Source organism: Gigantopelta aegis, chromosome 4, assembly GCF_016097555.1.
Source record: "Gigantopelta aegis isolate Gae_Host chromosome 4, Gae_host_genome, whole genome shotgun sequence".
NCBI lineage: Eukaryota > Metazoa > Mollusca > Gastropoda > Neomphalida > Peltospiridae > Gigantopelta > Gigantopelta aegis.
Window position 1 is genome coordinate 60,370,587 of NC_054702.1, and position 70,111 is coordinate 60,440,697.

Sequence of the window (70,111 nt, forward strand, 5' to 3'; positions counted from 1 at the left end):
ATAAACCGCTGGATGAATTCATCTGTTGTTCATTACACCATTGCCTATTTGTCTCTTGTAAAAAAAACATAAATGTTTTTGAAATGTGCGATTTTAATGCTATACTTTCAGATATCCATTATGCATTTTACCGTGAGTTATTAATCACAAGCGACGCCAAATATCCTCCAAATAAGTTATCTAACAATACTCGGTTAAAGAGAATTAAAACAAGGAAACTAGGAATCAGGTCAGATACAAGATATAGTAATAATATTGATGATGAGAAAATTACCAAAAGAATAAGCGATATTGAGGACCGTTCTAGAAATAATGATGCAGTTAACGATGCAGTTAACGATGAAACAACACATTAGTAAACGACATTACAAATGTTATGAAGAAAAGTGCTGACAAAACAGTCGGTAATATTGACAACAATAATAAAGATATGAGAAAACATACAGTATCAAATAGTAAAGCATGATTTGGAAAGGAATGTAGAACATCAAGATATAATTTTCATAAGGCAAGGCTTAAATTTAACCATACAAAATGCACTACTGGTCGACAAACGATGCTAAATTATGATAAGATGTATAGAAAAACGGTCAAATTCCACAAACACAAGCATGATAAGTCTACAGAAGAAACAAAAAGGAAATTGCAATCAAACAAACCCAAAGAGTTTTGGAAGTTACTTAATTCATTTAAAGAAAAAGAAAACCCCCCAAAATGAAATAGAAATTGATAAATTATTTGAATTTTAAAAAGATAATTAACGAAACATGAAATTCATTCTGCTATTAAAAACACCGAAAACAACAAAGCCATGGGCGTAGATGCCATTCCAAATGAGTATTTTAAGTATGCCGAAACTAAAGTAGTCCTCTGCTTATAAAACAAAACCCACTTTAATATCATTTGTAACACCGGTATGCTACCTGGTGGTTGGTTAGCTGGCATTATTAAACCTACTTACAAGAAAAAAAGCTATCCAAAAGACCCTGAATCTTATAGACCTATAACAATAGTAAGCTCTTTTGGCAAACAAAAGAATAACTCACTTTCTCGAAAAAACAGAAACACTTAAATGAAAATCAAGCTGGTTTTAAAAAAGATTATAGAACAAATTACCATAGTTTCTCCTTATATGCATTACATCAAATAGTCAAACAACAAAAGGAAAACTTTATTGCGCCTTTATAGATTTTTCAAAAGCAGGATTGTTCGTACTTATAATTTTGTATTACTGTAAATTCGATGGGGAAAAACTGTCAAAAGAATTGTTGGCGTCACAGGCTATACACGTTCTCCTCATGCTAGTATTCGCCATGTTGTATACCGTGAAGAAGAGGTCTTGCCCGTCATACAAGACGTATATGTAAAAGACAGAAGTTTACTAACATTGTTGGAGTAAGCTACATATTATGCTTATTAGGCATGGGAAATCGACGAAGTAAGAACAAACGTAAAGTTATCAGTCCATCCATTTCTAAAACTGAAGAATCGTCTGAAGGATTAATAACCAAGTTTGCCACTCAAACGATAGCTAAAGAGATAACCAAATATAATATCTCTGATTTTTGCGCTTATAGTGGAAGAAATAAGTAAATGTCTAAAACTGGAAATAACCTCTCTCCTAGCTCCTATTTTAATGATTCCGATTCTTGAAAAAAAACCCACCCCAAAAAACCCCCAACAAAAACCCAACAAAAACACCCGACATTGCAATGATCGAATTTGAAACATCATGAACTCATTTATCTTAAAGGGACATTCCTGAGTTTGCTGCATTGTAAGATGTTTCTGATTAATACAATTAATAAACTTTCATATTAAATACATTTTCTTGTTTAGAATATCATTGTCTATATATTCAATGTGTTTCTGGTCATCTTAATATTTGTAGAAAACCCAAACTGGTTTTTGTCTCCAAATAATATCGTAGGTACGAAGAAACAATATTTTGGGAAATAAAAATGAAATTTAACCCATTACAAATATTAGAACGATCAGAAACACGTTTGATACACAGCCAGTAATATTTTATTCAGAAAAATATATTTGAAATGTAATTACAATCGATAAAGTGCATCTGTTAGTCGATAACATCTTAAAAATTGCAGCAAACTCAGGAATGTCCCGTTTAATTGGGAACATTAAATGTTTGTGGTCTTGACAAAACCGCAGAGTTCTTTGATTACATTAATAATTATGAAATTGTTTGTTAATGAGAGACAACATTGCATCATTTAGATGTTATAAATATCACAGGATACGTCATGCATTGCAACTACTGTCGTACAAAACAAGGTGCAGATTTGGAGGTATTGCTATTCTCATAAAACAAGAAATAGCCAAATATATCATGTTTCTTGATGTCGTATCTGAATATTTACTTTGGAGTAATATTGATAGAAAGTTTATAAACTTGGAGCACGATCTGCACTTTGGCGCCTTTTATATCCCACCTGAAAACTCCGTGTACCATAATGTTGATACATTTTAAGCTGTGAAACAAAAACTCTTTGGCCATATTAAAAAGACAGATTACGTATCTTTGCTTGATTATATGAATGCTAGGATCAGTAACCTTCTTGATTTTACTTCTGATTATAACATTGCCGATATCTTTTTATTTAGATGAAGATGTGCATGGATATCTGAATGGCTCTGCATGTCTAACAAATATGAACATTCCCATAACCAGATTCAGCCAAGACATGACAAGACCAAATAACAACGATTCGCAATTGTTAGACATGTGCAAGCGACGCCAAGAGTCCTCCAAATAAGTTATCTAACAATACTCCGTTAAAGAGAAATAAAACAAGGAAACTAGGAATCAGCTCAGCTACAAGATATAGTAATAATATTGATTATGAGGAAATTACCAAAAGAATACGCGATATTGATGATCTTTCTAGAAATGTTGATGCAGTTAACGATGAAACAACACATTAGTAAACGACTTTTCAAATGTTATGAAGAAAAGTACTGAGAAAAGAGTTGGTAATATTTACAACAATAATAAATATATTAGAAAACACACAGTATCAAATAATAAAACATAGCTTGGAAAGGAATATATAACAGAAAGATATAATTTTCATAAAGCAAGGCTTACAGGCGCTCAATCATGGATTTAGTGGGACTTATTTCTCTCAATATGGATTATAAATGGAAATTACATTCATTTGGAATAACAAACATAGCTATTGTATGATCCAAAACATTTTAACTGAACTACGATCGAGGAAATTCCATGACACGGTTCATTTTTAAAATTTGGAAGTCTTCTTGTGAAAAATCATAAAAATACGGCAAAACAGACTCGTAGTGATGAGGCTGTATACAACCGTATAATATATTTTAGAATTTTATATAAACGACCGCCGAAACTTGGCAAATGAGGTGCGGCTATATAATACTAGAATTTTTTTGAAATATATTATTTCATGACGAAAATAACTGCGAACACGCTGAAATAAAATAATAAACAGTCGGGACATGAACTGACCATTGTTATTATTATTATTATCAGGCGCGTGTGCATGGAATTTAGCAGGGGGAGAGTCTAGACGGTTACAACGCTATAGTGCTTGGTTCAAAAACGGATAACATGTTTCCAGCGTCACAAATGTGGCATACGATTAGCCAGTCCTTTTTTGTTAAACGTTTGCAAATTACTTTGACTGATTTGCAATGTACAGCGTACAAAAAAATTCCAAACAAAACAAACAAACAACAAAACAAAACAGTATAGGGGCCTACTGTCGCATGTTTTGCCATTCAAAGGTTGGCTTAATTATTACTTAACCCAGCTGAATCCAGTTCGTCGTGCAGGGACAATTTTAGCCTGCAGTTTGTGCGTGTGTGCATGCTCGTTAATCGTGCATTTTTATAGACCCCCCCCCCCCCCGCCCCTCCGATAAAACATCGCCCCATCCATCCCAAAAAGGTAGTAATAATAATTAATAATAATAATACACTATTGTTGTTGTTGTAATAATGATAATAATAATAATAATTATTATTATTATTATTATATGTATTATAATGTTTCGTAAAATCACGTCGCGGTGCGGTGGGTGGGGGCGGTTGTTACAGAAACATTACATAAATTTAGAGGGGGACCCGGGAGTGGTCTCAGCGTTACTGGTATAAAATATGTATTTTGAGTTTTATTGCCCCTTGCAGTTTTGCGCTTTTGAAATATAACTAAATACAGCAAAATAGCCTTTTAGTTATATTTATTTGCGGTAAAATTAACTTTAATTTTTTTTTTACGAAAGGAGCCTCAAAATTGCAACCAGACAAAAATTATTAAGTTGTTAAGCCCTGTTGTTAGTTTGTGTACTGCCCGAAGTTAGTTTCTCTTTCAGATAATCTACCTCAGCAGCTGATAATTTTTTTTAAATTTATTTATTTATTATTAATTTTTTGCTAGTACTGTAGGTGCAATATTATGCAATTCATAGATTCATATAACCCCTCCCCCCTTCTCCCCATTTCAGAAAAACGCACTGTTCGTACAGTACTTGGTATGTATTCCTCCTGTGCCAGATGGTTCGATAATATGGATCAATCAAATAATTATTTATCGCCTATATACATTTTTGCTGTGAATATAGCCAGCCCTCGTTAGCAGAGGCTATATACACGGCCGTCGTATATATACTCACATCGTATATAAACACCGTCTAGTTCAGAGTATTCTTTTAAAATGTAACAATTCCTATCCCAAGTCAGCTATTATGGCATATTTTGCATAAAATATATTTGACAAGGTGGAAAATGAAGATGTTTGTGATTATGATGTTTAGAGGGTTTTTTTGTGTGTACGACTAACGATAAATTTACCTATAGATGCAAGGCCTAACCAGTCGGGATTGTCGACGTTTAACATGCTTCTGTTACTAAAATGAATTAATGTATAAGCGTATTATCATTCAGTACATGTTTATATTAATTTTTAATAACTTATTTTCATTGTTATTCTTTTTTCTATTTACCCTACGTCGCAGAGGACGGTAAAGTGTTCTCGTTACACGAGCTTGGTAAATCGTTTCGACATTCCGGTTATTCGGGGGATGCCCGTCACGTGACTCAAAATAATAAGTCACACCTATGCTCTCCAAATAGCCGTTATTTGTCTCCGAATTATGGACCGTTGACATAATTCAATTAGTTTTACAAAATATCAGTAATAAGTGAGTTATGGTAATTAAGTAGATGGTTGAATAAAGTACTTTTAGCGACATATCAAATTTATGTATTTTCAGATAATATTCTGTTGGGTCATTAATTAGGTCAATCATCCGTGACAGAGCGCCTTTAAATGTAACTGTACAAAATGTACTACTGATCGACAAACGATGGTAAATTGTGGTAAGATATATAGAAAAACGGTCAAATATCACACACGCAAGAAGAAAAAAAAATTGGAAATTGCAATCAAATAAACCAAAAGAATTTTGGAACTTACTTAATTCATTAAATGAACAAAATAAAAAAATAAAAAAATAAATAAATGAAATAGATAAATTATTTGAATTAATTTTTTTTTTTTTTAAATGAAACCAGTAATGATGAATATGAATATATAAATATCGATATCAGTTGTGAAAGTAATATCCTCAATGATGATATTTGTAAGCATGGAATTAATTCTGCTATTAGAACAACAAAGCCATGGGCGTAGATGGAATTCCAAAGGAGTATTTTAAATATGCTGAAACTAAACTAGTCCCCATTTTAGAACACAAAACCCTGTTTAATCTCATTTGTAACACTGGCATGCTGCCTGATGATTGGTTAGCTGGCATTATTAAACCTATTTACAAGACGAAGGGCAATCCAAAATACCCTGAATCGTATAGACCTATAACAAAAGTAAGCTGTTTTGGAAAACGTTTTACATCTATTCTAAACAAAAGAATAATTCACTTTCTCGAATCAACAGAAACACTTAAAAGAAAATCAAGCTGGTTTTTGACAATGTTATAGAACAAATAACCATATTTTCTCCTTATATGCATTGCATCAAATAGTAAAACAACCCAAAAGAAAATCTTTATTGCGCCTTGATAGATTTTTCAAAAGCATTTGACACAGTATGGCGTACATGCCTGTGGAAAATTATTTTAAATTTAAATATAAATGGACATTTTTTGATAATTGTTACTGACATGTACAACAATATCATATCATGTTTTAATCACAATAACAAATTTTCTTCTTATTTTCTATGTCAAAACTGTGTGCGCCAGGGTGAGAAACTTTCTCCGATACTGTTTGCTATATATCTGAATGACCTACAAGATCTATTAAGCGAGAAACAATGTAAAGGTATAAAACAGTAGTATGAAAACAACCCTGATCTACTTATGATAATTACAATCTTATTTTATGCTAACGGCACTGTTGTTTTAGCAGACTCTCCAGATGATCTTCAGAAATCTTTATATGTTTTATCAGAATACTGTGATAAATGGAAATTAAACATTAACATCGATAAAACCAAACTTGTTTTCTTCGGAAGAAGGGCACCGCGAAATAAAACATTTTATTTAAACACTATAAAATTAGATATAGTAGACAGCTATAAATGACGGTCTTCTGAGCTGTCCACACAATCGCCTACCTGTCTCAACTTCCTGCACGAGTGCAGTCTCTGTGTACTTCCCTGGCATTCTTGTCCTTTGCCGCTAATACAGCTGAAATGACCCACGGCACTGACTAATGAACGCCGGTAGTAGGGGTGTATCGTCTCTGTGTACATCCCTGCACCCACCTGGCATCCTTGTCCTTTGCCGCTTGTAACCGGTTCGGGGTGGTGTGGGTTAGGTGGTAGTGTTGCCTTGACCGGATATATTTCTAAGTGCAACTACTAGTTGGTCAAAGGCTCCACACACCGATCGGCCAGATATTTATACAATAGATAAGCTTTGCATGTCAACAAACAATTATCTTTGTTGACATCAATAACACAAAACTAAAAAGAGCAAGATCAACAAATGATATAAATAACACTAGATTTATTCACATAAATACATTTGTATTCTTCTCTATGCGACGTAAAGGTTCCCGAGACGAATTTATAATTAAACTAGAGGTGAGATAATTCCTGGGGCGAACTCAAAAAGGGACGAATAGACGGACATGGTAAATCAGTAACATAAGTCTGTCTCGCGATTAACACGGTGTCCAAATATATAGTTTGATCACTGTAATAATTACGTCTATTTCTGTTATAGCCAGAAATAGGTTAAACAAAATATTTTTTATTGAAATTAATGCTAACTGAAGTTAATTTCCACGCCACAGGAGTTCCAAGCACAAAACGGGATTTTGTAGTTTACTATGGCGCGAGCCGGTCAGGGCGGTTCCAAATAGTTTTCAGTCAAATTAAAGTCAAATTGTTTAAGATATTAATTTATATAATCATTTTCAATTAGATAATATTCTTATATGTCTTGTACAACTAATTTTCAACTTAGTAAGACAGAACTCGTTCACGACTGCTTTAACGGTTTCTTCAAAAGGTACAACATTATTTATTAATTTCCAACAGGATTACTTTTATTTTATAAAAGAAATCATTGTAAATAAAGGAAAGGTATTATTTTATTATTAATTTAATTTAACTTATAAAGGACAATACACACAACTGGTCACTTCCGGTTCGTTTACACACATAACCGGAGTTTGCCAATTGAGTGTTTACTCATTAACTTTTACAATAGACGTGATGAACGTTTTAGCCAGCATATCTCACGATCCCCCTTTTAGCTAAACTCGTCTCGAGTTTTCTTTACCATGTATTTGTAAATTTTAATTAAGTTAAAGTCTCTTTCTTAAGTATTTATAATAAAAGTCTGTGACACCAATTTCAAACCCTTCGAATGGCACAATGGGAAGTTGGCAGTGAAGAAAACTGGCACTGAAGACTGTTATTCGTAGAATGGCTTGTCCTGATGGTTTCTAGTACATAGGATTTTCTTGGCAGCATTTTCTTCAAAGTAGTACATGAAATAAAAATAGCAAATGTTACTAATGAATTTGAATAAATTAACGTTTTATATTCATTTTATTGCTCAGCCACCTTTATGTAATGACTCTGTAGCCGAGTCATGGCTTGTTGAAGCACAAGTCCAGCCTGCAGATCCTGTTTACAGAAGGTTTCTAACAGCTCTGGGTCAGACGGAATGTCTGCCCCAGTTGACCAGTTACACCTTTGTGTCAAGGTACCAGGGGTTTTCTGCGACAACACCAAGTCCATGAGGGCAGGGATTGAGTGGAGTGGCCGAGATAATGGAGCTGGTGTAGATACTGGGGCTGGTATTGGGGCTGGGGTAGTGGACAAACATATACCGACGAAGGTCAAACCTTTGGGGTTGATATAATTTCTATTCAGGGTTAATTCCCTTGGTGTACGTGCGACAACTTGAATGTATTCCATTTTTAACATATAATTCTTATTTTTAAAACTTTCTAAAGATCATTAAATAATGTCTCTCCTTTACCCCTTTCTGTATTTCATTTCACAGCTATTAGTACACACTAATTATAGGACACGTCCCGCTAGTCCCTCAAAAGGTAACTTTTGCCACCAGGACGGTTACCAACAAGCAAATATTTGTTCCCGAGAGATGAAGTAACCTTCACAACTGAAGTTAAGTGGTAAAAACCTATGAGCTCACATGTTAACTATATGTCTTAACATATTTTCCATACAGTGCATATATTCTATTTTAATTTTAATCCTAACAGATCAAATTTAAAACAATACCATGCCTTCACACAGGCATCATCCTATTATGAGTTAAAAATGTAATGGAAAATTCTAAATGTCTATATTTTAGGTGGGAGTTTTTCTATTTATTTATTTTTTTGATATATCCCCTCAAAATATTTCAGGCTAAATTTTAATTAAAAGGTTTTTCCCACCAAGTGGGTGGATTATCACCTTCATATGGCAACAACCTATCTACATGAACTATTTTTGATGGTTTCTCATGGCTTTCTTGAATGCGGTAAGTCACATCATCCAAGCAATCCATAACAATCCATCCTTTTTGCCATCGGCTAGTAAGTTTTTTTTACACGTACCAGGCTTTCTCTGCATTTTTGGTAGATGCAGCCATACTGGCTGACCTTGTTTTAACTTTAGTGTTTTTGTACCAACATCATATCTTTTCTTCCTCACTTCAGCAGATCTGTGCGTGCTGTTTCGTGAGCTAATTCGAAATTATTTTTTATTTACTCTACATATTCATCAACAGGGCTTGATTTGTCATTTAGATTACCTGTCAGAATATGTATGGGCATTCGAACTTGTTGACCAAAAACAAGCTGATTGGGTGTAAATCCGGTGGATTCATGTCTAGCAGACCGATATGCCGACATAATAAAAGGAAGATGTTTAACCCATTGTTTGGGTTTTTCTTCTGAATATATACAGAGCATGGCTCCGAGTGTTCTGTTAAATCGTTCCACTTGGCCATGTCGAATGTCATATATAAAAACATCGCTTTCCCAACATCTTGGCCAAAGACCTTTGTCAAATGAATAACATCATTATATATTAGTGTAGTTATGGTTTAATATACATGTATATTTAAATTTCTGTATCATATGTAAAAACACAATGTAAACCAACAGAATTTGTGAATTGATAAAGATACGTTGTGAAAGAACGTTTTGCTGTATGAGATGCGTGTTATCCGTTTAGATTGTAGTTAAAGTGATAACTCGATGTGTTCTATTTCAGAGAGATTTAACCAAACACTGGAGAACATGCTTTTGAAGCTCGACGGTGATGCAGAATGGGACACATTATTGCATCAAGTTGCATTTGCCTACAACACATCCAAACATGCAAGCACAAAGTTTTCTCCCTTTTACCTTATGTACGGGAGGTGAGTGCTTTGAAAGGCGTGCATAAAAGGTCTGCTGCCATATAGTTTCCACAATGTTTTTGATTAATGAATACTATCACACCAAACTGATAAAATAATAGAACATAATATAACTGAGTAAAGTGTAATGCTAAACGCTACTTTAAAATAATATAAATATAATTTAGCACTGTTAGAAATATCACATATCATAAATATTAAGTACACAATTATTATAGGGAACCAATGATGCCCGATGATGTTGGAAATTCAGACGATGAGATGGAGGCCAAAGTTTCCGATGAAACACTTCAAGCAGAAATTGGGAAGAGAGTGGAGACAATGATGAAAGTCACAGGCAAAAGAGCTGTAAACAACATCAAGGAAGCCCAAACAAGACAAAAAAGGAACTATGACCAACGACATAAGAATCAGGAGGTGAAACAAGTATATAAAAACTAAAATATTTAAAATTGGTAGCTATTCATTATGCGTACATGTTACATTATTTATGCAATTTTGCAAGTATGTCTTAAAAAGTATATGCTAACTATATTAATGTTTTTAGAAAACAATGTGAAATAATTGTTTTAAAAACACCTGTTTCAATGAAACCATATTTTTACAATTATTATTATTATATATATATTTAGTATGAATAAAGGTATCATGAAATGACTTTAAATGTAACTTCCTATTATTAATGTATAAAACTTAAATTGTATTTTTCAGAATTTACCAGTAGGAACAAAGGTTTAAAAAAAACCCTTAAGACGCCAGGACCGCAAAGGTGCTAAGGGGGAGAAACCTTGGATTGGGCCATACGTCATCAGAGGGGTAACAAAAAGCGGATCATACTTCCTGTCGACAACAGATGGAATTATTTTAAAAAGTGCCATAAACGGTGCCAATTTGAAAGTGTGGACGGATGTGCCTGCAGCCAAGACACGTAAAACTGAATAAAACAATTAATAAATTCAACTGTTTTAAATTGTGTAACTGCATTTTTATTTGCATACATGTAAGCTATAGGACTTGTATTTCGGTTTTCTAGGAATGCAGGTCCAGCTAGGTCTTGAATTCCTAGTAGGCGGACCTGCATTCCCAAGGAACGTAAGTCTTAGGACTTCCATACCTAGTCATGCTAGACCTAGGACTTGCATTCCTAGGAGATAGAGTCCAGGCGGACCTCGATTCCGGCGGACCTGTATTCCGTTTACACCGGTTACATACTTTTTCATTGGGGCTCGGAGATTTTTAGTTGAAACTTTTCACCCTACACAATAATCACAATGGTTGCAACATTTTCTAACATCGGCCGACATAACACACCAATAATAACTTTGTCTTATGCGTTCTAATGTTCTTTCGGCTCCGAAGTGGCCTGCTAAGGGAGAATCATGGCAGAGGGTCATAATAATTCTGCGCTTTGTGTTAGGCACAACTATCTGCCAGTGGTAAGTTTTACCATCATCGGATTCCCACCTTCGCTGTAGCATACCATTTCTAATCTCTAATCGCTGAAATTGTGTCCATAATGCCTTGCATTCACGTGACTGGGAAGCTATTTCATTCCATTCAGGGCGACAGTTAACTTCTTTTGCTTTCATTATTAATGATATATCTGGGTCTTGTAACTGTTGTGCTCTTAATATTTCAGGACTCAGAAAATCTTGTGATTTTGTGAAACTTTTAGATTTACTCTGTTTTTGATACTCAATACTTTCATGAGATATTGAGGAATCCACTTCACAAAGGTTTTCACTGTCCACTAGGGAAGGATTGTCACTTTGTGAAGGCTGATTATCAGTCTCTCATGTTTGGGAAAGTGAGTTGTGTACATTATCTTTCAATTATATATTGTCAGTGCACACTATTTTTCCAGATTGAGCTCTGGTAAGTACTGCACATGGGTTGTTATTTACAGATGCCATGTTTTGTGGATACTCACAAGGTCCATTTTCACGATGGCATTGTTTACAATAATCTCCTACATATTTACATGTTTGAAATCCTGACTTGTTAACCGATGAGTTAGAATACTTAACATTTTTTAATATTTCATTTTCCACTGGACAACTTTTTGGTTTGTTAAACTCGCCAGGTTTTTCTACTTGTCTCTTAGGGATTTGTTTTTGTTTGTTTGCGCAAGTACCCACATCACGACCTAAGTTCGGGATGGGGCTTTGGAGTTTTCCTGAATTATTTTATATTCAGGACATTCAGATTTCCAATGTCCCTCTTCACCACAACAATGACTTATTATTTGTACGCAGTGGAGACTGAACGGCTAAACTGTCAATCTCGCCGTGGAGAGGGACTTTGCAATCGTATTCGCCGATTCGTTTGGTTTGTAGACATTTTCTCCACTACAGCGGTTAGCGAAGCCAATTTTGAGGTAAGGTCGGCTACCTGACTAGAAAGACTTGACGTATTATGTTCACTTTCGAAAGTAACTTTTCTCGGATTATGTGAAGACACTGTGCGACTAAATTTGTCGGATTCGCTTGTATATTTACATATACTGGGCTGTCTCCCCATAACCGATTCGTACATTTCAACAATATCAACTGCGTCTTGTAACGTATTTATTTGTCTATTCCGGGTTTACTGCTCATTTCATTGCATCCAGGGCAAACCGTTCATGGAGAATAGGGTCGCAGTCAGGATACGATTCCTGTACCAAACGCCAGAGGTCATCTCGCAAATCAGCAATTGGTTCTTTGGGTTGTCTCACTCTATTGAGGAGTTTTTCCCGTTGAACGTCCAGTAAAGTCGATGCGTAACGTATCCGTAATGTTTCGGCAAGCCACGAATAATCATATCGATTACGTTCCGATAACCGAGAATAAAATCTTTGGGCGGTTCCTTCTAATGCACAGCCCAACATTTCCGCGCATTGAAGCTCATCCCACTGAGATTTTCCTGCTACTGTTCGAAATTGTGCTTCAAAGGCAGCATAATCACCTCTTCCACTAAATTTGGGTAATTGTAGTGAAATACGTGCCCCCCTGGTTGTTCACCATATTTGTATTATTTCTTGCTGTGTGCATTGTGTCAACTTTTTGTGCAAGACTCATAACAGTATTTGACAATGATGCCATCATTGTCATCATATTTACTTTATATGAGCGAGTCATGGTTTCCTGCAAAATGTTGCCTAGGAGTAGAGTATCTATCAAATTGGGTATTTGAGCGAGTCCCAGTGTTCATATCATCAACATATCTGGGATGAGTCCTAGGACTGGTCACATCATTTTCAATGTATGATCTTGTTGCCATATCACTAAAATGTGATTGATTAGTGACACTATTACTTAGAAATGACTCCATATGAGAGTTTTCCATGTCAGTTTGAGACTGACTTCTCGACAAACTAGGATTTGGAGATTGTGGTGTACAATTAAGGTTTTCATAAATAGCTGTCCTAGATCTAGACCTCAAACTCGCCCTGTTCCACTTGGTATGTCAGAAGCATTACCAAGGTTATCAACGAAGAGTGATGTGTCCGATTTAGAATGCATAACTATTTTAACAATAATTCAAAACTGTAACTATCACAAAACAAATTATAACTACTGCAACAGCAAAATAATTATTTTCTATTATGAAAAAAATACCTATATATACTTAACTCCAAAAGAAACGCGAAAATTTTAAAATATTAAAAAACCCACATTTGAATAAACTATGTACAAATCGATTAAGTTGACCAATAGCCATCTTGTCAGCGTATCCAATTCCACATAACACATGAAAAAAACGAGTACAGTGTGACGTCACGCACGTGCTGAAATTGACGACCAAAATCGATCTGGAATGCAAAACGGGTGGATCATGAAAGATGCGAATTGCACGTGAAACACTACCAGGCCTGGGTATAAAAGAAACGCCAGACAGCAATGTTCAACTTCACTCATTTTACGAGTAGAGCGATACAACGATGCCACGACTTAACGCTGATTCCAGACATAGAGCTTTGGGGAATTTGGAGGCCGGAATGGATGCCAGGCAGGTTGCACGTGCTTTCGGTGTCCATGTCTCGACAATCTACCGTCTCATAGACCGATTTCTACAGAAAACAACAACGTCGTCGACTGTCCCACGTAGCGGCCGTCCCAGAGTGACGTCACAGCGCCAGGACCGTTACATCGTCCGAACTCACATGCGTGATCGGTTCGTACCAGCACCACAACAGCCCGGGCAGACAGTGGGAACCCACAACCGCCCCGTTTCCTACACCACGTACGACGTCGTCTGATCGCCATCCATCTGAACTGTCGTCGACCGTACATTGGACAACGTCTCACACAGCGACCCCGCCTGCACGACACAACTGGGCTGTTATCGACAGTGGCGGAAACCGACAGTGGCAGAACATCGTCTTCTCCGACGAAAGCGCTACTGCTTAGATAGGGCCGGACGGTCGTATGAGGGTGTGGAGGCGTCGAGGTGAGCGCTTCACAGATGCGTGTGTTAAGAGGGACCGTTGGGGAGGGCCTTCCGTCATGCTGTGGGGTGCCATATCCTGGGGACGTCGTGTACAACCTGTCATCTTCGACAACAACGGCCGAGGACGCGGCAGGGGCGTCACAGCACAGCGCTACATCGACGAAGTGCTCACGCCTGTGGTGGTGCCTTTTTTCGCGGGTCACCGTCAGATGGTTTACCAGCACGACAACGCCAGGCCACACACGGCACGGGCCACCCAGGCATTCCTGGCACAGCACAACATCATCACAATGGACTGGCCAGCTTTAAGCCCGGATCTGAACCCCATCGAGCACTTGTGGGACGAGGTTCAGCGCATGATGAACCAACGCCCTGCTCCCGTGGTGACACAGCAGCAGCTCCGCCAGGCCGTCGTGGACACCTACAACAACGTGCCCAGGGCCTTCATCAGGAACCTCTTCCTCTCCATGGGTAGGAGGTGTGTGGCGGTGCGGACACACCCGCTATTAGTTGACATGTTTGAGTGGCATGTGACGCCATTGAAGAAGCGCCATGGCCTTGACATTTCAAATGACAATGCGACCTCGATTTTTAACATGTCAATAACATGAAATCTCATCTTTACGAATTGTTTAAGTTTTTCATAGAAACGATTATTTTAAGAACTTTGGGACGTATTTTCAATGAGTGCACTCGAAAAGGTGCTACGAGACGAGGGTTTATAGTTCGCTAAACGTTTCAAGATTTGGGATTAAGTATAAATAACTTCACAGCAAGTGTGACTGGTTTCATTTACATATTATACATTTTTAAAATGATTTAATTTGTAGTCACCGCTGCCACTAAATCTGTAACCGATTCGGGGTGGTGTGGGTTACGTGGTAGCGTTGCCTTGACCGGATATATTTCTAAGTGCAACTACTAGTTGGTCAAAGGCTCCACACACCGATCGGCCAGATATTTATACAATAGATAAGCTTTGCATGTCAACAAACAATTATCTTTGTTGACATAAATAACACAATACTAAAAAGAGCAAGATCAACAAATGATATAAATAACATTTTTATTCTTCTCTGTGCGACGTAAAGGTGCCCGAGACGAATTTATAATTAAACTAGAGGGGAGATAATTCCTGGGCCGATATAAAAAAAGGGACGAATAGACGGACGTGGTAAATCAGTAACACAACTTTGTCTCGCGGTTAACACGGTGTCCAAATATATAGTTTGATCACTGTAATAATTACGTCTATTTCTGTTATAGCCAGAAATAGGTTAAACAAAATATATTTTATTGAAATTAATGCTAACTGAAGTTAATTTCCACGCCACGGGAATTCTAAGCACAAAACGGGATTTTGTAGTTTACTATGGCGCGAGCCGGTCAGGGCGGTTCCAAATAGTTTTCAGTCAAATTAAAATCAAATTGTTTAAGATATTAATTTATATAATAATTTTCAGTTAGATAATATTCTTATATGTCTTGTACAACTAATTTTCAACTTAGTAAGACATATTTGTTTAGTTGTTTAGTTAAATCAAGATTTGAAAACACTTAAGTACCCGTCAATGCCAAAAACAGAACTCGTTCACGACTGCTTCAAAGGTTTCTTCAAAAGGTACAATATTATTTATTAATTTGCAACAGGATTACTTTTATTTTATAAAAGAAACCATTGTAAATAAAGGAAAGGTATTATTTTATTATTAATTTAATGTAACTTATAAAGGACAATACACACAACTGGTCACTTCCGGTTCGTTTACACACATAACCGGAGTTTGCCAATTGAGTATTTACTCATTAAATTTTACAATCAACATGATGAACGTTTTAGCCAGCATGTCTCACCGCTAGTAAAGCTGATCTGACCCATAGCACTAAGTAACGGCCGCCGGTAGTAGGGGTGTATAGTAGGTGTTGCATGTGCCTCTTAACAATGCCAGAAGTAACTACTGAGCACTCCCCGAAGTGGTCAGACTAAGCTCACAGCTAAAAACAGGTGATCGACAAACCCACAAAAGACAAGCACCTGTCGCGGTTGGAGAGACAAGGACTGGAATGTGGAGGTGGACAGAGAAAGAAGTTGAAAGATAGGAGGATTTGCCAAATCGTGAAGAAATGATATGGAATTCAAAGGAGACAAAGGAAAGGCGACAGTTGAATAAATAATAATAATAATAATAATAATAATAATAATAATAATAATAAAAATAATAATAAAAACTAGTAGCTTAAGCTGAAAAAGGTTTAACTCTTCTAAAAATTAGAATTAGAAACTTGAATATACCTATAGACTGTTAGCTTAAACTATTTCAAAGCACAATTGTCCCCATACACCCATATGGATCACAAATCTGGGGATTCGGCAACAACCAAATTATTTAGCAAACATAGCTAAATTTTCTAAGATATATTGAGGGTTAGAATAAATACTCCATTACCAATGCTGTATGTCGAATACGGTATGTTTGTAAATCACCTCCACATATCACCGTATGCTCTCTGAAATGAGCAGCTTCACCAACAATTTTGTTCTGATTCACTTTAAAGGTGAGGGGTATTTATACCCGTGGTGTACATGCCGATTGATACGCTGCATGTACGAGTTTTAGCTACACATGTTACTATTGTCATCTATGGGATTTGATTTTGTGGTATACACCCTGTAGTAGCTCAACTTTCATTTTATTTTGGAACATTTTGTTTTCGTACATACAAATCTATTTGAAGACCAAATGCGATTTGGGCTATAAGAAACATTAGGATACAAGAAGCACACTGTATATACATAGTCGAAAACATGTTACAATGGCAGGCAACTCAGGAATATATCTTAAAATAACAGCAATAAAAGAAAAAACGAAACAAACAACCTCGCAAAAAACAACAACAAAACAGCAAACAAAAACAAGAATCAAATTACACACACTCTCTCTCTCTCTCTCTCTCTCTCTCTCTCTCTCTCTCTCTCTCTCTCTCTCTCTCTCTCTCTCTCTCTCTCTCTCTCGTGCCACTTTCAAAGTCTCCTGCACATATAAAACTGCCTACTTAAATAGAATTTAATTCTGAGATATCGACGTAATGATGATCGATTAAATTTACTGAGGTAATATCTGATAACATTATGACGAGCTCGAGGCGAAACTGAACATGGACGAGGACGTTAAGGTTGCGGTGCATTACCAGATTCGTTCAGTATATAAGGCACTGAAACTCCAACTGTGAGCACTTACAACCATCCAGTAACTTGAAACCTTCCTTCACAACCAACGTAAGTGGATACAATATTATATTTTACGTACATATATATTTAGTAATATGGCTTATGTCTTTCTCAAATGCCAGCGTATTAAAGGGAACTAAATTTGTTCAGGCCACATCCTTCTATGCGTATTTTGTTTGGGTTTTACTATATATGTTTTGAGATGGGATTAAAAACATGCCACGCATATCATTAATTTATATTGCTTTATTTAAACCACATATATTATTTCTTTGAAAGGCAGGGAACATTAAACATTTTGGGCAAATCCATTCGACCTCTCCCGCCGTAAGGTTCCATCCAATAGCTTTTGATCATGTTCACAATTTTACTGTCCCAACAAATATTCAATTTATTATTATTCTGTAATTTTAATTATGATCTTTAGTTGTGAAAAATGTCACAACACTAAACATTTAGAATCTGCGGATCACATTGTTTCATCGTTACACTAACTCATTAATGGCGTGGGTCGACCCGCTCCCCGTCTCGCTGGAAGCAAAATTATTTTGTGGGTTTTTTTTACAATGTATTTTTGTTTGTGGTAACATAACTCCACCCCCACCCCCCCCCCCCCCACCCACCCACCCCCCAAACCGGATTTTACCCCCACCCCCACCCACCCCCCCCACCCCCGATAGTTGGATGTGGGAACTCACTTTAACCACAAAGTAAGGGTGTGGGATACTCACTTAACAAAACGATAGTAAGGGTGGGGGAAAACGAAAGCTACGATAGTATGGGTGTGAAACGTCACTTTAGCCACGATAGTAATGGTGTGGGAATTCACTTTAGCCAGGATAGTAGGGGTGTGGGAACTCACAGTAACTCACTTTAGCCACGATAGTAAGGGTGTGGTAACTCACTTTAACCACGATAATAAGGATGTGGGAACGACACAACGCCACGACAGTAAGGGTGTAGGAACTCATTTGAGCCACGATAGCAAGGAAAACTCTCTTTAGCTTGAAACTCACTTTAAGCCACGACATTGTAGGAATTCACATTAGCCACGATAGTAAGGGTGTGCGAACTCACATTAGCCATGATATAATGTTTTTGGAAATTCAACGACACAACGCAAAATTACCGATATTCAACTTGAAATCTTTGGACTTTTCATTCTACACAATCTTTCAATTGAAAACAGACTTGAAAAACTATATCTGTTGGCGGGGGACGTGAGCCATTTAAAAGCGGGTAACTGAAACATATTTCTTTTATTACTTAACTTTACAAAATCGTTTCATACCATATTTTTCAGATTTTCAAAATGATGAAAGCCGTTATTGTCGCCCTTGTCGCCTGTCTGGCTGTCGCCTCAGCCATAGGATACGGATACCCCATGATGTACGGAGGATATGGAATGGGAGGATATGGATACGGCATGCGAGGTTACGGCATGGGAGGATACGGCATGGGAGGTTACGGCATGGGAGGATACGGACACGGAGGTTACGGCATGGGAGGATACGGACACGGAGGTTACGGCATGGGAGGTTACGGCATGGGAGGTTACGGAATCGGCATTGGAATCGGCCACGGAGGTTTTGGAGGTTACGGTTACGGCAAAAAATGTAAGTTCTACGGAGAAAGTCTATAAGCTAAAGTATTATAGTCTTCACATTGTTAATCAATTTCTTATTTTGTTTTACTTTCACATTAAATTATGAGATTATCAACAGATATAGACTGGGTATTCGTTGTTTTCGTTTCTTCATTTGACGTGCGTTCGTTCATTATTATTATCGATTAAACAGTGACAGCTTTATGACCAACTGGTCGGTAAGCTCGTTGATTAAAATATTCTAAAAATTACACAGTAAAAATGCAGACCAAAGCATGTCAAAAACAAATATTTATCTATGTTCCCATGAGTATTCATAATATTCGTACTTACTTATTTTACTTGTTTGTTTCAGAAACATCATGATATATTATTGAAGAGAAGCTACGTGTAGTTACGGTTTGTAATTTGTGATACAAGATGGACATTGTCACTGGTTTTGTTGTTATAGTAAATAAATAATTGTAAATACATATTCGTTGAAGTTTATTGCATAATAGGCATGTCAATGTTTTATTTAACGACGCACTCGACACATGTTATTTATGGTTCTATGGCGTCAAACTTATGTTTAAGGACCGCACAGATATTGAGAGAGGAAACTGGCTGTCGCCACTTTATGGGCTACTCTTTTCGATTAGCAGCAAGGTATCTTTTATATGCACCATCCCATAGACAGAATAGCAAATACCAAGGCCTTTGATGTACCAGTCGTGGTGCACTGGCTAGAACGAGAAATAGCCCAATACACCCACTGACGGGGATCAATCCTAAGCCGAACACGCATCAAGCGACTACTTTACCACTGAACTAGGTCTCGTCTCGGGGTTGATGGATGGATGGGTGAGTGGATGGATGAGAGGATGGAAGGATGGAAAAAAAGTGTATGAATGGGTAGGTGGATGGGCAAAATTAAAGGCGTATGGTGGGTCGTAAAAGCGCTGAGGAGGTGGGGCTTGAATACATTTACATATAAATGTATATCATGTGCCCCCCCCCCCCCCCCCCCCCCCCAACCCCCACCTCATCCTGATTTTTAAGTCCTTCTCTTTGATATGTCGTGTTCTGCACAGTGAAACTGGTGTTTAAAAAAGACCTATATTACCACAACGGGCATACAGAACCCGGGGAAAAACAGTTTCCCACAGAGAAAGTATCATAGATTGTTGTAACAATATTATTGTCGATTGGGTGCTGACAAACGAATGACCTAGTCTGTACAAAATATGAGTTATCACGATTTAACAAACAGAAAATGACGTCACGGAGTTTAAATTAAAAGAGTTTACGTTTACGCTGTCCATGTAATATTACTTTAATACAATTCATTATAGTTTATTTGAAACAGGATACATAGAACTTTGTTTTTGAAATTGATCACATACAAGCACTTAAGCCAGTCTTGCAGATGTCTTTAGATTAAGTCGGAGAAACACAGGCAAAAAATGAAAATTACTAAAAATTTAGGGGGGGCGGGCCTCAAACCCCCCCCCCCCCCCCCCCCCCCGCCCGATCGGTCTCTGCACGGTGTTGGAAGATTTTGTCGGAAAGCAGTCATTGCAAGTGCCTTCGATTCTCCACTGCATGGGTATAACTTTATTGTCGTTCAGGTTTTTTCTTTCTTCTGATTGGTCTACTATTTAAGCATAAGCATCGCTAGAACGTTTCAAAACAGGATCAATTTTATAATGACCTATAAATGTTATGACTATCCTTTCCCTTAAACATAAAAACTGCAAAAATGAAACATAGACAGGAAGGTACATACTTGGTTTGTGATATACCAATTATTAAGTCCACTGAGAACGATCGATCTCTCGACCCATAACACCTGAGACTCATTTGACACCTGACATTCCGAATGAAAGAAGAACAATCCGTGGCTTTAAGGAACCATAGAGGAATGATATGATTGTTAACAATTGGGGCGGTGTCGCTGTATATGCAAAAAAACACCCAAACATATTGTAGCTAAACGTAGGCTAGATTTAAATATAGCAGGACAGGAAGCTCTTTGGATTGAGTTGAATTATAATAATAGTAAATACTTATTAGGTACCTTCTATCGACCTACTAATAAAAGAGCAATCTACTTGGATTTGATTGAAGACTCATTCAAATATGGCATGGGTCAAGAGATTAATAAAGTAATAATGGTGGGAGACTTCAATGTCAATATTCTCGATATACCGCATCTCAAACCTGAACCATTATGTAATCAACTGATAAAGAAGCCAACGAGAATTACTAATAATAGCCAAATGACAATGGACTTGATTTTTGTGTCGTGTTCTCTGTTCAGAATGGTTCAAAAACTGAAACGTAATGAAGTAATATCTGAAATAAGTAAAGAATGTTGTCACGGGGATTCTATAATTCCCGTAACCGAATAAAACACGATTATCAAAATGTCTCTCCTACTTGTATATCTATTAGATCTCTCTGTAACAGGCTGTTAAACCCTAGTATGGCTCGTCTCTAGGTATGATCAGAGATACGATCTTATATAAAGTATATATTATTATAGCACGTTAGTTCTCTAGAAAACACAACAAAAACACAATACACTTTGGAATCTGTATTAATCTACGCTGACAAATGTACAGCCGTAGTAGTTAATTAATAACAGCAATAATAACAACCCAGAACTGATCACTTAATTAGTTAATCTCTAGGTGTCTAGTTACACAATATGCGAATCACTTCACCGTTACACCACACCCACACGTGTGATAATTGAGAAACGCTTCCAGGAGAAGTTAATTAATAAAAGAATTACAACACCATTCCTAACTGGTTAATTTTTAATTAACCCTTACTACTCGTTCAGTAACGTGTGATAATTTAGAAACGCTTGCAGGGGAACTTAATTAATAAAGGAATTACAGCTCTATTCCTAACAGGTTAATTTTTAATTAACCCTTAACTACTCTTTCAGTAATCTTGTAACACAGAATTAATACTTATCACAATAAAGACAATAACCTACAGTGTACCTAGGTCCGCTAGGATGACTGGCTAAGCTTTATATTACCAAATACTCGTATAATGTTAGAACAAAAAGTCTATGATTTACTTCGTCAGATGACCGAAGACACTGTCTAAAGAATATTGGTATAATACAGTATTAAAATATTTAAAGTCACATCAATCACATCAAGGTTATACACAGAGCAGAAAATATATTTACCAAAGTCCAACGGACTAACGTTCCCTCGGAGCCTTCCTATTCGTTCTCCCGATATCTCTAAAACACTAGCTATTTATTATAAATCAGAATTCGCCTGGGGATACAAGGAAGTACCTCACGTATCATCTCATATTCTACATCTACTAGAGTCGGTATATTTCTCTCTGATCGTCAGTCTGGCTGTCGCCAACCGCGAGCAATCTCCTGGCCATAAACAGCACTACCGGAGATAATACGTAACTACTAGCCACATGGCCTCCGCACCTGGCTGAGGGTGTGTATTAGGCGTACCGATCGAGGACGGTCGCGCAGAAGTCTTACGTAACAAGTTGCCCATCTGGGCTACGGGCAATAAACTGCACACGGCCCTCTAACACAATTAAAATCGCCACAGGCGAAACAAATTTAAGAGCATGTTCCGTGACACACCCCCACCTCAAAAAGGATATTTCCTCTACTCTAAGAATAGGGAAATATACTACATTAAAACAAAAAGGGTGCGTTAACCGACGCACACGGGCATTTATAACACATGTAATAATAAGGTGACTACCAGTAATCACACTGAGTCTCTGAGTCCCTGGTATACAAATAAAATATATATAAACAAAACAGAAATAAAGAATGTCAACACATTATCATAACGTTCAACTTCGGGACAGGGCATCAGCGATTACATTGGATGTGCCCTTGATATGTCCAATGGTAATTGGGTATTCTTGCAGAAGAAGACTCCATCTCAAAACTCTCTGGTTGGAGGCTTTCATTCTGTGAATGAAAGTAAGCGGATTATGATCAGTAAAGACCACCACTTGGTGCACTGCCGATTTCACGTAGATCTGAAAATGCTTCAGAGCTTGTACCATGGCCAAAGCTTCCTTCTCTATAGTGGAATAGTTCACCTGGTGTTTGTCAAACTTTTTCGAGAAGAAACTTACAGGATGGTCCAGTCCATTTTCGTCTTCCTGGAACACCACAGCTCCAGCTCCCACGTCACTTGCATCCACAGCTAGCTTGAACGGCATTCGGTAGTCTGGTGCTGCCATCACGGGAGACGAGTAGCGCCTCTGCTTGAGACGGTTGAATGACTTCTCGCATTCACCTGACCAATGGAACTTCGTTTCCTTCTTTCTCAGCGTCGCACGTTTTCCAGGTTTTCTCCGATAGGCATGCTGTCGACGCGGTGTAGCGTTGGGTTCCAAGCGCACATCTTGGCTTAAGGTATTGGTAACCGTTGGAAGGTCCCGACAAATGGAAACATTGTCTTGTATCAATGTAGTCAGCTTTGCTCGCTGGGGGTTCAAGTCTGCTAGAATCTGGCCGTTGGCCAACTTGACCTCTGCAGTCTTGACGTCATCACAGGAAATTGAGTGTCTCTCAATTTGGACCGGTCTCTCTGGAACTATCGGCAGTCTGTCAAAATAACCTTTTAGCAAATTGATGTGACAATACCTACTTTTCCTAACCCTATCAGGAGTGTTTATCACATACCCTGTCTCATTAACTCGTTTGTGCACAACATAGGGCCCAAAATACCTGTTCGGCACAGAACCCCGTTTAATGGGAAGGTACAGCAGCACCTTATCCCCTGGTTTAAATTTCCGACTCTTAGCCTTCCTATCAAACACTGATTTTACTTTGCTCTGAGCATGGCTCAGTTGCTTCCTAGCCTTCCTATCCCTAACTCTCCTATTCATTAATACTCCCTTGTCCACAGTTAACAAGGTAGTGCGAGCTGCCAACAAACTTGGATCAGCCCCCTGCTCTAGAACTAACTCTTGTCTATTACAAGGTAAGTCCCCTCTATCAAACACAACTGGTTCAATTACCCTCTGCGGGAGATCAACAGGTTCCACCACATTTAATTCGTCAGTTGACTTATCTACCATTTTACTGATAACCTCATCCACTCCAATTTCATGGCTCACACACGTATCAGACAAATCACAAATATCCTCTAGGTCCCGTACTAACCTACTGGCCATAGCCCTAGTCTTTACACACACAGGATAACTAATCTCATCAACCTCACACTCTTTTATTGGTAACGTGCTGTCTTTAATTAACAGTTGGTCACATTTCGGCTGACAACACTGACTAGTCAAATCATTTCCCAACAAAACTCCTATGTTTTCAACAGGCAAGTCCTTCACAACACCCATAACGACTGGTCCCGTCACAAACTTCGAACACAAGAAAACCTTATATAACCGGACAACCATTTTTTCTCCAGTAACCGAGGTTAAAGCCAAACTACGTCCTATGTCTGAATTTTCAATACCAGCTAAACTCTCTTGCGTGATCAAACTCTGACTACACCCGGTATCTCTATAGATTGATATAGCCTTAGGACACAACTCTTGTTTCACATCACAAACCATACCAGTGGACACATACGGATTTACTTTCTCTGCCATGGGACTAACCATTAACTCTCTCGCTAACGGAGCTGACCTCACTAAACCGACCACTTGCGCATTATCGCGTTTCCTTTTAAAACAGTCCCCGATAAGATGGTTATCCTTTTTACAGTAACTGCACTGTGGATGAAAAGTTCGTGCATTGGCTGATAATGCAGGTCTATCCTTACTTTGCCCACCAGGTGCATTCCTTACCTGACTAGCTGACCAACTAGATGACTCTCCCCGATAGTTACTTTCCCGGGGAAAACCTGGCTGAAATTTCTTCTTATCACCCTGTTGTAAAGAGCTACCCGGTACTGCCTGAGCTTTGTGCCACTATGCCTGCCTCCTCTATCTTTTTGACATCACGATCCTCTAAATGAATACGTAAGCTAACTGGTAATCCATTTTTAATGTCCTGTAAGATCAACAACTCCCGTAACTCGGTATATGACTCTACCTGATGAGAAACAACCCATTTATCAAACATCCCTGCCTTCTTAGCCACAAACTCACTATAAGACTGACCCTGCGTTTTTCTCAACTCGCTATACCGTAAACGATAATCCTCAGGTCGTAATTCATACGCCCTCAACACCGCAGCCTTAACCAGGTCGTACTGACTTGCTCGCTCATCACTCATTGAATTATAAGCTATACTAGCCTTCCCCTTAAACTTAGACACGGCTAACAATGTCCACTTAGACTGCGGCCAATTTAGCTGCTTAGCGGCCCGTTCAAAAAGTTGAAAGAACATATCTACCTCCTGGTCGTCAAATACCGGCACTGATCTATAAGCCTCCGACATGTTAAACCCATTTCCGGCTTCTCGTCTGACTTCTTCAGTATTCAACTTTAACTCATGTTCCACTTTTAATTTTTTCTAACTGGAATTCTCTCTCTCCTCTCTCTCTATGTCTCTCTCTCTCTCTCTCTCTCTCTCTCTCTCTCTCTCTCTCTCTTCTCTTTCTCTATCTCTATCTCTCTCTCCCTCTTCTTTTTCTCTATCCCTATCTTCTCTTTCTCTATCCCTATCTCTATCCCTCTTTCTCTTTCTCTCTCTCTCTCCTCTCTCTAATCTCTCTCTCTCTCTCTCTCTCTCTCTCTCTCTCTCTCTCTTCTCTCTTCTCTTTTCTCTTTCACTCAAGCTTTTTAAAAGCTAATTGTTGTTCCACACTTAACTCATTTATCTCTATCTCTGGAACAATCTCATTGTCTTCCATAACTGGTCTATCACCAAAAACTTCCTGGATAATAATTGTCTTTATATCACCTAAGGTTTTTGCTGATGTTAAATCAATTTCTCGCTCACCCGCGATTTCAACTAACTCGGCCTTACGTGCTCGCTTAATCTCCACTACACTGAGCGTAGGCCTATCCAGCAAATTCTTATCCATGTTTAGATATGACGCACTTATTATTAATTAATTTTCTAGTGAACAACGTGCTACTTCTGGTACATTTGTAGAAATAATTTATAAAGCCCCCATTTACAAACAATACTTTTTTAAAATATGCATGTCCCGTTTCAGATCCGGGACGAGCGCCCCATTGTTCTACTCCTGTCACGGGGATTCTATAATTCCCGTAACCGAATAAAACACGATTATCAAAATGTCTCTCCTACTTGTATATCTATTAGATCTCTCTGTAACAGGCTGTTAAACCCTAGTATGGCTCGTCTCTAGGTATGATCAGAGATACGATCTTATATAAAGTATATATTAATATAGCACGTTAGTTCTCTAGAAAACACAACAAAAACACAATACACTTTGGAATCTGTATTAATCTACGCTGACAAATGTACAGCCGTAGTAGTTAATTAATAACAGCAATAATAACAACCCAGAACTGATCACTTAATTAGTTAATCTCTAGGTGTCTAGTTACACAATATGCGAATCACTTCACCGTTACACCACACCCACACGTGTGATAATTGAGAAACGCTTCCAGGAGAAGTTAATTAATAAAGGAATTACAACACCATTCCTAACTGGTTAATTTTTAATTAACCCTTACTACTCGTTCAGTAACGTGTGATAATTTAGAAACGCTTCCAGGGGAACTTAATTAATAAAGGAATTACAGCTCTATTCCTAACAGGTTAATTTTTAATTACCCCTTAACTACTCTTTCAGTAATCTTGTAACACAGAATTAATACTGGTATCACAATAAAGACAATAACCTACAGTGTACCTAGGTCCGCTAGGATGACTGGCTAAGCTTTATATTACCAAATACTCGTATAATGTTAGAACAAAAAGTCTACGATTTACTTCGTCAGATGACCGAAGACACTGTCTAAAGAATATTGGTATAATACAGTATTAAAATATTTAAAGTCACATCAATCACATCAAGGTTATACACAGAGCAGAAAATATATTTACCAAAGTCCAACAGACTAACGTTCCCTCGGAGCCTTCCTATTCGTTCTCCCGATATCTCTAAAACACTAGCTATTTATTATAAATCAGAATTCGCCTGGGGGTACAAGGCGGTACCTCACGTATCATCTCATATTCTACATCTACTAGAGTCGGTATATTTCTCACTGATCGTCAGTCTGGCTGTCGCCAACCGCGAGCAATCTCCTGGCCATAAACAGCACTACCGGAGATAATACGTAACTACTAGCCACATGGCCTCCGCACCTGGCTGAGGGTGTGTATTAGGCGTACCGATCGAGGACGGTCGCGCAGAAGTCTTACGTAACAAGTTGTCCATCTGGGCTACGGGCAATAAACATCACACGGCCCTCTAACACAATTAAAATCGCCACAGGCGAAACAAATTTAAGAGCATGTTCCGTGACAAATGTGATAAAAAGTTAGATGATAAGATTAATAACCTGAACACGTTTGGTAATAAAGCATGGTGGAATATTGTAAACACTTAAAAAATCGAGGTATCATTAGGTCTACTATACCGCCACTAATTGTTAACAACAATATCCCCTTACCAAAAGAAATTGCAGATACTTTTAATCACTTTCTTATTGAACAATCTACACTAAATAATCCAGAACCTGTTCTTCTGGAATCTACCAAGTATGCCAAATGTTTTAGTAGTATAACACTCAAAGAACAAGATGTAAATGATGTTTGAACGTCTATTGATACAAACAAATCAACTGAACCAGATCATGTTAGTAACAAACTTTTGGAATTCATATCACATGAACTCACCTCTCCTGTGACACGACTTTTTAATCTAGCATTAGAAAAAGATAGCTTTTATTATGAAGGTTTTAATAACAAAATATCGATCTAAAACTAACCAACTTGCATTCACATGACATCATATATTACCAACGACATAATACTCCCCATGTTAAACGCAACAGCGTCATAGCCTATATAAAATTAATAGACTCCATCATATGTGGTCATGTGGGATAGAAAAAGTATACCAGATTTGGCGGAAATTTCGACCTAGGACGAGGAATGCCGAGTCCCATGGTCGAAATTTTCACCACCGAGGATGTACTTGTTCTATCTCACATAACCACATATGATGGAATCTTTTTCTCTCATCCATTCGGTTAAAAAAGCCATTATTTTACACGAATAGACAAAGACTGCTCAAGAAATAACCTTTCTTATGTGACCATTTTATCATAAATAAACTACACTATCATATTTATCATGTTTGTTTTATGTGTTAAATAAAATTTAACACTACAAATTAAAAAGATAGCTTTTACAATGAAGGTTTTAATAAAAATTAATAATTTAAAACTGTGTCACCATCACCATCTCACATTAATATGACGCCATGTATTACTAACGACGTCATGCTAAACGAGTGCGCGTGATATCCCACGTAGGGTAGAACTTTCTTACATAGCTTTCTTACATCGGATAGCTCTGTCCTTTATACCTGAGGATGAGAGAAATATTTATTCCGTATGGGCTGATTTCATGGAATGGGCCTGTCTTGCATAGCTAGTGTTGGGAGAAAACGTCGGCAGTGAATATCAGAAAGTATTGGATTGAAATCACATATCTGGAAATATTTTATATATGCTAGAAGGGAAATGGAGGTAATGCTTTAGTCAACTACAAATGAGTCTTTACATGTAAATGTTCCCAGATGTTTATCATTGCGAAAACGGCCATTTAGTAGACTTACACATGTTTAACAGCTGAACCAATATTGTTCGTTTTAATATCTTGTCTAACACTAGTCCATATTAAACTATGCATGCTGCACTATTCAAATATTCACTCACAATTTGATATAGATCATGCAAGTCAGCAATATCACAGTCAGCAATATAACCAGGTAAAGTATTGGTTTTGGCATTCATATCAACAAGTAGTAGAATGTAATCGGTCTTGACTTCCTTGTTTTACAGTGTAGATGGTTTCAGCATTATAATAGTTTGAGTTTTCAGACTTACTGCACCAATATGTAGATCAGATAAACCGCACCAATATGTAGATCATCATGCAGTTTTGTAAATATTCTCTCAGCTTTACACCAAAGTAAATATTCCTATTCAATATCTAAAAATAACACAAATGTTTCGGTTTTACGGTTTCTACAGGACTGGACGTAACCTGGAATATCAATAATGTCAACGGAATCTAATTTTGTCTCTACAAAACACACAATGTCATAGTTTTTAACCTTTTGTCGAAGACCACACACATTTAATGAGTTGTTAGCATACTTTCCTTTTCTCCGTTAACATTCCTTGTTATGATAGCACCTGAGCTAGTGTCTGTGCTATTTTTATTGATAACCTATATTTAAAAGAATGTAAACAATGTATCATGATACTTGATTTTTCAAGAATAGTATTTATATGATGTTTTCCATTGGTCCGTTTCTTGAAACGCAAACCCTTAGTGTTTGTAACTTTTTACTTCAGATACTTGTTGATTGTTAAAATTTAAATTCAGATGAACATGTTAATTTTTACGAGTAAATAATTATTTGTTTTTAGAACTAAATTCCACTAGCCATTGGTCTGTTCTCCTTACTAATTTTAGTTAAATCGCGATTTAACACTGTTTCACAAAGATGAAAAGGTATTATTTTATGATTAATTTAATGTAACTTATAAAGGACAATACACACAACTGGTTACTTCCGGTTCGTTTACACACATAACCGGAGTTTGCCAATTGAGTATTTACTCATTAACTTTTACAAACGACATGATGAACGTTTTAGCCAGCATGTCTCACCGCTAGTAAAGCTGATCTGACCCACAGCACTAACTAACGACCGCCGGTAGTAGGGGTGTATAGTAGGTGTTGCATGTGCCTCTTAACAATGCCGGAAGTAACTACTGAGCACTCCCCGAAGTGGTCAAACTAAGCTCACAGCTAAAAACAGCTGATCGACAAACTCACAAAAGACATGCACCTGTCGCGGTTGGAGAGACAAGGACTGGAATGTGGAGGTGGACAGCGAAAGAAGTTGAAAGATAGGAGGATTTGCCAAATCGTGAAGAAATGATATGGAATTCAAAGGAGACAAAGGAAAGGGGACAGTTGAAGAAATAATAATAATAATAATAATAATAATAATAATAATAATAATAAAAACTAGTAGCTTAAGCTGAAAAAGGTTTAACTCTTCTAAAAATTAGAATTAGAAACTTGAATATACCTATAGACTGTTAGCTTAAACTATTTCAAAGCACAATTGTCCCCATATACCCATATGGATCACAAATCTGGAGATTCGGCAACATCCAAATTATTTAGCAAATATAGCTAAATTGTCTAAGATATATTGAGGGTTAGAATAAATACTCCATTACCAATGCTGTATGTCGAATACGGTATTTACCCTTTAGAAATTAAAATAAAAACTAGAATGCTCAGTTTTGGGGATTCATTGATAACAGGTAATTTAAGCAAAATTGCAGATATATTATACAAATACATGATAAGAAATGGAACTGAACAAACGGGTATTTTCAAATGGTTAGCTTACATTAATCACACTCTAAACAAACTTGGATTGGGAAAGCATTGGCTAAGTCATACTATAACTAATAAAAAAGTGTTTATAATTATAGTATCTCAAAGGTTAAAATACCAATATCTGCAAGGCTGAATTCGATGACATTGTATACGTTTGAAAAGCATCTTCTTCATTTACCTCATAAAATGCTAATTATTTTAAGTGGTGTCCAAACAAGTAATAATGTTTTTACCTATGGAACCTGCGAGATGGCAAACGAAAAGACAGACTATCTCCTCTATGTAACACCAATCTACGTGATGAATTTCATTATCTTTTTCAGTATCCATATTTTGATAATAAAAGGAAAGTATATATAGGTTATTACTAGGCATAACACCATCAAATGGAAACAACTTATTACTTCTACAAAGGTGTCCTTTATTTAAACACTATTTATTTAATTCTGTGTTAAAAGATATTTTTTAAAAGTACATATTTCGAATTATTGTATACGATTCGACCTCTCCCGCCGTAAGGTTCCATCCAATAGCTTTTGATCATGTTCACAATTTTACTGTCCCAACAAATTTTCAATTTATTATTATTCTCTAATTTTAATTATGGTCTTTAGTTGTGATAAACGTGACAACACTAATCATTTAGAATATGCGGATCACATTGTTTCATCGTTACACTAACTCATTAATGGCGTGGTTTGACCCGCTCCCCGTCTCGCTGCAAGCAAAATTATTTTGTGGGGTTTTTTTACAATGTATTTGTTCGTGGTAACATAACTCCACTCCCCCCCCCCCCCCCCCCCCCCCCCAATTTAAAACAAAATCAACTATTAAATGTCAAACGTGGGGGCGGATTTACGAAGTCTTTATATTTTTTAAACGTAAGTGTAAGAAAATGTAGGCTTCGCTTCGTAAATTCGGCCTGTGGTTTAGAGAGTTAGATAAGAAACTCACTTTAGCCACGATAGTATGGATGTGGGAACTCACTTTAACACTAAGGGTGTGGGAACTCACTTTACCACGATAGTAAGGGTGGGGGAAACTCAAATTAGCTACGATAGTATGGGTGTGAGAACTCACTTTAGCCACGATAGTAATGGTGTGGGAACTCACTTTAGCCAGGATAGTAGGGGTGTGGGAACTAACTTTAGCTACGATAGTAATGGTGTGGGAACTCACTTTAGCCACGATAATAAGTAAGGGTAAGGGTGTGGAACTCAATTAAGCCACTTAAGGGTAGTAGGCAACTCAATTAAGCCACGACAGTAAGGGTGTAGGAACTCATTTGAGCCACGATAGCAAGGATGTGGAAACTCAATTAAGCGACAACATTAAGGGTGTAGGAACTCACATTAGCCACGATAGTAAGGGTGTGTGAACTCACATTAGCCACGATATAATGTGTTTGGAAATTCAACGGCACAACGCAAAAAGACCGGTATTCAACTTGAAATCCTTGGACTTTTCATTCTACACAATCTTTCAGTTGAAAACAGTCTTGAATTGTTATATTTTTGGCGGGGGACGTGAGCCCTTTAAAAGCGTGTGACTGAAACATATTTGTTTTATTACTTAACTTTACAAAATCGTTTCATACCATATTTTCCAGATTTTCAAAATGATCAAAGCCGTTATTGTCGCCCTTGTCGCCTGTCTGGCTGTCGCCTCAGCCATTGGATACGGATACCCCATGATGTACGGAGGATATGGAATGGGAGGATATGGATACGGCATGCGAGGTTACGGCATGGGAGGATACGGACACGGAGGTTACGGCATGGGAGGATATGGACACGGAGGTTACGGCATGGGAGGATACGGACACGGAGGTTACGGCATGGGAGGTTACGGCATGGGAGGTTACGGAATCGGCATTGGAATCGGCCACGGAGGTTTTGGAGGTTACGGTTACGGCAAAAAATGTAAGTTCTACGGAGAAAGTCTATAAGCTAAAGTATTATAGTCTTCACATTGTTAATCAATTTCTTATTTTGTTTTACTTTCACATTAAATTATGAGATTATCAACAGATATAGACTGGGTATTCGTTGTTTTTGTTTCTTCATTTGACGTGCGTTCGTTCATTATTATTATCGATTAAACAGTGACAGCTTTATGACCAACTGGTCGGTAAGCTCGTTGATTAAAATATTCTAAAAATTACACAGTAAAAATGCAGACCAAAGCATGTCAAAAACAAATATTTATCTATGTTCCCATGAGTATTCATAATATTCGTACTTACTTATTTTACTTGTTTGTTTCAGAAACATCATGATATATTATTGAAGAGAAGCTACGTGTAGTTACGGTTTGTCATTTGTGATACAAGATGGACATTGTCACTGGTTTTGTTGTTATAGTAAATAAATAATTGTAAATACATATTCGTTGAAGTTTATTGCATAATAGGCATATTAATGTTTTATTTAACGAAGCACTCAACACATGGTTATATGGCGTCAAACATATGTTTAAGGACCGCACAGATATTGAGAGAGGAAACTGGGCTGTCGCCACTTTATGGGCTACCCTTTTCGATTAGCAGCAAGTTAATTTATATTGGTTTATTTAAACCATATATATTACTTCTTTAGTTATGATAAAATTGACAATACTAAACACAGAATATTCCAAAGACATACATTGTTTCTCCGTTTGACTAACTCATCACAGGCGTGCGTCGAGCTGCTCTCGTCCCTGCTGCAAGGAAAATGGGGGGGGGGGGGGGGGGGGGGGGGGGGGTTTCAATATATTTTTCGTGGTAACATTACTCAATCACATGCACACTCACCCCCTCTAAAAACGACCATTAAATGTCAAACACGTGGAGACGGTTTTACCGAAGCATTTGTTGTTTCGTAAACGTATTTGCAGCTATATTTAGTTTTCGCTTTGTAAATTCAGCGTGTGGTTTAGAGAGTTAGATAAGAAACTCACTTTAGCCACCATAGTAAGGGTCTAGCAACTCACTTTAGCCACACTAGTAAGGCTTTGGGAACTCACTTTATCCACGATAGTAAGGGTGTGGAAACGAACTTTGGCCACGATAGTCAGAGTGGGTGAACTCACTTTAGCCACGATAGTAAGGGTCTGGAAATTCACTTTACCCACGATAGTAAGGGTGTCACAACTCCCTTTGGCCACGATAGAAAGGATACGATAGTAATGGTGTGGGAAATCACTCGCGCCACTATAATAAGGATGTGAAAACTCACTTTAGCCACGATAGGAAGGGTGTCGGAACTCGAGCTACGATAGTAATGTTGTGGGAACACACATTAGCCACGATAATAAGGGTGTGGAAACTCACTTATAAAGCCACAACGAAATATGACCGGTCTTCAACTTCAAATCCTTCGACGTTTCATTCAACATGGGCCATTATTCATCATTGATGAAGTCCCGTTAAAATCTTCACGAAATCGTTTCATACCATATTTTTCAGATTTTCAAAATGATGAAAGCCGTTATTGTTGCCCTTGTCGTCTGTCTGGCTGTCGCCTCGGCCATTGAATACGGATACCCCGTTATGTACGGAGGATATGGAATGGGAGGATATGGATACGGCATGGGAGGTTACGGCATGGGAGGATACGGCATGGGAGGTTACGGCATGGGAGGTTACGGCATGGGTTATGGAATCGGCATTGGAATCGGCCACGGAGGTTACGGCAAAAAAATTAAGTATTGGAGGTTACGGCGTTTACATGAAATTATTTGACATTAATGTTATTTTCAACAGATATAGACATGATATTCGTGATTTTCGTCGGTTCATTTCTTGTTCGTTCGTTATTATTATCGATTAAACAGTAACAGCTATGTGAGCAATTGGTCGATAAGTTAGTTGATTTAAATATTCTAAAAATTTATGTTTATAATGTTCCTTTTTATTACACTCTAGAAATGCAGACCAAAGCATGTCAAAAAATCAGTATAGGAACAACAAATATTTCTATTTGTTCCCATGTGTATTTATAATATTCGTACTTACATATTTTACTTGTTTTTTTTTCTCAGAAACACCATGGTGTATTACTGAAGGGAAGATACGCGTAATTGTGGTTTGTAACTTGTGATACAAGGTGGACATTGTCATTGGTTTTATTCTTATAGTAAATAAATATTTGTAAATACATATTCGTTGACGTTTATTGAAGAATACGCAATTATTTAACTGTCTTGAAACATGGGTTGATGGATGTATGAGTGTGTAGATGGATGGATGGAAGGAAGGATGGAAAACGTTGATCAATGGATGGATAGATGGGCGGAATAATAGGCGGGCGGGAAGGTGGGTCGCACACGAGCTGGGGAGGTGAGGCTTGAATGTGTATCAAGGAATACGTTCACATATAAATTTGTTTTAAAAGAGTCCCTCTGTTTCATATGTTGTGCTATGCATAGTGAAAGGACATATATGATCATAATGGGCACACAGAATCGGGAAAGTATCATACATTGGTGTAACATTAGTGTTGGTCGATTTGGTTCTGACAAACCAATGACCTAGTCGGTACTAAATATGAGTAATCATGATTTGACAAACACAAAATGACGTCATGTAGTTTATATTAAAACAGTTTGCGTATACTACTCTCTGTTTTCAATATTCATTTTGAAATAAAATATTATTTTAATACAATTTATTGTAGTTTTTGTTTTTCTAAACAAAATAAGTAAAACTTTGTTTTTGAAAATAAGCACATAACCAGTCTATTTTTAGACTCAGTCGGACAAACACAGACAAGGTGTTGAAAGATTTCCTCTTCGAATCTACATTGCAACAGAAACTGAGTACAACTGTTGTGTCCTGATTAGACAACTAAATAAGCATGAAGTCACTGGACATTTGTGGAAAGGGATTCGATTTTATAATCAACTAGTAAATGTTATTACTAATTACTTTATTCAAAATAACAAACTGCAAAAAGGAAAACATAGACATGAAAATTTAAAGTTTGTTTTGTTTAACGACACCACTAGAGCACATTAATTTATTAATTATCAGCTATTGGATGTCAAAACTTTAGTAATTTTGACATATAGTCGTAGATAGGAAACCTGATGCAGTATTTGCCTTAGTAGCAAGGGATATTTTATGTGCACCATCCCACAATACGAGAAATAGCCCAACATGCCCACAGACTGGGATTGATCCCAAACTGACCGCGCATCAAGCGAGCACATTACCACTGGGCTACGTCCCGCCCAATATAGACAGGAAGGTACACACGTGGTCTTTGATATATATATATATATATATATCAGTTGTGAATCCTGCGATAACTTTCGATCCTACAACCCATAACACTTTAGACGACCAATCTACCTCTGAGCCGCATGCCACCCCACCACAGATACAAACAGACACAATGGCGGTCCCAGGAAATATTTTAGGGACGTACACGATCTACATAGACACGCCTAAATAAATTCAAGTTGACATATTTAGAGATGGATCAACCTGCTTCGGACGAGGAGTCTGAACGACAAAACCGTAACACGTGATCGCCACACGGTGCAGAAACATGGTTGGAAGAATGGATGCATGGATGAATGGATTGGTGAGAGGATGGATGGATGGAACGAAGGATGGAAAGAAATGGATGGATGGGCGGAATGACAGACGGGTGGACGGATGGGTCGTACAAGTGGTGCGGAGGTGGTGCTTGAATACATGTATCACGGAATACGTTCACATATAAATATATATCATGTGCTTCCTCGATTTTTTAAGAGTCCCTTTATTTCATATGGACAGTGAAACTGGTGTTTAAAAGACATATATTACCATAGCGGGAACACAGAACAGAGGAAATAAAATTCATAGTTTCTCACAGATAAAGTATCATAGACTGGTGTAACAATATTATTGGTATATTTCGTGCTGACAAACCAATGGCCTTGTCGGTATGTATGAGTCATCACGATTTGACAAACATAAAATACCGTTATGTTGTTTATATTAAAAGAGTTTGCGTTTACGTGTTTCTGTTTTCATTGTTACTTTTTTAATAACATATTATTTTAAAGTAAATAATTATAGCTTTTTTGAAACAGAATCATAAGAACTTTGTTTTGAAAATTATTATATATAAGACCCGTCAAGCGGATGTCTTTAGATTCAGTCGGACAAACACAGACATGGTGTTGGAAGATTTTGCCGAACAGCAGTTGTTGAAAGTTAATGGAAGCATGACTTGTTGATATTTCCCTTCGAATCTCCATTGTATGGGAACAACTGTTTGTCATTCAGAAATTCTTTCTGATTGATCTACTATTTAAGCATAAGCATCACCAGAACGTTTTAAAATATGATCGATTTTATAATGATCTATAAATGTTATAACCATATTTTTTCTTCAGAATATAAACTATAAACATTAAACAGGCAGAAAGGTACATACATAGGTTTTTTATATACCAATTATTATGTCCATCGAGAACGATCAATATCTCGACCCATAACACCTCAGACGACCACTATAACCGCTGAATCGTATGCCCCACCCGTCACGCGCGCGCACACACAAACGCGCGCGCGCGCGTGTGCACACACACACACACACACACACACACATACATAAACAACCATTAATAGTAAATTTAGTAGGTGCTGGGTTTTTCATCTTCTGAGCGAAATAGCGGTAGGCACCGGGTTCGCATAACTTTGTTTGCATAACTTAAATATAACCTCCACATGTATATTTTTCAACAGTATACACACATGTATGTGTTCTGAAACAAGATATATTTAATAAATTTTGTCTGTAATAAGTTATCTGATAACTTAGAAATACCTCGCTTAACAGTTCTTTAAAAGTTCAGTAATCCAAGAGCTTGACGATTTTGCAGCATAACTACTTTGTGTTGTAACTTACTCTCACAGCCATCCTAGACAACATATCAAACATGTACATTTATATATGTTGAGGAATGTGACTAATTTACATAAACTAAAATGACCACCATATGACATATATGTTATAATGGTATACAATTGTATGTGTACCAATACACGATATATTCAGTAAAGGATGTTTTAAATGATTGTATTTTATTCATAATAACTTACGTGATGACTTAGAAAGGCCTCCATTTATTTATAATATAAGATGGTTTTCATTTTTCATGGTGGACACCAACATTCCCATTGAAATAACTGTTCCTTAAAATTTTAAAGTGATCTGAGATTTGGTAATCTTGCAAAAAAAATATTTGTTTTGTATCTTACTCTTAAGACTATCCTAGACAACATATAAAAAGGCAATTTGATGTAAGTGGGGGAAAGGGACTAATTTGCATAATTAAATATGGCCGTCACATTACATAGTTTTCAACAGTAAACAAATGTATGTGTGCTGAAACGAGATATATTTAGTAAATATTCATTTAAATGCATTGCATTTTGTCTCTAACAACCTACATAAAGACTTAGATAAATCTCCCTTAATTTAAATTTACATTTTTTTCAAGATGGCCACCAACATTAACATTGAAATAACCGTTCTTCCATAGTGATCTGAGATGTTGATAATCTATATCATTTGTGTTTAAAAACATAACAAGTATAGTATAGTATGTCACATTGTACATTACTGAGTTCCACATATAACATGGTCTTACTTTTCATCAATTAGCCTATTGACTGAAGACAAAACCGAAATTTGTGTGCCTAATTAATTTCCATTTGTTACATGCAACCACCCGTTATTGGCCCACTTCTTCCATGTGCGCCATTGTGTCATAGTCTGTTTTGCCAGTGCTCCAATAGGCATTTGAAATTACACATGAATAACGGGATTATATCTATTTACACTGAAATGGATTTCTCTATTTTCACATAATGAGTATCTATAGCGTACAATAACGCGAATGTTACACTACCTTACACTCTGGATTATTCAGTAAATTATTAGTTTCATACATATATAGTAAAAAGAAATTAATCCACATGAATCATTTTTCAAAAACAAATTCTGCTCCCTAGTCATGTAGACTTCATATACCTGCTTGACACACATGGGAATTGTTATTTATATATCGATTTGATCCATATACTTAAATACTTGTATGTGCAACGTTGCACATTTGATATTCCTTTGGTACTGCCTTAACATACACTCGTCCAACAAATCAAATCTGAATGACAAAATGTTAATAGTTTCAAAATGATATCACACAAGGCATTAGTTCGGATGATGTTTTGGCAAGGTTGTGACTGTTCCAATTATTAGCACTTCCAAGGACAAGACATCCATCCTACCTGCATTGTGATGGCATGCTCTTATGCATCACTGTTAAAACAGGGATGATAGCAGGATCTTGCAAAAATAGAGCATACCTTTCCACACAAGTGACACTCAATATGAGCCAATAGTTGTGATACCATTTGCTTTTATCTAAACAATGAAAATTCTGTAGAAGAATGTTTAAACATCATTAAGAGGTATGTAGAGTCAGAATGTGGTATGCAGACAAACATCAGCTTATTGGCCATAGATCATAGTTATTTTCCCATTTAGTTGACGAAAATCCAGAAATGTATCCATACGCGTACGAGACAGGGGGCGGAGGGAGGATTAGTGCCCCCACCTCTAGTGCTAGAGAAATCATTATACAGCTATTCGGGCAAATTGTGCTAACCTGAGAAATATTTACTATGTTTTCTCACCATTCGAACCTTAAAATTAGTTGTAATCCATTTATATGTGTAGTGATTCGTTTGTATTCCTGTATAGCTGTTTGGGAATTTTCGTTTAATTTGGGTAAAATGAAGCCTACCTCCTAAACAAATGGGAGCCCATACGCCTATGGTATACGCACAAGTAGTCTGCTGTTTAATTATGTTATGGCAGACAGCTTTGTAGACGCAACTATTAGACTGAAGTTGACAGGGAAGAGCATGTAGTTTGCAAACGTGTAACTTGTCAAGATTTGTTTGTGATAAGTCCAGCCCATGCAAATGCAATACTTTAGCGGTATGTTTAAACCAATATCCTAAGAAGAGCTAGACAACATGAGTTGTCCTTTTTAGGATATGTTGGCTCCAGACAGGCAAAGGCACATACAAAAATCGACGGTTCTATTGATATTAAAAAGGTGCTACAGACAATAATGCTAGAAACATAGCCTATAGCATAAATAATTGTGATCTATGACCTGGTATAGCCTCTACATGTCTATCACGAACTGATTTGACAGTTTTCAGGAGTCCTTGAATATTTCAACTCTGATGAAACAACTTATGTACAAGAATGATATGACATAGTGATACTGGCATGCATTGAGCTTGCCCTAAGATACCTCATAAATTGTGATATGTAAATACCAAAAGGTTAAACAGAAGACATATTACTTCTGAAAAGCTGAAGTTATCTTAGACTGGATGCCAACGTCGGTTTGAATGGCTATGTATGTACCAAGATATACAGCAGATTTGATACATTTAGTGGGGGTTTTCTCTGTCTTGCAAATGTGTCTTTCTTATTTTGTATTTCATCTACCTTGTGTCAAAATCACTTATCACATAAACTATATGTGACTTTTTACATGTCACCATTCACAGCTGAACATGCTGGTAGAGAAATGACCATTGTTTGTTCCGGGTGGCATATATATCGACCTCCTGATGATCGTCCTATAACCTACACTCACCCACCCCAATCAGTCCCTTTAATATGTGCATAACTGTGTACTATAATCTGAAAAACTAAACTTTTACCTTAGTCAAAATTCGTTTTTCTGTTGACATTTGACAGAGTCATACTGCTAACATGAAGCAGTCATATGCATTGTTTATATGTAGACTGCCATCCACGAGGACGAGGCATCCTTCTTGACTGGTTATGCCGATTCAAACCTGCACATGACAGAACTCCGTGGGTATATTTATACAGTTCTGATGGCATACAGCTGTAATGCTACGTGTTTGCCGCTTCTTCTCTGCAGATATGTTCTTCTTATTTGCTCACATATTGTCTTCCTATGTCAATTCAAGGATCATAAAGTTTAATAATGAATGAAAGGAAGGAAGGAAATGTTTTATCTAACGACGCACTCAACACATTCTATTTACGGTTATATGGCGTCGGATATATGGTTAAGGACCACACAGATATTAAGGTAGGAAACCCGATGTCGCCACTTCACGGGTTACACTTTTTGATTAGCAGGAAGGGATATTTTATATGCAGCATTGCATTAATAATGAATGGAGTAATGTTGAATTTTATGGACTTTTGTCATTTTCAGTCATATTCACTCTCATTCTAATTCTTGGTTCATATAATGTATATGTTAATTGAATTTGCATTTTTTATTTTTATGTGTCACTGTGTTTAGGCAAAGAAGATGGTTTATAAGATAGAAAAAAATATTTATTTGCTCATGCGTTTCATCAGTTGGCTAACTTAAGTCGATAAAATCCAAAGCTAACGGTGGGCATAACACATCATTTATGTCATTTTTGTAACTAAATAATTAGTTAAATTGTCAGGCTTTCCTTGTCAATATTAGTAACACTAACACAAGTACAGTGTTTGTACATATCTACATTTATGTACGATTGGGGGGGGGGGGGGGGGGGGGGTATATTGGTACCCATTTTGTACAAAGGCAGTCATCTTGAATGATACTTTTCATCCATATATCTCTGAACTAATTTTAAAGAATATCTTTGAATATATTTCATTCATTGCCCTGATAATTTCATGTATTTGTTCACTAAATTGGGTGTGCATATATCTGTGCTATGTTGTTCAGGGATGATTCTGTAAGCAGATGCAACAAAAATTATTTTTGATGCAATCTCTTCTAGGTCAAACCTTATTTTGATTGTAGAATATTACGTAAATGACAGTACATCGTGCAAATGACAGGGATAACAATGTCAGGTATACTAGGTTGATTGCAGGAACATCAAACAAATGACATTATGTAACTGACAAGGATATTAATAAAATAAATGACAATAATATCCTTTTCGCGGAGTTATTTATAGCTAGAAAACAAAACTCAATCCGAATAAACCTAAAAATGTTGCTGTGTAGAACGCGTCTGTTTTAATGATATTGCTATGCATAATCTTTATTAGGTAAATATAAGCTAAAGGAAAGGGAGTGTGCAAACATTATAACATATTTCAAAATAATACATCGTTTATAACAGCTAAAATTACCTGTTAAATGTCATGTTCTGCATATCGAATATGTTTCTGGTTGTCCTGGTTTGTAGTAGTTTTTACTTTATAACATGTTTTTTGTACATACGGATACGCTATACAGACACGGAGGTTACGGCATGGGAGGTTACGGCATGGGAGGTTACGGCATGGGAGGTTACGGCATGGGTTATGGAATCGGCATTGGAATCGGCCACGGAGGTTTTGGAGGTTACAGTTACGGCAAAACATTTACGTTCTACTGAGAAAGTCTATAAGCTAAAGTATTATAGTCTTCACATTGTTAATCAATTTCTTATTTTGTTTTACTTTCACATTAAATTATGAGATTATCAACGAAAATTCTATTTTGTTTTCTTTCTGTTCATTTCTTAGTCACTTTCTGGATTGGTTGGATAGTATCTTATTTCTTTAACAGTCGGTCTGTACGTTTTAAGCACAGTTTAACCACACCTGATTTGTTTGCAGTGTAAACATATGATTCATGACAACTGGACCGAGTACTCTACTTCTGATCTACATCATGAGCACCTGTACAAGACAGTGCTCGAGCTTAGTGCACATTTAGACAACCGAGACAGTATGCGCTCATGGATCACTCTCAAAACAGTGGTGATATTAGTTGTTCGTGGAAACAAAGCATTTTTATCCCCACTTGTAGCACCTGCTATTAGCACAGCCAGTAGTTGCTTCTGTATTAACAAGAGAACATAGGAAGACGATATTCATCAAAAAGACGGGGGGAAAAAATACAGTGTTACCATCAAACTTTGTTAAAACCTTTAATGTCATAACCTTATGTCACAATGATATGGTGTTATTTTACAATCATAAAGATTATGCCCAAATGTATCTCAGGAGATGTGATATGTAGACAGCTGAAGCTGGAGCATAAATAATATTGCTCGACTTAAAAGGAAACTGGAATATGGAGGGGGGAGGGGTCTGGCAGGGCCAACGCAATGGTCTAAGTCGTCTGTCAAAGTCAATTTCAGACTTTCTGTGATATGTTTCTTCATTTAAAGTTGATTTTAACCGATACGCCTTACGCTTAAAGTATAACCAAATCTGGGGGAGTATGGGTCGTTGTACTCCCTACCATGTGTCTGTTACACGTGAGCTCACGGTTTGGTTGGCAAGGAATAATATTTGAAATGGTTTTAAGAATCATACAGTCTGGGGGTCACACTGAGAGTTCCCAACAGATATATGCAGGGTATAGTTACCAGCATAACACCACTTAATGCACCTTACGCCGCTGTTTTAATGCACACATAATCAAATATTGATGTTCGTTTGAGTTCAAGCGTTTTGTCCTTGGTCTGTTAAAGGGACAAACCCTAGTTTTTAAACACTAAGGCATATTTATTTTACTATTATAGCCGTTTTTGATAACTGTAATCATACTTTACTTAAGATTTTATGGTTTAGATTGTCCATTTCCATACATTCGAAGTGTTTTTGGCCATCCTGGTGTTTTTAATATCACAAAATGCATTTCTCATATTTTAAAAAACACACGTGCGTTTGAGAAGTAACAGTTATGGAGTCGAGTTTTAGTCTACGGCATTTCACAATTTCAAAGTCACAGACTCATGTTTCACTCAGTTGTAACTTTATCCAAATGTGTTACAGGTTTGTAGATTAACTGAACTTAGTGTTAATATTCACGCGCTGAAACTAGGGTATGCCCCTTTAACGTTCCTTTGTAGGCCAACGCTGGTTTGAAACTCTATGCATGCATGCATGAAAATTGAGGTATGAGACTGATTTGGTACCTTCTGTAGTTTATTGTATTTCCAACTCAATTGTGTAAATAAATGTAAGGAAACATTCTAATTTGGCGGGCATTATTAAATTAAATAATGATTTTGTGCAAAATACATTTGACGGGTCGACGCTACAATGAAATGTGGTTACAGAATTTCCATGTAAGAAAAAAACTGCACGTGAATAATGTGAAAAAGAGACATTGGCAAACGTGGTTTGCAATTGCCATTTTCAACCTATTACCACACTGTCTGGGAACATGCCGTTGTTTATTAATATTTTAAAGGCTACAGCCATTACCGATAATACAAATGTTTATTTTATTTTTTATTTTTTATCGAGACCTGTTTCGCCATAATATTCTTTTCAATTTGATTTTCACTTTTAGGCCTCATTTCCGTACTGTCTGTAACATAAGAGCGACCTACTAACACAGATTGATACAGAATTTTTTTTTTTATTAATTAACATTTAGTGAAATATCTTAAAATATCAGTGAAATAAAAGTGTTATCAGTCACTCAATGACGATAACACATTTTAGGGTGAAAATGTATTTCACTATTTCACTCTAAAATGTGTTATTGTCACTGTAAAAAAAAAAAAATGTTATCTTCACTGTCAGAAAGCCGGAACTATTTTGCTGCTGGCAGTTTTAAATAAAGGTAAATTGCCAAACGTTATATAATAAATAGGAAATGCCATGTTGTTGTTTTTTTGGTCAAATATGATTTATATCTCATCTCGTGAGGTTTGCAATCTTATCCACACTCGTCTCACAATCGCGACTCGTGAGATATCATTGCAAACTTCACTCGATGAGATATAAATCATATTTCACAAAAAAACCATCAAATATCCTCTATATGTAACACGACAGCGACCTACACATACTGATACAGATCAAACCTATCTGTCACGCGTTTACTGTAGCTGTCTGTATAATATGTTTTAAACCACCTCAATGCATCACCGTTACTGCAGCTGTCTGTATAATATGTTTTAAACCACCTCAATGCATCAACGGTTACTCCAGCTGTCTGTATAATATGTTTTAAACCACCTCAATGCATCACCGGTTACTGCAGCTGTCTGTATAATATGTTTTAAACCACCTCAATGCATCACCGGTTACTGCAGCTGTCTGTATAATATATTTTAAACCACCTCAATGCATCACCGTTTACTGCAGCTGTCTGTATAATATGTTTTAAACCACCTCAGTGCATCACCGTTTGGTGATCAGAGTTTCTGTTCTGTAACACGTCGGCTACCTACACAGATTGATACAGATCAAAACTATTTTTAACACGTTATCGACCTACTAAAAGAAGATTGATACAGATCAAAACTGTATGTAACACGACAGCGACCTACACAGATGGATACAGATCAAAACTATCTAACACGACAGCGACATACACAGATTGATACAGATCAACAATATATGTAACACGACAGCGACCTACTAACACAATACTGATACAGATCACAACTATGTGTAACACGACAGCGACCTACACAGATTGATACAGATCAATACTGCCTGTAACACGACAGCGACCTACACAGATTGATATAGATTAAAACTATCTGTAACACAACAGCGACCTACACAGATTGATATAGATCTAAACTATCTGTAACACGACAGCGACCTACACAGATTGATACAGATCTAAACTATCTGTAACACGACAGCGACCTACACAGATTGATACAGATCTAAACTATCTGTAACACGACAGCGACCTACACACATTGATACAGATCTAAACTATATGTAACACGACAGCGACCTACACAGATTGATACAGATCTAAACTATATATAACACGACAGCGACCTATACACATTGATAGAGAACAAAACTATATGTAACACGACAGCGACCTACACAGATTGATATAGATTAAAACTATAGTTAATACAACAGAGACCTACTAACACAAGATTGATACAGATCACAACTATCGGTAACACGAGAGCGACCTACAAACATTTATACAGATCTAAACTATTTGTAACACGACAGCTACCTTCACACATTGATACAGATCTAAATAATATGTAACACGACAGTGACCTACACACATTGATAGAGAACAAAACTCTGTAACACGACAGCGACCTACACAGATTGATACAGCTTAAAACCATATGTAACACAACAGCGACCTACTAACACAAGATTGATACAGGTCACAACTATCTGTAACACGACAGCGACCTACACACATTTATACAGATCTAAACTATCTATCTAAACTATCTCTAACACGACAGCGACCTACACACATTTATACAGATCAAAACTATCTGTAACACGACAGCGACCTACACACATTTATACAGAACAAAACTATCTGTAACACGACAGCGACCTACACAGATTGATACAGATCGAAACTATCTGTAACACGACAGCGACCTGTACAGATTCACACAGATCAAAACTATCTGTAACACGGCAGCGACCTACACAGATTGATACAGATTAAAACTATATGTAACACAACAGCGACCTACTAACACAAGATTGATACAGATCACAACTATGTGTATCACGACAGCGACCTTCAAAGATTGATACAAATTAAAACTATCTGTAACACGACAGCGACCTACAAAGATTGATACAGATCTAAACTATATGTAACACCACAGCGACCTACACAGAGTGATACAGATCTAAACTATATGTAACACGACAGCGACCTACACACATTTGTACAGATCTAAACTATCTCTAACACGACAGCGAAGTACACACATTTATACAGATCAAAACTATCTCTAACACGACAGCGAACTATACACATGTATACAGATCTAAACTATCTGTAACACGACAGCGACCTGCACAGATTGATACAGCTCTACACTATGTGTAACACGACAGCGACCTTCACATATTGATACAGACCTAAAGTATCTGTAACACGACAGCGACCTTCACACATTGATACAGATCTAAATAATATGTAACACGACAGTGACCTACACACATTGATAGAGAAAAAAACTCTGTAACACGACAGCGACCTACACAGATTGATACAGCTTAAAACCATATGTAACACAACAGCGACCTACTAACACAAGATTGATACAGGTCGCAACTATCTGTAACACGACAGCGACCTACACACATTTATACAGATCTAAACTATCTATCTAAACTATCTCTAACACGACAGCGACCTACACACATTTATACAGATCAAAACTATCTGTAACACGACAGCGACCTACACACATTTATACAGAACAAAACTATCTGTAACACGACAGCGACCTACACAGATTGATACAGATCGAAACTATCTGTAACACGACAGCGACCTACACACATTGATAAAGAACAAAACTATCTGTAACACGACAGCGACCTGTACAGATTCATACATGTCAAAACTATCTGTAACACGGCAGCGACCTACACAGATTGATACAGATTAAAACTATATGTAACACAACAGCGACCTACTAACACAAGATTGATACAGATCACAACTATGTGTATCACGACAGCGACCTTCAAAGATTGATACAAATTAAAACTATCTGTAACACGACAGCGACCTACACAGATTGATACAGATCGAAACTATCTGTAAGACGACAGCGACCTACACACATTGATAAAGAACAAAACTATCTGTAACACGACAGCGACCTGTACAGATTCATACAGATCAAAACTATCTGTAACACGGCAGCGACCTACACAGATTGATACAGATTAAAACTATATGTAACACAACAGCGACCTACTAACACAAGATTGATACAGATCACAACTATGTGTATCACGACAGCGACCTTCAAAGATTGATACAAATTAAAACTATCTGTAACACGACAGCGACCTACACAGATTGATACAGATCGAAACTATCTGTAAGACGACAGCGACCTACACACATTGATAAAGAACAAAACTATCTGTAACACGACAGCGACCTGTACAGATTCATACAGATCAAAACTATCTGTAACACGGCAGCGACCTACACAGATTGATACAGATTAAAACTATATGTAACACAACAGCGACCTACTAACACAAGATTGATACAGATCACAACTATGTGTATCACGACAGCGACCTTCAAAGATTGATACAAATTAAAACTATCTGTAACACGACAGCGACTTACACACATTTATGCAGATTAAAACTATCTGTAACACGACATCGACCTACAAAGATTGATACAGATCTAAACTATCTGTAACACGACAGCGACCTACACACATTTGTATAGATCTAAACTATCTCTAACACGACAGCGAAGTACACACATTTATACAGATCAAAACTATCTCTAACACGACAGCGACCTACACACATTTATACAGATTAAATGTATCTGTAACACGACAGCGACCTACACACATTTATACAGATTAAATGTATCTGTAACACGACAGCGACCTACACACATTTATACAGATCAAAACTATCTGTAACACGACAGCGACCTACACACATTTATACAAATTAAAAGTATTTGTAACACGACAGCGACTACACACATTTATACAGATCAAAACTAGCTCTAACACGACAGCGAACTGCACACATTTATACAGATATAAACTATATGTAACACGACAGCGACCTACACACATTGATATAGAACAAAACTCTGTAACACGACAGCGACCTACACAGATTGATACAGATCAAAACTATCTGTAACACGACAGCGAACTACACACATTTATACAGATCAAAACTATCTGTAACACGACAGCGAACTATACACATGTATACAGATCTAAACTATCTGTAACACGACAGCGACCTACACAGATTGATAACGATCTAAACTATCTATAACACGACAGCGACCTACACAGATTGATACAGATGTAAACTATATGTAACACGACAGCGACCTACACACATTTATACAGATCTAAACTATGTGTAACACGACAGCGACCTACACAGATTGATACAGATTTAAACTATCTGTAACACGACAGCGAACTACACACATTTATACAGATCAAAACTATCTGTAACACGACAGCGACCTACACACATTTATACAAATTAAAAGTATTTGGAACACGACAGCGACCTACACACATTTATACAGATCAAAACTATCTCTAACACGACAGCGAACTGCACACATTTATACAGGTCTAAACTATATGTAACACGACAGCGACCTACACACATTGATATAGAACAAAACTCTGTAACACGACAGCGACCTACACAGATTGATACAGATCAAAACTATATGTAACACGACAGCGACCTACTAACACAAGTTTGATACAGATCAAAACTATTTGTAACACGACAGCGACATATATACATTTATACAGATCAAAACTATCTGTAACGCGACAGTGACCTACACAGATGAATACAGATCTACAAAGAACGAGAAAAACCCCTGTATGAGTAGAATGGAACATAGACTGTATTGGCCACGTATGATACCAGTGCTGTCTATTTAGTGGTATTCATCCTACAGGATCCTCCCGTCTTTAATTTGAACGCAGTACTTTAGAAAAGGAATAAATCCTCAGTGTAGACCATCACAAATATCGTTCAAAACAATGGGCTTCCAATTATTTGATTTGATTACCCCGACTCTAGTGTCATCCTGAGGATGTGAACAAAAGACAAAAATAACCGTACACTAAAACACCCTGACTTGTCGTAATACAAACATTCCGTCCTTCCGCGCAGACATACGTTTTTGTTACAATAAAATAACAACAAATTTCTATATACAAATATTGTATTTATTATCCCACAGATACAAAACTGTGATACTGTCAAATCATAAATCACAGATATACATCTTCCCTTAATTAGTACACCATGGTGTTTTCTGAAAAAGAATAAAGAGACAGATAAGTATTACTGTAAACATTTGTGAAAATGTACTTACTATAATATACTAGTGGAACAAAAGAAAAAGGAAACAATGAATAACAATGCGAAGTCTGTAATAGTTTAGGTTATAGTTTATCAAAATAAAACTTACATGTTTAGAATACGCCGTACTGTACTCCTTGGCCTCCGTATCCCCCTTAACCAATGTAACCTCCATACCCTCCGTGACCGATTCCAATGCCGATTCCAATCCCGTAACCTCCGTGTCCGTATCCGTATCCTCCCATGCCGTATCCGTATCCTCCCATGCCGTATCCTCCCATGCCGTAACCTCCCATGCCGTAACCTCCCATGCCCTATCCATATCCTCCCATTCCATATCCTCCGTACATAACGGGGTATCCGTATCCAATGGCAGAGGCGACAGCCAGACAGGCGACAAGGGCGACAATAACAGCTTTCATCATTTTGAAAATCTGAAGAAATTTAAAAAAAAAAAATATATATATATATATATGTGTGTGTGTGTGTGTGTGTGTGTGTGTGTGTGTGTGTGAAACCCCTCAAAACCGGACAGCCATGGGACCAAGAAAACGTCCCGTTTTGAGGGGTACGCGGTTTACAGGGGTTTCAGTACTGAGGTAAACCGTTTGTTCGTTGATGTTCTCTACAGATATAGTAACTAATAAAACTGATTCATTGGCTTTCTCTTGAATAATAGGGCTAGATATGGGAATGTTTTTTATAACGAGCTTTACAAAACCACTGCCACACCAGTTCGTTGAGTTCATCAAACTTGCATGCGTTGTTAAACCGCCGTTTTTTTCCACTAGCGTTCTTTTCATACTGCGCCTTATAAGAGTCACGTTTCTTTATAATGTCTCCAGCAGTCGATTTACCAATCCCAAAACTTTCACTCAGTGCTTTCAACGTCGATTTAGGTACACTTTCGAATTATTTTAAGTTTATCAGCAAGCGATAATTCAATATGGCGGTGTTTCGCTGGACGTTCCGACATATCCAAAATAGATACTAAACAATTTTACTCTTGGTTACTCTTTATTTTGTTAAATAAACTTTGCAAAGTTAAAAAACAAAACAACAACAATAAAAAAAGGGTTCAAACAAATGGAAAAATTAATTAAATTCCTAGTTGCTTTGCCATTCATTGTGGTAATCGTGAGATGTACATGTAGGCTATGGAAAGGAGCTGAATCAAATTCATAAGTTCATCTAACATGGTAATAATCGAGTTCAGAATAAAGGGAGTACACGTGTTTCCTCCAGGTAGTTAAACATCGAAGCTGTTAATTAATCCCTTAATTGGAATTTGTAAACTGCACAACAGTGACACTGGAGCATGTACGCGTAATTAGCTCCGCGTACGCAATCACGTTATCGGCTGAGTGGGTATTCAAAGTATAAGTAATGCAGTAATGATTGACGTCGGTGTGACCGTCCGGTTTTCTGAGGTAATATTGCATTAAAGGAACACAATGGGACCGGATAATTTCGTCCGGTGCAGTTTAGAGGGGTTTCCGGTTTAGATGGGTACATTTTAGTGTTAAAAGATACGCAAATCACGGGACCGTGTAAAACGTCCGGTTTTGAGGGAATTTCGGTTTACTGAGGGTCCGGTTTTGAGGGGTTTCATATATATCATAAAAAAAATAAAAAATCACTAATTACTAATTTAATATCAAGTTGTATATTTCGACGTAAGCGATTTTCCCCTCTCACACTCTATATGCCAAAATATTACGGGTGGTTTAAACAATGTGCTGATGTGTTGCTAAACAAACACTTCTTCACCTGCAACAGTGGAAAAACGGCCTTATTAAAAACTAAAATGCAAAATGTAGCCATTATATTATATTTAAATTAACAGGAACCGTACATTGCAATTATAAGGCCGTCCTGGACAGACACTCCAGATAGCTGAGGTCTTTGCCCAGAAGAGCGTGCTTGAACCTCAATTGGATATAAACACGAACAATAAATGGACACTTATAAAATATTAATGTTTCACGACATATTTGATTAGAAGAAAAAGATACAGAGAGAAAAATCTCAAATAACTAAGTTACTATCGATGTCAATAAAGGAACAAACATATTTAAATTTAAAAAAAAAAGTATAATTACTTAATTGGCCTTAAAGGAACTGATTTGTGAGTGCCGCCAGTTGGGATTTCTTAGCCTTATATACTGAACGAATCAAGTAAATCATTGTAATACATCGTAATAAACTGAACTTCCTTATACAGAATGTATTCGCTTAATTGACTATATTACATAATGCGTTTGTGCTGAAGTGAGGAAATGCTGCAAACAATCTATCTTAATTACCTTATGGGTAAGTTCAAGTTCAAGTTCTTTATTTGCTTTAAGTTAAAAAAAAAAAAACTTACAAGCATAAATACATACATATATAATCACGATATATATACAAATATACAAATACAGGTGGAGAGTGATTTAAGAATTAATGGTAAAATGAACATAGTATACTAGTAATAGTGGTGGGATGTACATATATATGTGCACCATAAACATTATCGTGGTATAGTAATAATTCTAATTCTAAATATATATGTATATATTGATGTATACCAGGTGAAATATGATTAATATACTAGCTAATGAAACGGCAGGTTAGTGGATGTCATATTTTAAGTAAGCTGCAGTAAATCGTCTGTAACTTTATTTGCCAAAACTAAATATTTTCCCAGGTTATTGATGTCTTTATTGTTTTCAGTTATTAATAGTTCAGCCTAAAGTAATTAATAGTGAGCCTAAATACGCATGGATGTCTGTGGTAACATTGTTTAATATACGTATTCATTCATAGCTGGGAAAATAAGGATAAAATTATATTCGTCTTCTATATTATTAGAGTTACAAATAGTGCACATTCTTTCGGCCCTGTCAATTTTCCTATACCTTCCAGTTTCTATATTTAATTTGTCGCTTTGTTCTGCTACACACACGGTTAGTAAAATTTATAAATGTTGAAACTCAAGATAACAGGAGAACATTTGAAATTCATTTCCAAAAAATAAAATAATAATGATGATGATAATAATAATAATAATAAATATTAATATTCTAAATATCGGAATTTTTTTTTTTTTTTGTTCAGTATATATTTGCTAAAAGATCGTTGAAATTTTTCCGAGAGACTGAATTCTATTATACATTAGTATAGGTAGGTAGGTAAGTAGATGTAAATAAACGCTTTGAGTCGTTAAATTTCCCTCTGGATGGTAGCCGGTACCGGGCTGCGAACCCAGTACCTACCAGCCTTATGCCCGACTGCTTAACCACGACACCACCTAAACCAGTTACTCGCATAGATCGTTTTGAAAAAATTCAGTAAGAGTGACCAATATTTTCTATATACCTATATTTTTCACCAACAATTTTCGCAAAAATATAACAAAACTGAGGTTCGTGCACAGTTTGGATGGCAAAATCCAAGCACTTTTAAAAAATATTTCATTGTAAAATTATAGTTTTCAAATATTCAAATTGGTAACACTTTGTCTCATATATTTTCGTCAGTATTTGTAACAGCGTATCCCAACAATTTCGATATTTGTAATACCATTACGTTCACTAGTAAAAACGGTCAAAAACTCCAGCTGCCAAATGTTGGAATTACGAAAACAAAGAGAAGATTTGAGAAAGGTAAATTGTATTATTTGTTATGGGGAAATATGCAATTCAAGACCTTTTCAATATGATTTTACCAAAGGCATACACGTTTCTAGGGTTTCGACAAATTTAAGGGCTTTTCATTAGGAGTACTCAATTTCAAGCACTTTCTATTTTCTTTCTATGACTATGTTTTGACATTCAATATCCGATGATTAATATATCAATGTGCTCTAGTGGTTTCGTTATACAAAACAAACTTATCACAAATAAATGTAAATATAATGAAATGTGGTACTTTAATGTTTTAAAAAATCAACTTCGCCAGGCTCGTTTGCAAAGATTTTAGTAGGGGAGGAGGTTTAGAGTGAGAGAAAGTCATTCACATATCTCTAAGTTTATAAAGTTAAAAGTTTGTTTTGTGTAACGTCACCACTAGAGCACATTGATGTATCGGTCATCGGCTACTTTTCACACAACGCATTCTTCACACGTGTGAAAACTACGGCCGCATTTATGACACGTGTGAAGAATCCGGCCGCATTTATTACACGTGTGAAGAATCCGGCCGCATTTATTACACGTGTGAAAACTACGGCCGCATTTATTACACGTGTGAAAACTACGGCCGCATTTATCACACGTGTGAAAACTACAGCCGCATTTATTACACGTGTGAAGAATCCGGCCGCATTTTTTCACAGAATTCGAACGCATTTTTCACATTTTCGTGACATATATGCGTTCACTATCTTTTTACCATGTACCATAAAAACGTATTTTTCACTTCCCATAAAATAACCTAAAAAGATGACAAAATGTAGCGAAAACGCATTTTTCACATTTATCTCAATGAAAAATATATACCTTCACCTTGGCTATATTCGTGCTTATATCCAATTAAGGTTCAAGAACGCTCTACATGGGACATAAGGCAGCTGCCTAGACTGACGATAACATTATTGTTAGTAGGTTAGAGGTTAGAAGAAACCGCCACATTATAGAGCGAGACGTAGCCCAGTGGTAAAGCCCCCAATTTGGGATCGATCCCCGTCGGTGGGCCCATTGCGCTATTTCTCTTTCCGGCCGGTGCATCCTGTCTATGGGATGGTGCATATAAAATATCCTTTGCTTCCAATGGATTCCTTTCTGAGACTGTGTAAAAATGACTAAATGTTTGACATCAAGTAGTCAATGATTAATAACTCAATGTGATCTAGTGGTCGTTAAAGAAAACAGACTTTTAAACTGTCTTTTTTTGATAGTAGAATATTTTATATGAACTTTCCCACAGACGACTAGCACAAACCACGATTTTTGTTACACCAGTTATGGACCACTGGTCGGTGCAAGTGGTTGCACCACACCCACTAAGCCGGCCGGTGTACTCGTTCTGCCACCGAGTGAATTCGAACCCATTACCTTCCGGGATTATAAGAGAGGAAACCAGCTTCATCTACTTCATTGGCTTCTCCTAGAAATAAGTCAACAAGGGATCGTTTATATGCACTTTTCCATAAACAGGACAGTATATACCACATCCTTTTGTATACCAATTGTGGGGCACTGGTTGGGATGGGAAAACCCTATGGACCCACAGAGGTTGTTTAGATCATACAACCCAAGCACCTCAGGCAAGCTCTCAACGATTTGAGGTAAAGCCCCCTCCCCCAAAGAGAAGAAGAAATGTTTCATTTGACTATGTACACGACTCGTTTAATCAAGGATTTGTTTGGCGCCACACGTATGTTGAAGAACCACAAAGATCATGAGAGATGAAACCCGCTACTGCCACTCCATGGGCCACACCTACAGATAAAGCAACAAGGGATCTTTTATATGCACTTTCTTACAGACAGTACATACCACGGTCATTGTTACATATATACTGGTTGTGGGGCACTGGTTGGGAATCACCCACCCCAAGGCGATCATTCAAATGACTGAGCTAAATCCTGCCCCCTCTCCCAAGAAGAAGTAGTTTGTTTAATGATGAACTCAACATATTAAATATGGTTATATTGGCGTCATACTAGCCCGTTCAAGAGCTAGGCGGACATTTGAACGGTTATGATCGCTATCTGAGCCAGAGATAACTCGAATACAACGCTAAATACCATTACACTGATAATTTTTGAGTTCGCCGATAACAAATATTTCACATATTAACTACTAATACACACACTACAAGAAGAAACCCGACAGCATCCCCTTTCAATAATGTTCCGGTTAAATACGTATCTAGCGATCATAACCGTCCAGAGAGAGAGAGAGAGAGAGAGAGAGAGAGAGAGAGAGAGAGAGAGAGAGAGAGAGAGAGAGAGAGAGAGAGAGAGAGAGAGAGAGAGAGAGGGAGGGAGGGAGAGAGAGAGGAAGGCTTCAGAATGGGACATTATGTATACCTACTTTTTTGTATTCCTTATGATATATGTTAACACAAACCTTTTGGTAAGCGGACTTCTGGTGGTGGGTGTGGCAAATATTGGGGTCAAAGCAGGGCCTCTGTCCCAAAAACAATGTCAGCTACTAATAGCACTATCGAAAGAGCAGATAACTGGGAGAACCTTTCAAATGAAGATAGAAACATGAAACTTGGCACAGATAATCTCTCTGAGGAGCTCGTCAAATCCAATAAATGAGCCACTTGCATTTTCAATATGGCGGCCATCTTTCAAGATGTTTAATCTTTCAAGATGGCCGCCATACTATCCTAGCAATGTTCATTATTGAGATCTATTTTATTATTTTTATATATTTAGAAACATGCTCTAATATCTAAAATAAGGCCTCTGACGGTGGGAGTTGCAAATATCGGGGGTCAGTATATGGCAACCTCCCCAAAACACGGGCATCTACTACTAGGATTATAGGCAGAGCAGACAACACAAATGGCCTTTCAAATTGTGATATAAGCATGTCACCTTCCACAGATGATCTCTTTGGGGAACTCTTCAAATCCAATCAATGTGCAACTTGAAATATCAATATGGCGGTATATCTTGTAAGATGGCCGACATGTTTGTTCCACCATTGTCCGTTATTGACATGTATTATAATAATTATGTCCGATTTTAGCCATCTCGGTGACATTTTATGTCCAAGTATTTAAAAGCCTGCTGAAAGTAAATATGTGTGTGTGTGTGTTTGTGTGTCTATATATATATATATATATATATATATATATATATATATATATATATATATGTATGTATGTATGTATGTATGTATGTGTGTGTGTGTGTGTGTGTGTGTGTGTGTGTGTGTGTGTGTGGTGTTTTCTGATTTCTGTATTCCACGAGTGTTTTTCCTGCAGGAAACCCCGGAAATACACGAGTGGAATACAGAAATCAAAAAACCACATATATGTAGTTTTGCATTTATTACATACAATAAATTGGAATTTTGTTTCTAAATAATAGTTAAAACATTGTAACACTGCTAGCTAATGACGGGGATTTCTCAATTTACACAACTAGGTCAGCTGTGTTACTACGCGGACCGATGAAGCACTAATTGTTACACATAGGAATATAGTTATATTTAAACAATAAACAGAAATAAGAAAGAATGAGTGAAGGGTTACCTATAATATTAATGATATTGTTTGAAATGCCTTTTAAAGACAATGTAATAGCTAAAATTCACGAACAATGTAATATTTAATTTGCTCGTAATACGTCACAAAAACTTCAGCGTGCCAGTTTAATTAACAAAGGAAAATGTCAAGAATTGTACACTCAATGTCTGTGTCGTCATCGTTGTGTTTTCTTTTATTGATGTTCATGGAATTACTCATTGCTGAAAAGTTCAAGTTTATATTAAATGTGCCTCCATAAATCATCGCTCCACTAAATAATCCGGTTGTCAGTTCATCCAAGTTTTCTACGTGAGGAGACGGTGCATGCGACGTCATTTTTGCTAAAGTCGACGACAGTCACTTTTAGCACCCTTGTTTTGGCTTCGTACACAATAAATATAGTATATCTTACCGTAATTTCACTTGAAATCCATATTTCGTAAAAGGTACAATTTTTTAATCACAAGATTTTGTTCAAACACATTCAGGTGCATTATTAATGTTAAAAAATAAATAAATCAATAGCAATTTTGCATTGGAATTTTTCCAATATTCTTAAAAAGGAAACGTCATGTACTCAGTTTATGGTTATTGTAAGGAGATGCAAAGTGACTTCATTGGAATACTGTCGTCATTTAAATTCAAAATTAGCTATATTATTACAATGCTTCGCCACATTAAAATAAAAACTAGTCTACTAACCTTGACCCCTGTCAAATTTCTTTTACAAGCAGACAACGCTGTTTGCAGGTCGGTATTTTTTATTTTGGACAAAATATTAAATTTAAGTTTTAAAAGATGAAAGAAATAAAAAGTACCTTTTTTCAAATATATCATATCACAAAATTACCGTTGGATATGTTTTATTTATTGTATTCGAAGCCAAAACAAGGGTCCAAAAAGTGACTGTCGTCGACCTTAATCGTGCATTAAAAGGTCATTGGTGAGTATAGTGTTCCCGTCTCTAATTTTGGTATCGCGCTCATGAAATTGTAAATATTCGTTACCGTTTTTGTCTGTTTTCATTTCAAATGTTCCACAAAATAGCATTTTAAACATGCATAACAGTTAACTACTTTAATAGGCAATTCAAACCAAGCACCAACTTTGTTTACATATCGCTAAGGGCATTCCCGGTAACCATGTGCTATAAATAGTAGCGTTGAATACGGCATAGTTCCGGCAGTTGAGTTGAATACGGAAAAGTGTATTTCATTTTTGTATTCAGGACGGTATTTATATAGTAAGATTTAATGGGTATGTAATAAATATAAATATATATATATATATATATATATATATATATATATATGTTCAATACAATATTCTTCCCGGTGTGGCTGGCATAGTGCTCTTGAGGAAAAGCCGGAAGTACTGAAAGCTATAGGAACCAACTCGCTGAACAAGTGAAATGAACTTATATCCAAATGCCGACACCCACCCATATGGATTTACAGAGCCACCTAAGCTAAGCCGAAACAGAATAGCCCGTACCCACTGCACCTGTTGTGACGTCACTGCTTCATGACGTAACGACAGGGCAGTTACACGTTACCTGATGATCGCTCATAGCGTGACACTTTAAGTAGTAACAAAAGGTGTAACGGTTTATATATATATATATATATATATATATATATATATATATATATATATATATATATGTGTGTACACATACACACATATACATATATATAAAATTCGGGGAAAATGAGCTGGCCTGAACACTTTTTACCATGTATTTGCATCAATCTACCCACAATATTAGTTGCAATCCATGTAAAACTACCTGGCGATGCGTTTGCAACCCTATGTAGCTGTTTGGCAGTAATACTAATATAATTCCATTTTATAATTACTGTTTTGTAATAGGCGTCTGGATTGGTTAAAATGCTATCACGTGATGTAAAAAAGAATGTTCATTCTTCCATGAACGTGAAAACTGCACTTTTTCGGTAAACAAATAAAAACAGAATGTTATTACCGGACCTACTTTTTATCAATTACATCAACAACGGAATCCCCAAGGATTCCATCGTTTCTATTTTAATCCCAATACCGTCTGAACTGTGAGTGACAGTGACAATTCAGGTTTTAAACGACTCCGGTTTTGAACTGAGACACATAATGTATATGACAAGCCACAATAACGAAGCTTCTATTAGAAGTTATAGCAGAGAATGCTCAACAAACGAACAGAGAGACATGAGAGCAGCTCTGTCACATTTGACAAAATTAGCAAATCGACAACTTAGTCTTACACGCGCGAAAACACATACGCCTCCGTGCACAATTACGCGACCTGTCCTTCACGAGAATAATATTACACAATAACAAACTTCCTCTGAAATCCACACATACAGAAACACTGAAACCACTTTATCTCTTTCAAGTCAGTGTTCACATTCACTTTTCATTAATTCAATTTTTGACAACTGCAATTTTAGTATAGTAATTGATAAATCGTCTAAATAATTTGACGCTCTCCCTTCGTTCAAAATTCATACTCTAACCGATTTACAACAAATCTTCCATTTAAGGATATAGATCGTTCAATTCTTAATTAATTATTGTTTGATATTTTTGAAGAAGAAACTCTGTTTGCGTTATCAGTTGATGTTCAATTATTTTAAATTTTATAACTTTTTATCCACATTTGATTCAGGAATTTAAAATTTATAAAATCATTATAATGAATCGGAGATTTGATGGAAAAAAAACCCGAAAGTAACTAAGGAAATTCCCTTATTTGTGTATTGATACAGTTGTAAATCATTGTGGAATAGAGTTCGATTGGCTTTTTAAATATAGTTTTGTATAATGACAATATTAATGCATTTGGAATTATAAGAATTGAACGTTATATATTTTTGACGTTCATGCGATGATAAACACCAAAACTGTTTTACACACTGTATGAACGGCGTTGCATAAAAATATACGTTTACTTCAAACTGATATGCTTTACTTCCGCGTTTACATGCGACGTCGTGTTTACTCGGTTTGTGACACCATGCTAAGTTGTAGGTTTTCGCGTGTGACGGCTCATATATATATCTATATATATACATATATATATATATATATATATATATATATATATATATATATATATATATATATACACAACGTTGTTTCATTTGAAAATTGAACATTCATGCGAGCATAAACACCAAAACCGTTTTACACACTGTATGAACGGCGTAGCGCGAAGCCGTCCATAAATATGTGTGTAAAACGGTTTTGGTGTTCATCATCGCATGAACGTCAAATATATGTTTAGTTCCAATAATTACAAATGCATATATATATTTGCATATATATATATATATATATATATATATATATATACTCAACAACGAAAGTTTAGCAAATATCTTTTATGACATCTGAATTTGCCATGGTTAAACTTAAAAGAAAACCAGGTCCTCGTGTTGTGTTAAGGCAAAGGTTGATGAGTTTATGTTGTTTGTAAATGGTAAACATTTCAAATGTGAATACTAATTAATACAAATAGGTTAATTTATAAATGTTATGCCATTTCTTTTAACATTAGCTAAACTTTCGTTGTTGTTGAGTATATATATATATATATATATATATATATATATATATATATATATATATATATATATATATATACACACACACACACACACACACACACAATAACACACAATCAGTTATATTGCAATCCTATCCTCATCCCACCCACCCACCCACCCACCCACCCACACACCCACCCCCTCCCCCCACCCCACCCCATCTCCCTCCCTCTAAATCCACCTGTGATAACATTTCCTTCTGAGTCTCTTGACAGTGAAACACAAAGCTGAATGCCCGGAATGGCTCCTTGGGGATTCTGGCCGACTTGTTGACTCCAATGTTCCCCGAAAAGCGTTTTCTTTGAACAGCCTGTTATTGTTTACTTTCTTCCTCTCATATTTCGAGTGAAAACTGATTCAATTTCTTCTGATTGATTTTTCAGGTTTATTATTGTTTATGTGATAAAGGGATGACCTAAACGTGACCGGGCAGCTACTCTTGACATTGACTTTCTGCTGTTGGCATTAATCGTTTCCGCCTGCACGGACATCGTTGCGGAAAGAGTTACCGTATTATACGTATTAGTCGTAAAGAAAAATTAATGATCACCGTTGGGGAATAAATTCTTCATTATTTAGCCAACAATGGCGAGATCTGATTTAATGGATATGGAAAATTGGCATATTCTTAATAAGATTATCATTGAAGAGGAATATAAGCGCGTGGAGAAAGTCGAACCTGCCTCCACTGTTAGTTGGTGGGAGTGGGGGCGTGACGTAGCCCAATGGCGTGGCCGGGTTCCTCTGATGCGCGATCGTAACGCCCATTTGGGCTATTTTTCTCTCCAACCAATGCTCCACAGCGGGAGTATCAAAAACCGTGGTATGTACAATACGTTTTCGGGGATGATGCATTTAAAAATTAATTGCTATTAATCGAAAATATAGTAGCCCATGGAGTGGCGACAGCGGTTTCGTGTCTAATCATCTGTGTGGTCCTTAACTTTCTTACACAGCCTTTGGTGAGAACACCATGCGTTATTTTTGATAACACATGGTTGTTTATACATGTACGTGTTAACAATTTCAAGACATATGACTGGCTGCTTCTAGGTGATGACCAGGTCACCACTGCCATACATCCAATGAAAAACAACACGATGGAAATCCATTACATTGTTACGTATAGTTAACCTGGCAATCATGGGTTTGTGACGCGCAACGGCTGTAAATAACTTTTAGTCGAAAAAGATGTTAAAATTTGTTTAAAACATGTTTTTGATGATATGTAAGAAATAGAATAATACATTCGTGACCGTTAGATACCATTTATGTCACAACTCGTTGTTTAAAAACGTATCAAACTCACTTTCGCTCGTTAGATACATTTGAAAACAACTCGTTGTGAGATAAATGGTATCTAACGGCCACTCATGTATTATTATTCTCTATATAATCATTTTTATTATTTTGTCCGACGTCATATAACCGTAAATAACGATATGTTGAGTGTGTCGTAAAATAAATATTTCTTCCTTACTATAGTGGTATAGCATTTGCTTGAGGTGCGATATCACTATGGTCGATCCCATGTGGGTTTTTTGTTTTGTTTTTTTCTTGTTTCAGTTAACTCTTTCCCCTGATTGACATGTCAAATACCTATATTTGTTATCCTGTTTCTTCTCTTGTACTCGAAATAACCATATTTCGTGAAAATAAGCGTCTTGCTGGATATCCAGCTATCAAATTAAAGACAAAATGTGCATCTTTATTGTTGAAATTTTGAAAAAAAATTAGTCAGATCAGTGATTATATAATTAAATATTTTCCAGTTTTCACTAAAACCAAATTTCCGCTTCTAAAAAAGTAAACATCTAATGGACACTAAATTCAAGTAGTCTGCTATTTTGGGAGCAAGTTCGAGGATGTGATCTCATCGAAAATGTTGAAATTGGCTAAACTGAAAACTCGGAAATTATATCTAAAGCCTTATCCCAGGAGACGTATTCCAATGGTAAAATCATTCGCTTGATGAGCTGTCGGTCTAGGATCGATCCCCGTCGGTGTACGCACTGAGCTATTTCTCGTTGCAGCCAGTGCATGACTGTTATATAAAAGGCCGTGGTATGTGTTATCCTGTCTGTGGGATGGTGCATATGAAAGACCCCTTGCCACTAATGGACATATAGCAGGTTTCCTTTCTAAGGACCGGCCTCGGTGGCGTCGTAGTTAGGCCATCGGTCTACAGGGTGGTAGGTACTGGGTTCGGATCCCAGTCGAGGCATGGGATTTTTAATCCAAATACCGACTCCAAACCCTGAGTGAGTGCTCCGCAAGGCTTAATGGGTAGGTGTAAACCACTTGCACCGACCAGTGATCCATATCTGGTTCAACAAAGGCCATGGTTTGTGCTATCCTGCCTGTGGGATGCGCAAATAAAAGATCCCTTGCTGCTAATCAAAACAAGTAGCCCATGTAGTGGCGACAGCGGGTTTCCTCTCAAAAGCTACGTGGTCCCTAACCATATCTCTGATGCTGTATAACCGTAAATAAAATGTGTTGAGTGCTTCGTTAAATAAAACATTTCTTTCTTTCTTTCCTTCCTTCCTAAGGCTATATGTTTGACATCCAGTAGCCGATGATTAATAAATGAATGTGCTCAAGTGGTGTTGTTAAACAAAACAACCAAGCAAACTTTGTCCCAGGACTTCTCTATATCACACAGCTGAACATTGTGCATTTGTTCTCATCCATCCTGTAAATAATTTATAATTTTACACGAATAAACAAAGAGAGCTGATTGTTCGTTTGTTTGTTGTTTTTTAAATTATTTTTTGTGTTACTTTGTTTTCTTTTGTTTTGTTTTTGTTTGTTTGTTTTTTGTTTGTTTTGTTTGGTGGTGGGTTTTTTTGTTGGTTTTTGTTTTGTGGACAATTATTTTGCATATTATATAAACTAAACTATCGTATTTGCCGTTTTTGTTTCTTGTGTTAAATAAAGTTTAATATCATAAATTAACAAAATGAATTTTATAGTGCAGTCGCCCCCTAGAGAATCTTACTTTTTCTTCTTTCTTTTTTTTTTTACTCCAGAAAATAGCATACGCATCTCAGGGTTTAATTTGTATAGTGTTTCATTTGTTTATAAAAACAAAAAAGTAGTGCCCCCCCCCCTAGGATTTTGATCAGGGTACAGCCCTGCCATGTCAGCTGGACTGCTTCTGAAAGATTACCAATAATTTGACATTTTGAACGTCAACAAGTAGTATATTTAATTTTTAAAAGTGTCTGTTACAAACGTAGTATGTTGTGCATTTCATGACCAATTCGCTTATACATATTCATTAACAACGACAACCAATAGAATTCAAACGCCGAAAGACTTGCATCAATGAAGATCAGCAAACTTCCAAGAATATGACGATAATTTGATATATTTATAGAGCATAAAATGGGTGTGTACCGTATCGAACTTGTGGGCGATAACTTGTTAAGAAACGTACGTCCGTTACGGTGTTATAAAAATTAATTGACTAAGACGAAAATAATCCCTTTCTTCAAATTTCCACTGCCAACCGGCGCAGCTCGGATTCGAGATAGCTAATGAAGAGCTATCGATCTGGAATCGACATTTCATTGTCAGCCTCTATATAAACGTCTCCAGACATCGCTCAGCCTCACTTAAACACTATTTACACACCGAGGTAAGTTTGTTTCATTGCTTTCTTTCTTATTTTGTGATCATCATTTCAACTGATGCATTATTTCAAGACAAAATGACGCACGTAAGATAAATTTCGTTCACGGGCGCAATAATTAGTTTAGCTTCAAAACGGTTTATTGAGATATGATAAGGCCTTATAATAAGGCGTTTTAAAAGTTACACTTCGAGAAAATGTTTTGAAAGTAATTATTACCGATATTTTTTTTTCCGGTAAAATAAACAAATAAAAATAGACATTGCTGGTTTTATTTTTGGTGGTTTCTGCGTGTTTTCTCCGGATAAATGTGAAATCGTCTTCTCTTCGCGTGATCTTAAAGGGACATTCCTGAGTTTGTTGCAATTTTTAAGATGGTATCGACTAACAACGACTTTTTAACGATTGTAATTACATACCAAATATATTCTTCTGCATAAAATATTAGTGGCTGTATTCTAAACGTGTTGCTGATCGTTATAATATTTGTATTAAGTTAAATTTCATTTTATTTCCTAAAATATAATTTTTTCTTACATACGAAATTATTTAAGAAAAAATCCAGTTTGAGCTTTTTACAAATAAAAAGACGACCAGAAACACAATGAATATACAGACACTGATATTCTAAACGAGAACATTTATTTAATATGTAAGTTTAATCGTAGAAATATTTTATTAGTCAGAAATATCTTACAATGCAGCAAACTCGGGAATGTCCCTTTAATCGGATAAGATGTAGCGTGTTGTGAAAAGACACTTGGGAAAAATCATTGAAATTAAGACCACAGACAAAAATATTTAAATAAATTAAAAGGATCGGATACATGTATTAACATTCAAGCTGAAACAAAAATAATTAATTAATATTAACTTAGCTAATTAATTTATTTTAATATTTCAGATAAAAATGTATGCGAAATACGTTACGAGTATTCATAAAATCATGTTACAGTTTTTAATTATCTCGTTGTATCTAAACAATCATGTGTGATATTTGTATTTTTCGCACAGTTCATTACATTGTGTTTTTATTTAACTGTTGAATGTTTATATTAATGTTGATCATCACTTAATGTTTTAGATGTACCATAGTTGGACATCCAATAGCCGATGTATATTTTTATTTTGTGCTGGGATGTCGTTAAATATATATTCTATTCCATCTATTCTACTCTAAACATTCCTGATTTTAATATGCGAGCAAACATTTAGATAATTAAAGGCATTTTAGTTTGTATTTAGTTTTATAAATTAAAAATCACTGACTTTATTTATGTAAAGAAAACTATTTTTTATATAAATCGTTTCACCAACTCAAACGCTACATCACAATATGAACGTAGAGTATTTTTAGGTTCATATAATAACCTATTTATTATTCACATCACTATTCTGTGCTGACTTGAGGAAAGTCATATATTGATAATCTGGAGGATATACTGTATAATAGTTATAAAATGAAAGGATATATAAAACGTTTCAGATTCTAAGGACTTAACCTTTAAAACAGACCTAACGACATAAACAGAATATGTAAGGAAGAAGAAGAAATGTTTTATTTTAAATTATTATTATTAATTAACTACGCACTCAAAACATTTTATTTACGGTTAAATGGCGTCGGACATATGGTTAAGGACAACACAGATAATGAGAAAGGAAACCCGCTGCTGCTAAGCCATGGGCTACCCTTTTTTGATTAGCTGCAAGGGATCTTTTAAATGCATCATACCAACGACAAGATAAAGTAAATTACGAATTAGTTTGTTATACCAGTTTTCGAGTACTAGCTGGAAGGAAAATTAGCCCAATGATCTGGTTCGATCCTAGACGGCGGCGGGACCTAGCTTCGTGGTAATGCGCTCGTCTGATGTGCGGTCGGTCTAGGATTGATCCCCGTTGGTGGGCCCATTGGGCTGTTTCTCGTTTCACGCTGTCCACCACGACTGGTATACCAAAGCCCGTGGCATGTGTTATCTTGTCTGTGGGGTGGTGCATATATATATACAAAACTCTCTTGCTGCTAATGGGAAAATGTAGCGGGTTTTCTTTCTATGACTATAAGTCGAAATTACCAAATGTTTCACATCCAATAGCCAATGATTATTAAAAAAAGAAAGAAATGTTTTATTTAACGACGTACTCAACACATTTTATATACGGTTATATGGCGTCAGACATATGGTTAAGGAACACACAGATATTGAAAGAGGAAACTCGCTGTCGCCACTTCATAGGCTACTCTTTTCGATTAGCAGCAAGGGGTATATGCACCATCCCACAGACAGGATAACACATACCACGGCCTTTGATATACCAGTCGTGGTGCACTGGCTGGAGCGAGAAATAGCCCAATGGGCCCACCGACGGGGATCGATCCCAGACCGACCGCGCATCAAGCGAACGCTTTACCACTGGGCTACGTCCCGCCCCATCTTACAATGGCTGCAAACTCAGGACTGTCCCTTTAACAACATTATATAAAATTATGCTGCTTATAAATATTACAGTAGATGTATACTACTGTTATTGTAACTGAATAGAAATACGTTTCCCAACAGAATTAGATAAATAGAGTTATTACATTTCAAGCCGCAAACTATTTTCATTGTTCCTTAGATAATCATTAAGATAGAAGAATGATAGAAAAACGTGTCTCATCAGAGTTATTAATATATGTATTAATGTTCAAGCTGCAGAAAAAGTGCATAACTGTTTCTCATTACATCTGAAGATTGTACGCAATGCCTCTCTAGTAATCCATACCGGTTGCCTTTCCATAGTCACAGCCTGCAGTCTTCAATCGGGCTGTTACCGGCCTCGGTGGCGTCGTGGTTAGGCCATCGGTCAACAGGCTGGTAGGTACTGGGTTCGGATCCCAGTCGAGGCATGGGATTTTTAATCCAAATACCGACTCCAAACCCTGAGTGAGTGCTCCGCAAGGCTCAATGGGTAGGTGTAAACCACTTGCACCGACCAGTGATCCATAACTGGTTCAACAAAAGCCATGGTTTGTGCTATCCTGCCTGTGGGAAGCGCAAATAAAAGATCCCTTGCTGCTAATCGGAAAGAATAGAATAGCCGACATGAAATCTGTGGCGACAGCTGACGCCATATAACCGTAAATAAAATGTGTTTCGAGTGCGTCGTTAAATAAAACATTTCTTTCTTTCAATCGGGCTGTCACTTCTCTTAACATTTAACAGCTCAATGGGGAGAGGTATGACCACTAATCATTAACCGTTGTCCTGGACGTGCGGGATTTAGCTCAAAGGGTTGACTGCCTGTCATAAAACATCCCTTGCTGCTAATGGAAAAATGTAACGGCTTTCCTCTGATGACTATGTGTCAGAATTACCAAATGTTAGACATCCAATAGCCGATGATTATTTAATCCATGTGCTCTAGTGGTGTCATTAAGGAAAACAAACTTTAACTTTTGTCCTGGACCTTGCTTGGATTTTAGGTATCTCATCACTATTGATTATACATTGGTGACAATATAAAGATACAGCCAAGCACTGATTAAATTACTGACAGTAGGTGCTATATGCTGCCTGACACGAAGAGAACAGCCTTTGTGACGTGATCTAAGAAAAGAAAACTGATACTTCGCCACCTGCAACTTTAGTTATCCAGCCTCCTCGACACGTGGAGTAATGGAGGGGAGGCAACTCTCGTTAAAATATGTAACACAGGCAGTGTAAACAATGGTCTTACCTGCAGGAAAGTAGATATGCATATGTCAGTTTGATATGCTATAACCATGAGAAAATGTTATTCTTCCAATATTCCATTAACTATCGTACTGTCGAGTTTGTTCAGACACCAGCATGATAAAATAAGTGATACGCGTTTTCATAGAACTAAATCCGTCTACACGTCGCTGATTAGCTGGAATAGCGATGTGATCCCTTAAACGTCTATTTATACAGTGTGTCGAGCGGTTCTGTGATTGGAAACTGTTGATTATTACCCTGTTATTTAGGAATTTGTTTTAAATATAATGGGAATTTTTTTAATGCAAAGCAACATCTTGTAGACTAAGCTCAAAAAGCACTTTTTGCAATATACAAACAAATTATATGGATCAGAAATTTGGGGTGATGAAAATTTACAAATACTAGAAAAAATTCATCTCCATTTTTGCAAACGGATTTTGAAGGTAAAAAAAAAGTACCCCAAATTTTATGGTATATGGAGAATTAGGAAGGTTCCCTTTAGAAATACAAGTAAAGTTACGAATGGTGTCATTTTGAAGTAAACTGGTGAAAGACGAAAATAAACTTAGTAGTATTTTATATAAATTAATGTTCTCTTTAAACATTGGTGAAAGAAATCAATTTAAATGGTTGAAATTCATAAAAAGTATTTTCGATAACTCAGGAATGGGGTACATCTATACCAATCAAAATAATTATTTCAAATCGTATAAACAAGAATTAAAACAAAACTTCTGTGATCAATTTATACAACAGTGGTTCTCGGAAATTACAAACTCTTCTAGGGGTCAATTTTATACATTATTTAAAACAGACTTTTATTTCTAAACCTATTTGTCGAGATTATCATACCAAAATAGATGTTGGATAACTAAATTGCGTACGTCAAAGTTAAGATTACCAATCAAAACAGGCAGATGGTTTAACGTTCCTAGAGAAAATAGAATATGCAAACTTTGTAATACCGATATTGGAGATGAATACCATTATTTATTTAATTGTAAAAATGATAATATTGAAAATATTAGAAGAAAATATATAAAACAATATTATAGAATTAATCCTAGCGTTTTTAAAATGAAAGGTATGCTGTCATTATGTAATGCACCACTATTAAAAAACCTAGCTATATTTATTAAAAGATTATCTTGTCTTGTGAACTGACGTTTCTCCGCATATTTTAGCTATTTTGCTTGCATATCTTGTGTTCTGTTAATTATAGATACTTCTATGTTGACGCCTGTTCTTGTCATGTATGTTAATTATGTATTTGAAAATGTCCTCTTGTTACACATTGTAATGTGTCTGAGTGTTGTTTAATAAATCTTGTGACCTGTTAATACATGCATGGACGTCAAAATTTAGCACGCTCAATTCTTCAATGAATCATGTTTAATATGCGTGTTGTTCGTCTTTAAATGGTGTTATAGTAATGTGATGTGAAACTGTATCTTTAAGACAGGTCGATAGATTGTTGAAGATGTCCAATAACTACACGGCTTAGCTTTGTCATTTTTTTATTTATGGATTCCGTTATGTCCGTTGGGATTGTTTATCTCAGGATGAATTACGGCTCGAATAGAGTTCTAATAGAACGCATACTGATGAGCGCTTTTAGCAGAAACATTTGTTCCTGCCACGTGTAAACTGTAACCTTTTAAGAGTTTTTCCAATCTAAAATAATTTAGCATTTACTAGTTTCCGCCTCCCTTCCTCCATTCTCTCTCTCTCTCTCTCTCTCTCTCTCTCTCTCTCTCTCTCTCTCTCTCTCTCTCTCTCTCTCTCTCTCTCTCTCTCTCTCTCTCTCTCTCTCTCTGTCTCTCTGTCTGTCTCTATCGAAACAGTACGAAATAACCGTACTAACTGTCTGCTGAACGGGGGCAGGATTTAGCTCAGTCGGTTAAGTGCTCGCTTGAGCTGCTTGCGTCGCACGATCGAACCATCTCGGTGGAGTCATTCAGCTGATTGGGTTTGTTCTCATTCCATCCAGTGCACCACAACTGGACAAAGGCCGTGGTATGTGCTTTCCTGTCTGTGGGAAAGTGCATATAAACGATCCCTTGCTGCATTAGGAAAAATGAAGCGGGTTTCCTCTGATGACTATGGGTCAGAATTACCAAATGTCTGACATCCAATAGCCGATGATTAATTAATCAATGTGCTCCAGTGGTGTCATCAAAGAAAACAAACTTTTTTTAGCCTGCTGAAGTTTCGTTAAACAAATATTTCTTTTGGTGCATTCGTATGAAAAAAAAATATCCTAAAGCAAATTGTTTTTAGTGTATTGATAATATTATAATATATTATGTGAACGTAACAAAGCCAGAAATTAAATGCATGCTTTATTCTAGTAACTAAAGTAAGAT

General features: G+C 36.7%; 3 protein-coding genes across 3 annotated transcripts; all 3 read left to right on the forward strand.

The window, feature by feature from the left end:
* The first annotated feature begins 18,877 nt into the window (after nt 1–18,877).
* Nucleotides 18,878–19,207, forward strand: LOC121369923 (keratin-associated protein 19-2-like). Its single transcript, XM_041495004.1, has one exon. It carries the CDS (start codon nt 18,878–18,880, stop codon nt 19,205–19,207), a length of 330 nt encoding a protein of 109 aa, XP_041350938.1.
* A 13,127-nt stretch (nt 19,208–32,334) lies between these two features.
* On the forward strand, nt 32,335–32,664 carry LOC121369924 (neuropeptide-like protein 30). The gene has a single exon (XM_041495007.1). The coding sequence runs from the start codon at nt 32,335–32,337 to the stop codon at nt 32,662–32,664; it is 330 nt and encodes a 109-aa protein (XP_041350941.1).
* A 1,509-nt stretch (nt 32,665–34,173) lies between these two features.
* Nucleotides 34,174–42,149, forward strand: LOC121369925 (acanthoscurrin-2-like). The gene is made up of 2 exons (XM_041495008.1): nt 34,174–34,403; nt 42,008–42,149. The coding sequence occupies exons 1-2, from the start codon at nt 34,174–34,176 to the stop codon at nt 42,147–42,149; spliced, it is 372 nt and encodes a 123-aa protein (XP_041350942.1).
* Nucleotides 42,150–70,111: the final 27,962 nt, after the last annotated feature.

Excerpts from the sequence above, each read along its gene's own strand:
- LOC121369923 (XM_041495004.1), top strand. The coding sequence starts at position 18,878 with ATGATGAAAGCCGTTATTGTCGCCCTTGTCGCCTGTCTGGCTGTCGCC.
- LOC121369924 (XM_041495007.1), top strand. The coding sequence starts at position 32,335 with ATGATCAAAGCCGTTATTGTCGCCCTTGTCGCCTGTCTGGCTGTCGCC.
- LOC121369925 (XM_041495008.1), top strand. The coding sequence starts at position 34,174 with ATGATGAAAGCCGTTATTGTTGCCCTTGTCGTCTGTCTGGCTGTCGCC. Across the intron at positions 34,404-42,007 it reads GGTTACGGCAAAAAAATTAA|ACACGGAGGTTACGGCATGG; the intron begins GTATTGGAGGTT and ends TACGCTATACAG.